Genomic DNA, 70697 nt, shown 5'->3' with positions numbered 1-70697 from the left:
GACTGATTTTCAAGCAAAGGAGAGGTGCTGGGCTGACACAGTTGGAGATGGGTGTATATGAGGGCAGTGGAGATGATGCTCATGGTGTCCCTGGTCCATCAGCACTTCTTCTCAGCTGATTGAAGTTTTGCAGTTTTTGCTCCTTGTCTCCTCTACTGACACTGCCCTTAAGGCTTTCCATTGCAACAAGGTTCTTTGAGCTGTGAATGCTTCTGTATATGCACGTAAGCATCCTTGCTCCTCTGTGACTTACACCATGTATTGGGTGCTGTACTGTTGTGTGCACATGTGCACAGCAAGGAAGGCACATGTCGAGCTTGGAGTGCTGGTCTTCTATAAACAGATGAAAAGCAGAGAAAAAGAGGTAAAGAACAACACAGGTAAAGACAGGAAGGAAGGGCCATCATCTGCTTCTATGTCCTTGGATGTTTCTTTTTCATACCAGCTATTGCAGCTACCTCATGAAGACTTACTGGAGTGGGGCAAGATGGGGACACTGCTCGGCCCCACCATGAGCTCCGGTGCCATGAGCAGTTGAGTTGCCACATGCAACTTTCTACCACCAAATACAGTTCGTGTCTGCCTCTGCAAACCAACCCTCTGCTTGACAGCTATTTACAAGCCTATACTTGTTATCTCTTGTCACAGAAATGTGCCAAAGGGATGTGACCATGGTGGTGGTGGTATGGGAAGGGCATGTCATGTGTCACGTGCAGGATGGGGCTGTGCTGAGGTTGGCTCTATTTCTGGGTTGGGTTCCTCATGATAAGAAGGTTTCATCTCTCATAATCACTTGTTGAAGGCCAAATCATTACATAGATCTCCAGCTTTTATGATGAAAATAGTGACAGGCAAAGTATAAGCAATCCATGTATTTCCTGTTCCTCATGAGACAGACGCTCTTACATTTCTGAGTCACTGTGAAATCTACCTGTCCATCTATATCTGACACTTCCTATGGATATCCAAGTACCAAAGATTGCCACTGGTTACAAAATAAAACTTTCCACTTTCAGGAGAGAAAGAACTCTTGGTAAAGGAATAGTTGTTACCTACCCACATGATTGAAGATGTACCAAAATCTACTTAGGTTGCTCCAAAATCCATCAAAGACAGCATAAAGACTCCAGCTGTGACCACCAGCCCTTGGATTGGGTCCTAAATGAAGCCATGTGAACTATCTGTGGACAGAAGAAACACAGTCCTAAGTGCACAATGTGGCTGAAAGATATGCTTCTCATACAGCAGGCAAACTGATTATATATATATATATATATGTATGTATCTCGGAAAAGCAAAGCAGAGCAGGCTCCCAGTGTGTCTATCTACAGCTTAGAAAGGGTAATACAGTTCCAGAAGCCCTCATTTCTAAACATGACACAGGGAGCTGGAATTGGTGTTTACAGAGTCATTTTAGGGAAGGAAGAGAGTTTAATTTCAACAGCACCCCACCTACATGTGTGCCTGGATATCATTATTGGCAGGTGTATGTAATCACAAAAACACCAATCAAATAATAAAAACATTAAGTTTGAGATCAAGATCAAAAGAATGAACCAAAACCTCTACCCTGGCGCAGCCTGATGTGTCAGCCACATGCCTCCATACCCATGGCTTCAAGATTGTTCATTTTATCAAGGTGCATCTGTTCAGATCTCTGGGAAAGCTGAGGAGCTCCTGATTCTCACCTGTGAGGTCAGTCAGAGGCAGCATTCCTTGGAGTAATGCAATAAAAACACAATAACTGATAGCAGTGAGCTGACATCCAGCCATACCTGCTGAGGGTTTGTATTATCCCATTTGGGGATGGAGGTAGCTGAACAGACTTGTCAGGGCAGACAGCTGACAGTGCAGGGAGACAAGCAAAAGCACGGAGAGAAGACAGCATGGGACCGACCAAAAATAGCAGTCATGGCAAGGTAGAGATTGTGGGGTTAACGGATTGATCATTTAGGTCACTTTAAAACTAGATTTGATAAGGAGCTGAAGACAATTGGGCCTGGATCATGCCTGTGCCACCCTCCCAGGAAAATACTTGAGATGACAGAATTTAATATCTTTTTTTTCACCTCCAATTCTAATTTCCATGAAATGAAAGGTTTTGTGCCTGCCAAAACCAGAACGCAAAGATGCCTTGAAATGCTTGGCTAAATGCTCCTCTCACTTATGCCACAAGAAACATGGGTTTAATTCCATGACTATCCCTGGATTTTACCTAAGATCTTTAGAGTTTGAGGCAGAATTTTGCCTAATACCTTCTCTGTGTTCCCTGATCAGGTTTTCACAAAGATGCTTGTTTGTGTGCTCTTGTTTGTGTGATGCACAAAGCAGCTGCCCTGTCACCCTAGGAAAACTGGTCTCTGCCACCACTGGTCTGTGGGTCAGTGTGGCTTGCCTAGGGTTTTATTCTTTCTAAATTAGCTAGCTGCTGGCCACTGAAACCAGTGCTTCAGAGTCACTAATCTGCAGCTGCTTCGCATGGCATGTCCAGACAAGTGAGGAAAAAAGAAAGAGAGCAAGAGATTTGTGCACACAGAGTCCAGGTCAACAGTGGTTTATTAAGTCCCATTAACCATATGGTCGCGATTATAATAAAAGTCTGAGTTATGGTCAGTGACATGTGTAAACCACCCCCCCCTCCTCACAACCCTGATATATATATGATGGGTATAGATTCAACATGAACACAGACTTATATCACAGAGGTTTTTAACCCTTTCTGATCCCCATGGGAAAGGAAGAAAGAATTGAACACAACTTAACTGTGCAGCTCAGGAAGGCCTCTCAAAACATGTAGCCTCTGCAACCGTTGCATTCCCTACCTTCAAGGGCTTGCTGCTGGCTGCTTAGGTTGAGTGACTGCTGGACCCCAGTAATTAGAATATTTCTCCCATACTAGCAGTGGGCCCAGGTCTTGCTCTCTCTCTGTCCACAATGTGAAGAAACTGTACCACCTCAGCAGATTACACTGGAGTTGTGTTGATATAATTTAGAACAGAATTTGGCCAGGCATATTTCTGAGCTTGTTCTGAACAGAAACACCTGCAGGTTGACCCTTATCACTGAGATAATATTCTTAATTCTGTGAAGACATCGCTTTTCTTAGTGCCAGCCACTGAAAGTGCTCCCAGTACGCCCCTGGCACGTAACAAGCTGACACGTGGGAGGCAAAGGCTCTTCTGCTTCTTCACGGGTCAAAGCGCTGAGGTAAAAGGACGCACTGACCTAACATAATTGATGACACTGATGGCAGAGCTAGCAGGAAAATTCAGGGAACGTGAGCAGGGAGAAACAGCAAAATTTACTGAGGTATTTTGCTGGCCATGTCAGAGAAGGCAACAAATAGTAAAAAGGAATGTGTAATTAAAAGGAAAAAAAAAAACCCTTCCATTTTAATCTTTGCAGGAGGTATTCATCCCTTGGAAGAAAATTTAAATATATGATTTTTTATTTTGGCAAAGTTCCTTTGAAACAGAAAGGCCTAACCGGATATGAAGCACGGCGGTTCCTCCTGGCCGGTTCCTTGGCTGTGTGGTGAATGCTCAGTGGGTCTGCGCTGGCGCAGACATGCAGCGGATCAGCCCTCATGGTGGTGCCGGAGGAAGGACAGCTGGAGCGAGACGGATGGAGGGAGGGAAGCCCTTGCAAGGGCCTAGCTCCCCAGCCCTGCTTTCTGCACACTGTCCTGGTGTCCCTCCTTCCCTGGCCAGCCTTCCCAGAGCTTCCCCCGGGTTTTATCTGAGCAGGCTGGGAAGGCAGCAGTGCAGCACAGAGGGAAGATGGTTTTGCTGTGTTGACTCTGGCTGTTTGCCTTGAGGTCTGTGAATTTGTGAGGCAGTTGCAAGGCAGTTCACACTCTACCATGCCTTTGCGTGTGATTAATTTGCTGGAGAGGTTCTCTTGTCTCAGTGCTGTGTGTAGAGCTTTGTTTCTTATCTTGGATTTTAACATCTACTCCCGTGTGAGCACGTATCTCAGGCAGATCTCCAGATCTTGTAAGTTGGGTATGTCTGGTGACTTCACTGAGTTCATCTTGCACTAGTAGGGGCTCTGGCCCTCTGGCCGTGAGGGATCTCTCTTTCTATCAACCATAACTAATAATTATAAGAAGATATTCCCACTGCCTCGCTCCATGTTGAATCAAAATCTGATTCTTCATTTTTTAAATACATCACCACAAGGATGAGGAAAGACTCTCCCTCCTATGACACTTTCATACAGTTGGTCTGAAATAACAGCAGAATTTGTACCTTCCTTCAATATAGAGATGAGGCTTTCACTGGGGACCTGGCTGGCCCAGCAAAGCATAGGCTGGGATAGCAGGCTGGAAGGAATCCTGGTCTGTGAAATTTGGCAGCATAGCGGCTGTTGAGGAAGACTCGGAATGCAGGAAAGATTATATCTATATGCAAATGTGTCTTGCTGCGTTTGATACACAGACACATCAGGGACAATACCTAGACTTATTCTCTGCTCAGACCTCTCACCAGGCATCCAGGCGGCCTCCAAAGCAAACATCATAGCCAAACAATTCCCAACATATCCTCATCTTGCCTGAAACACGTACTCATCCAATCTCTCTTCTAACATAGCGGCACGTCCAGCCTCAGCTCAAAGTCATTCAAAACTCTGCTAACACTTATTCATGCACTCCCCTCTAATAAACACCCCCACTTATTCCCTCCCTTCAACAGCTTCCTAAATCTCCATCCTGAGGAGTAATTTGCCTTGGAGACTTCAGTTTTACCGGGGAAACAGGGTTTGTCAGGAGCTTGCCTAGGCTTTCCATCACTAAGAATTTGAGAGTTTCAGACAGTAAAGCCTAGGATATAAATAAAAATTTGGTCAAGACAGCACTGAAAAGTGCTGGACGTGCAAAGAAATGACCCAAAAGGTAAAAGTCAAAGATAAATAAGAACAGTCCGTGTAAACTGTGTGCTCATCTTAACAATAAACAGAGCGGCTGCTGCAGGGAAACTTGAAAGGGCTCCACTCTGCAAAGATGAATGGTTTGCTGAGCCTGCTCTGGGCTCCGATCGAGGGGGTTCAGCATGAGTAATTGGGTGTGAGAAGTGCTTGCTCACAAGGGCCGGTGCAGGCTAGCTCCAAGAAGGGGGAATGCATAATGATCGCTCAGGTTATTTATTGTTTCGTTTGCTCATTAGCTTGGCATCACCTTAAGTCTCCAGCCGCAGCACGTGACGGCTTTGAACTGGCGCCCCGGGTGTCGCGGACGCTGTGACACGGAGTTTTGATGTGTGCTCCAAAGCTCCCGTAGGATTTCCGCTCTCCGCTCCACACAGCCAAGCCATCCGGCTGGGGATAAATCACCTTCCCCTTCTCAGAACAGCTCTAGGGTTTATTGGTATTATCTATCATTGTAGAGTCCTCATCTGGACGTGTGCAAGCTTACTGTCTCTCAACAGTAAGGGCAGGATTTCAGTGTGCCGGGAAGGCTAAAACATAGGGAGCTAAAGCCTCGTGGGCTTCCCCAGGCTCGCTATTCATCACAGGCAGTGTGTGAAGCTGGAGACAGGCCGTTGGATATAGCACGGCCTGCTCATGCTGGTGAGGTTTCCCAGGGACTGCTGCGTTCAGAAAGGCAAAGTCTGTAGCTGGCCTATGTGCTGCTCTGCAAGAGAGAGGAGAGAAAAGGGGCCAGCCCTGCCCGCTGTGGGTTTGGCCAGAAGCCAGTTGAACTTGCACTCTTTGCATCTCCTGAGCAAGGGGAAATCTTCCTTGCTGTCTTTCTGTGGCCTTAGTAGCATTGGTGACAATGTGATGTTAAAAGTCAAGTCCAAGCACAAAATGCCAGCCTTGCTTTTGAGCTTGTTTCAGCAAACTTAGGGGGTAAGTGTGTGAACATGGTTTGCTGATGTGTCAAAAGCAGGTATTGCCTATGTACATTAGGCAATAATCTGCTTGATGCTGGATTATGTAAAATATGCAAAAATGTAGCCATTGAGCATCAGGGTAAATGCTGAGCAACAGAGCTGTCTGAGCAGGGAGAAGGGCAGAGGGCAGTGGCCTCGCTTGTTGTAGCTCTTCCTGTTATGCTGCTTACATGGGGGATTGGCTGCCAGGCGTAAGCTATCCTCCAAAGCAGTGCTGTACATCTGGAGAGCAGTGAGCAGAACGCCGTGTGACTGGCAAAAAGCTGCATCAGCCTCCCACCATTTTGTTGTGGAATTCCTTCATGTGATTTTAGTCATTTAATGTGAGCCTTTCCTGCCTAACCAGGAAACAAACAAACAAAAACAAACAAACAAACAAACTTCTATCCATACCCTGCAAGATGATTATGCAATTTTCACTTAACTTTGTGAAGAATGGCGAATACCTCTTAACATAACATGTGTCTTCTCAGCCCGAGTACCATGGCTGTGACACAGGCCTCTGTCCACCTAAGTCTTGTGAAATGAAGGATTTATAGAGAAATTATCAGCTCAGTGACAGCATCATCAGTCCAAAACAGCTACACTAAATCCACTCTACTGCTTTCAAATCTGATCTCTAACAGGGAACTTTGCCCTTCATGGTACAGGCCTCAACAGGCCTTGTCTGCACAAAAAGAGACTGTCTGTGTAAACATCTTGTGCTGTTAGCTAGTTTTATTTCCTTAATCTGACACCAATAGTTTTTTAACCTGAGGAAAGTTTTAGTTACAAGTGACAGAGCCTGGAATCTTCTTCAAGGGTTTGATCTTGTTATAGGTTAATGGTTTGCTAGAGAGTACTGTTTAGGGACAGCACTGGAAAAATACCTACCAGTAGGAAAGGACACATCATTAAACTGGTGTGAGATCTGATGGGTGGAACCTGGAAAGTCGTCTGTTTAGAAATTTCTGTGCTAGGATATAGGAATCGACAGAGCAGATATAAGAATCTTTTAGAAGATCAAAGGTCTTGGCGGAAGCTCATGTCTCCAGCCTGGATTTAACACAAGAGTGAGCTTGAGGGGAAAGCAACAATAAGCACTTGATTTTCCTGTAAGAGCAAACAGGTCGTCAGCGATGCCATCCTGGATGATGGGTGTGAGGGCATTAGGAAGGCAAGAATATACTTTTGAAGCTGCAGATCCAGTGCGCAAATATCAGGTGAACTTTCTGTGAAACCCCATGCAGCAAGCATCGCCCCAGCTTTTCCACGCCAGCAGAATTATCTGGCGAGCACCTCTGTAGCCTCAGTGGTAGATCCGCAAGCTCCAGATTATGCCGAAGCTTTAACGTCCCTGAGTCCTCCTTTCCCATCTTCCTATCCCAGCTCCATGCAACACAGGCTGCAGAACTAACTTGTCAGGACTGTTTTCACATTTTTTTCTGTGATGATATACTCTGTCATATGCCCCACACATGTGCCAGAGTTCAGATCCCTGAGGCTGCAAGGAGGGGGGCAGCTGCATGGCACGGGTACATAATGTGATTAATGTGCTTCCAACCCGGACCCCAGAACTGGATGTTTCTGAAGTGCACCGTTTGGTAGTCATGGTTCTCTGTGGCCTCTCCTGCACTGGAAGACAGGATGCCTGGGCAGGCAAGGGAGAAGCCAGGGTGTGGAAAGTCTGCTCCATTTCCCTTTTCACTAGTGATGAACACAAAGTAGCGTGCTCCAGGCTTCCTCTGCTGCTCCACCTGCAGCCACGCAGGCACAGAGCATCGTGCAATGCCCAGGTAACCTGATCCAGGAGAGGGTGAAGAGGCCTTGGAAGGCCTGCAGGAACCGAGCACTCCAGCTGAAAAACCAAAGTGCACCTCTGTGATGCCGAATGACGGACACATTAAAGGCATCTATTTCAGCTCCTTGGAGCCAGATGCCTCCTCCTTCCTCTGCTGGGCAGAGAGCCGGCTCAGCATGGAGTTTTCTCTCCCATTTCCTAGGAATGTCACTCAAAACGAGGCTCTTGGAAGTTCAAGCGTGGCCAAAAGGAAGCAGATTTCAAAACACACCCCTCCCTCTATTTCCCCCTTCTTAGGCCTTTTGTTTCCAGTTCCCCCTCCTCCCATCAAAGAAAGAAACAAGAAAAGATTCTGGAGTCACCAAGCCATGATCTATCATTCTTTCAGGGGAGTTTCTTCTAATATTAATCAACACAAGCCTCTCTCCCCGCCTCCTCCGCCCCAAGGGAGCAGCGGGCTTGGAAAGCTCTGGCAGTTTTCTGATGGGTCTTGCAGCAAAATTCCTTAGTTCTCAGTTGGAGCAAGATGGTGTTGGGGCAGTTGCCAGGCTTTCTGAGATTCTTGGAAGATAGATGAGATTCACTGCCTATTGCCTAGTGCCATGAATGCACAGGACACCCAGAAACTGTTGTTTTCAGCATAGTGATCGGCTGCTTTGTCCAGTGAAGCTGGAGCTGCTTTGCTGGGACTGTCCCCAGTGAAGAAGGTGAGGCACCAGGCAGGAGATGGTGACACCTTCAGCATTTGTCTTTCTGATCCTTGACCAGATTACGGAAGCGCAAAGATTATCCTAAGTATGTCAGCTGCTGACAGACCTCCAGGGGTGGCGTCCCAGTAACATGCAGTGAGTGCCTAATTTTGCAGGCCGCTTCTTCCCTTTCGGTTGCCTTCCTTCCGTCTCTGAGGGGCTGCCAGCAGCCTGGCACAGGAGGGAGTTGCTGCCTCACTGTGCCTGGTGGTGACAGCTTTGCACTGGGCCGTGAGGCAACTTGGTCTCTTTGGAGGGAACAGAGGAACTGAAGTGAGGTGGAAAAGTTGCCTCAGCCTGCAGCCTATCCCCTCAGTAAAACATTAATGCCTCTGTAGTATTAATCTCTTTTGAGGAGCCAAAGAATGTCCTAAGTGGTTGCCAAGTTGGATACTCCCGTCCATGCAGTTCTTCTGAGACGCTGGCTGGTCTCCACAGCTCTTCTCCCTAGATCGCAAGGGCTCAACAGGCTCTCCCAGCTCCTTCTTACCAGGAGGTAAAGCAGATGTCCACTCAGTGTTTACTCTTTGTGGGTAGGAAAGAAGGTTACTCCCGCGCTTCCAAATAATTTTAGAAGAAGCTCTTTCTTGCCTCCTTTCTGTCTGGCTCCCATGTCACTCTCTTGGCTGGGGACTGATTCATTTTTTGCTGTGCCTAGCATTGCTGATTTGGCTGTTTTGAAGCACTTCATTTGCAAAACCATACACCCATACTGTTGATGTAACTTTGCTACTAGATTTACTGATATTCATTAAAAACAAACAAATAAAACAACAACAACAACAAAAAAGCCCACTGAAGGTGCTCTAATCTCCTGTGAGCCAATGCAGGATATGCTGAATTCACAGACCTGAATGAAGATCTGCTGAATTCATGAGCTCTACTCACAACATCCTTTTGACTTTTCTAGTACACTTCTCTTGGCTATTCTTCACACATCATTTCTTTTGTTATTTAGTTAGTCACACAGAATTAAACATCAGCGGCCATGAAGGCACCTACCCAACTTCTCTTACAAATTCTCCTGGTAGCTCTAAAACACAACAAGGAAGAGGGAGAAGCAAAGGGAACCTTCCAAACCTGGGTGTTGAAACGTACCAATATGTTCCCAGAAAGAGCTCACTGAGAGAGTCAAAACAATCCATGGGTTCACGTCTGAAGAATTTTCTGACAAAATATGACCTCTTGACCAGTTCTGTCAAAGACTGCTTATCAATCTGATGGATAAAGATGGTGACCTGAACCTCTTCTACTATCAAAAGTAGAGACGGCCTCTCAAGCATACCTTTGTTAGCGCTCCAACTGACATGCACAAGGCTCTTTTTGTTGTCAAATGACGACAGAAAAACAGAAAAATAACAACCTTTTCAATGTATGTTACATGCAATAACAGTGTCCTCAGTGGACCACATTCTTCAGGAAAATTTTGCTGTATTTTATTTTTCTTCATTTTAAAGGGGATTTGAAAAATAGATGTTTTCACATTGATTTTTATTTTTCACTCTCATGGTTTTATTAGTTAACTCCACAAACTGTAGAGTTAAATTTGTTGGCACAAATACCGATATGGGTCTTCAGTACCATCTCAGCATTCTTTATAGCCTCTCTTCTTGGACTTTTCCTCCAGATATCCTGACTGCCTAGGAAAAAACGTAATAGTTCATGTGCGTGTTTTTTTTTTTTTTTTTTCCCCAGCTCAGTATCAAAATCTTTTCATACTGCAGTTTTGCTCAAAGATCTTTCTGGAACAGAGTGTGGAAAAAAAAAAGTCCCAAGATTTCCTGCTTCCACTTGAGTGAGGAATGGGAAGAATGTCACTTCTTCTGATGCTGATGCTCCCTGTCTTCTACACTCTGTCATGGATGGAATATAAGACTGCAAAAGGACTATGGGAGGTCATGACATGCAGCTCACTTCAACCTCAGATGGTCATAAAACAGACATTTATTTTAGAAGTGTGACTAGTACATCTTCTCCATAAGCCAACAGGCTAACAGGCCTAATTTCCAATTGTGATTATTAAACTGGGGGCTGCAGCATGGCCTGTTGGGGAGGAGAGGGCTGAACTGCTGTGGAGACTGAAGCGGAGAGGGGAAGTAGCCCAAGAGTAAGGTGTGAGGTTGAGACTGGATTTCCTTCCTAACCCAACCCAAGCAGAGACTCCAGTGCCACCAGTCACCCTACCCTGGTTTGGCCAGTCTACTATAATTCCCAGGAAACCAAAAACACCCTCCACGTAAGACTTCAAAGGGTTAAAAAAAGGCCCTTCCTGGTGTCTACAGACTACCAGAAGATAACCGAAAGCCAAGGATTAATCAAAAAGAATACATGACACAATCCTGCAGTGATCCTGTCTCCTTTCAAACCCCTTTTGGGGGGTGCCAGCATGCTGGATGCCCAAGCTTTCAAATCACAAACCTAATTTTGGTATCCAAGAACATTTTTTTTTTACAGGGAACGAGAAAACTACACATACCTACTAAGATGGGTGGGCCCTCCAAGGAGAGGAGATACAGGCCCAGCAGGAGGCCATGAGGGGAGAAGTCATTTGCAAGGATTACAAAGGGACTTCATCCCTCTGATAGTTGGACGGTTGTGACAGGCTTATATCCGAATTATTGCACCTACCTCAATATGAGAGGATCTCCTTAAGTCCATTTTTGTCAGCTTTTATTAAGACAGAATTTGAGCATGAACATTAAGGCAAACTATGTTCTCTCCTCCTACTCTCCCACCCACTTCGGCAGAATGTCTTTCTCCTCCCACAAACACCCCTGCCTGGGTCCACAGTCACGCTGTTGTTCTTGTCTCACCACATGCCCATATCCCTTGCTGGACAATGTAAGGCTGACTGTCACTGGATTCCTGCTCGTGTTGGGTAGGCTGGCTGCTGCACACTGCCTGAGGAGCCCTGCTGCCTCTGCAAGAGCCGTGCCTCTCACAGTTCATGGTTCAGCTCTGATCCTCTTGTACAGATGAGTTCTCTGTTGAGACTCATCTCAGATTTTTGGTCAGACGTCTGCTAGAAATGTTGCTGAAGTTTCAAATACATCATCTTGTTTTACTTTATTTTTTTCAATTGTATGTTCTTGTTTTCACTGTCCCACTGCATTTCACTGCTAGCATGGTAGGCACGCACAGGAGACACATCTGGGACCAGTGTTGAAATAATAGGAAATATAATGTATGAAGGAAGGAAGTCAAAAGAATATTTTGAAATTCGACACATTTTCAAAACTGGAAACCAAAATGTTTTTAAATATCTGAAGTGATTTTAAAATTCCGCTTCACTGAAAACTAAATGTACTGTTTTTCATTTTCTGTTTAGACAGAAAACAAATTCAGCAATGGCTACATCTCCTGTATATCCGATATTGAGAGGGTGAAAGAGTCCTTATTCTGTGTCTTTAAGAAGGAAGGGTGACAAGAGGCTGGCGTGCAGCAGCTGTTAGCATTTCCAAGATGCTTTGTATTATGGGAGGACAGAAGAGTTGACAGTCTCTTCTCAGTTCTGTGGTTAGCTGGCTACAGGCATGCAGTCATTACTTTATATTAATGTGAGATGTGAACATTGTTTTGCTGGTTATAATTATTCTCCAAGTGGTACAACCTTAAATATTACAGCTTTAGAGAATCTTTTTCTCTGTAGTTCTTCCTGGGAGTCCCTGGCTCGGTTGGTTCCCAATAAAGAGATTTTCTAAGGGGGCTGGGAATATATTGATTGATTTATTTGCTTTTGGATTCTAATTAACTTTGATGTTCCGTAGCCACGCTCCTGGCTGCCATACTGCATGCAGGGGAACAGCAGGGCTGGGACCTGATTCAGGAAAAAGGCCACCGTGGGGGTCAGATGGGAGTGAGTGTCACTAGTTTGGGCTGCATTTTGCTGCAGCTCTTAAGTCAGAAGTAGAAACATTTCTGAAGAGTCCTTTCATGGGAGGTCCTGATGGACAGAAGCTGGGACATCCTCACTCACCAGGAGCTGCTAGTAGGGCCAAGGCAGGCAGATTTGTCCTGGTGTGGGACTGCCCTTGCAGCGAATTGGAAGTAGGAATTGCACATGCCTCCCACAGGGAGCTCTACCTTCAGGCAAAGGTTGTGCTGCAGACCCAGGGCCTTTGGCTTCCCCTCCATCCAGTACAAAAGCAAGGCAAAGACATCTGAAACAATTGCTTAAGCAGTGATGAAAGGGATCAGCTTCCCTTTATCTCCACAAAAGACACTGTGTCATCAGTCTTTGCGCCATATTTCAGCACTATGCTCTCTACTGAGTCTGCCAGCAAGAGACTATGTGGCTCTAAGAACAGATGTGGTGATGGGTTCAGTGCTGTTGAGTCTAAGGTTTGGATAGAAATCAACTCACTTCTTTCATGCAGGCAACAGTCATCAGCAGTGATGACCTCTGGTAACACTCGTTTCTCAACAGGATTTTAACCAGAAGCAAAAAAGTCTTCCCCTCCATTACCAGAGCCCCGTAGAGCACATTTAAACAAGGCGTTAGAAAGCTTAAAAGCCCACCCAGGCCCTCCTACACCTGCTGGTCTTGTACTATAGTATTGGTGTACTATAGCACACCAATTCTGAAGCCAGCAGCATTGAAGGAATTTGGGTGACTAATAGCACACACAGCTTACTTTCTCTTCTCTGTGGAAAAATAGATAGCCATTTGCAAACAGATCAAACACGCGTGGCCTCCAGCTAGAGTTCAGGCTGTAGCTTCACGGAGCAAGTGAGGCTACAGCATGCGAGCTGCTTAGATGTTGGACATGCAAAAACATTATTTTCTTTTTTACTATCTTTCTTCACCCCCGGTTTTGTCTGAGCACACAGCTGAGTGAAGTGAAATATGAATGAAAGGATGTCCCCATTTCTAATGGTAACGAACAAGAGAGATGGTCCTTCTCAGCAGAGGAGGCAACTCTGCTTTCAGGATGACATTTTCAGAGCCCATGTTTACAGGGTGCTGCATCTACTAGACACAACACATGTGATGCACACATTTATGGTAGCAGACTCCTCAGCCATCATTTTGCTGCATACATGAAAAGTCAACAAGACCTCCTGCAGGCTGCTCATGCAGCTCTGGCTCTGTGCCTCACCTCCAACCAATTTGTGCCAGAGTGAGCGTTTAGCAGCTTGCCACAGCACCGAGCCAAACCATAAATCCCTTATGGGAAGCAGCGCTAGGAATGTCCGTTTGGACCTCTGCACTGCCCAGATGAAATGGTCTGCTCCCAGAGGCCACTGGAAAGTGACTCTTTCCCTGTTCCCAGTCACGTAGTCACTTTTGAAGCAGAAAGGGTCAAGCAGTCTTGAGCATGGTGGTGCATGCAAACCCATCAGTACGCTGTCCTTCTTCTCAGTTCTGTAGAAAGTTATATAGTGGCCTCGGTTGCTAGTATGACCTCAATTGCCCATAGACTCATAGGGGTTTGAAGCCTGGACACATTCTGGCATTTGCTTTTTGATATCAAGCCTAAAAAAGAACAAAAACAAAAAAACAACAAACAAAAAAAACCCCGCACAATTTATAAATGATGCTCCTGGAAAGGTGATTGAGGAGATCCCAAAATAACCTTGAAATTCAATTAACAAAATTGACGACTGGGAAAGTTCGCAAATAACCTTGACAATTCATGAAGTGGGTAATCAGTGGAGATATGTGCTATCACATGTGAGAAGAATAGATACTAAGTACTGGGATGAGTAAATTTTATTCTCAGTAGCAGCACTGAAGCCTGCTGTCTGCAAATAGAATTTACAAATATTTATCCATTCTGGGGGATTTATCTATAAATTTCAGACCTTCCTCTTTTCAGGCAGTCAGCTGGCACCTTTCACTGCAGTTCCTTCTCTTTCTTTCCCCTTACAACTTCTGTCTTGAGATTGCAGGTTAGGAAAGTTTAGCTATCAGTATCTGGCAACAACCTGTGGTCCATATTTTTCTCCAGTTTCCCTGGTTAGCTACACATCTTTCTCCATTGCTTTGCATTTCCATCTTTGGCATCTGCCCTTCCCACCTTTGGGATATCCCTGTTCTCTGAAGCATTTTAGCACCTTGAAGGGCTTTCGATATATTCACTTCTCTGATTCTCTCTGAAACCTGGTTGATCTGACACTTGCATTTTCCATTGCTGACTGCTATAAGTCAAACTTGATTTCCCACAGGCCAATACTGTAGTTCAGGTCATAGCAATACAAGACATATCTATATTTTAAGTGGCACCTGAATGGTCGATGCATGACAGAAGGGATTCAGTATGGCTTATGGAAACATGTTAGGGTCCATAGTGTGCCTGAAGCCTAAATTCCAGTGCTTGGGCTGTTGTCCTCAGGGAATACTGGGCCACCACTCAAGACTGTTCTCTTGACACTTCACATTGTACTGGATGTAAAAAAGTAGTTAAGATTTAAGTCCTGAATAAGAACAGCTCTTAATCACTCCATGTGCAAAGGAAAGCAGTTCCTGGAAGCCCAACAGCATCCCTCCATATGTTTCCCTGGAGGAATCTTACAACCAAATACCTCTTTACTTCCAGAGATTTTCCAGATTTCTACTGCCTCTGTGTTTTTTTGTTTGTTTGTTTTGTTTTGTTTTGTTTGTTTGTTTTCTGGTTTGCCTGCCGCTTGCTTTCTGTTGTCTGATAACAAAAACATAAAAGGTCATCAGTTTCCAAGACCGGCTCTACTTGTAAGATCTCTTAAAGAATCAGTAGATCAGCATTCATTTTCATTTTTCTGTGGAACAGCAGGGAAAGCAGCAGCTTTTTGTCATCGTAAACTGCCTGGAACATCCCAGGGAAACGAGGCACATTTATTCACAACGGAGGTATCTCCCCTCTCTCTCTGTAATTGCACCCAGCAGTTTGATGAGGCCTATGGTACAGATATACCTCATGAAATCTGCGCTAGAGTGCAAAGCCACCCTAAAGTCCCTAAACGCCCAAGACCAGCATTCTGACACCAAAGAAATGCAGCAACAGGACAAGAACCTTCAAAATCAGCTGTCAAGCATCATTCATCCAGGCCAGTCCCCAACACAGTCCCATCTATGTGAGAAACTCTGTGGCTAAGCTGGATTAACCAGGGCTTTTTTAGCTGGTGTGGACTGCACAAGAAATCCAGCTACTGGCCAACAGTCTGAGCTGTCTGCAGTAGATGACTGGGTATTATGAGACCTTCCTCTAAGCTCTCAAACAATGAAAGGGCTTGTTTTTTCCAAACAAGTCCTGCTCACTGGCTACCACATTTAATGAAGACACATATTGGGATAGTCAGCACCTTAGGTGGTGAGACCATCAGTTGTCTTCTGCGATGAAAAGGATTCTTTTTTTTACCCTCCTAGTTACTGAAGCTTATTGAGAGAGACTGCAAGAGATGAATTATCCCAGCTGAAAAGTCTGGGCCTGTTAAATCTTGTAGGGTGGCTAGCTGGGCAGCCCTATTGCAACACTAAGATGACTCAGCTGCATAGCATGCTTGTTGGCATCCTATTTGCTGCTGAGGAGACGATCATTTCTTTATTGCTACATAGAGTCCGTCAGTGGCTTGGGGCACTTTTGTGAAAAATGTAACAGAGACAAGAATACTTCAGAATAGGCCAAACTAGAAAGCCATGGCTTGTCGTATCAAACTCCTCCTGCCTGAAATCCAACCAGTTCAGATAGTTCTGGGTGGGTGGACCAATGCCACAGATGCTTGTGACTTCACCAGAAGCAGTGCATCCTTCCAGAAAAGCAGGATCCCCTTCTCAAACAAATGGTCTTACAAACACAAAAGCAGAAGGGAGCAAAGAAGTGCTCCAAGTGGAAGCTGCATCAGCAGAACTGACTCAGAAGAGAAGCTGGCTTTTCCAAGCTTTCCATGAGGCGTCAGCTGCTCTTGGGTGAAGTGATGTTAGCAGGCAGCGTCCCAGTTACTTTCCCACTGTGGGAACCAAGCCCTTTTAAACTGTTTTGACTGTAACCAAGGAATTAGAGAGACGGATGAAGCCAGCTGAAAGTGTGACAATCTCCTAAAGGCGCACAGATGGTGAGCAGACTCTGAAAACTCCTTCACTTTGAGCAATTGCTTTCCTGAAGCACATTTTGGACAGTTTTCAGTCTCTCTGAGGACCTTAGAAAACCCGTAACTTCTCCTAGATAAAATGATGGTTGGGGGGAAATGGAAAAAAAAAAAGTTTTTTTTTTCCCTTGAAATGCACACTCACATACAGTTATTTATTAACTTGCCCTTTGACAGCAAGAGAAGCTCATCTCTCCTAGAACGATCACCAGTTGCTCAGCCCAGATGGAGGTGGGATACAAATCTCGTTGCTGATGCTAACCATGAAAAGATTTTCCCGTTATACCAGAAACCACAATCTCCCATATTTCCCAGACTACTCAAGTGATGTATAGCTTGGTAATTGTCCTGAAAGATAAGGAAAGCCTTCTCTGCGGTTACATTTGGTACTGGCCTGATGTATAGGATCGTTCAGTGCTCTCTTGGTGGAGGGTGTCTAGCGAGCGTGCAGCCCGCCTCTCTGCCTCCTCCTTCTCGCTAGGGAATCTCTGCTGGTGGCAGGCAGGATCCTGAGGGTTGCAAATTGCTTTCCCACATCTAACATCCCTTTCATAGCAGCCTTAGTTGGTTTGGGGCATGAGGAGGAGTGCTAAAGAGCAGTTTATAGCGGCTCTGGAGCCTCCCCTGCAGTGCTGCCATCCTAGAAGGGTGTAAACATCAGGCACAGAAGAGAGCTGCTGAGGGTAGCCCAAAAGGGTGGGAGTGAGATCAGGGATGGGGAGCAGAAAACTGTGCAAGTGGAAGAGGAGAAAATGCTTCTGCAGAGAAAAACATTCACGCACAAGAAGTGGCAAAAATCCCCTTTCTGAGATCCGTTCAAATGACACTGGATGAAACCTAAATCCACTGATTATTAGAAACTTAGGTTGTCACGTGTCCTGCTCACCAGCCAGAGCCTCATACAGACTGTCCTGCTCAGTGCTGAATGGGAGAGAAAGATAACCTGAGAGTTTCACACAAGAATGATCCGTGCTTAACTGCCTGTTTTCCAGAAACAAGCTAAAATGCTGTTCAGAAATGACATGAAGGAGCCCAAGGCTCCCTTCTGTGCTCCAAGCCCTGTGGAGCGAGTGGCCGCTAGATGGCATTTACATCCTCATCGAACTCCTCATCCTCCACCACCAGAGGCCGGGATGTCCCGCTCGCCCCACACAGGCAGCAGAAAAGAATTAAATGTTATCTTCTGCTCTTGGAAAACTCTGGAATGCTCTGCAGTTGTTTTGTGCGGGGGATCAGCAGTGTGATGCACATTCCTCTGTGATTCTGAGCGGATTTTAAAAATCAGCTACGCACAGGCCTTGCAAACTGGTTTCAGTGGAGGTGTACTAGGGTTGCAGAGAGCATTTATGTGCAAAACAGATCGTAAAAGGAAATATACAGCGCTTTGTTCTCTCACAGGAGGGCCAGTGAGTTATTTGGGTAGAACCCACATGAAGTAAGAAGTTATGGGTAGATACTATTTTCCAGATCCTCAGCTGCTGTTATGTGGTATAATTTACTTGTTTATACTAGCTGAGAGTCTAGTCTTTAGGTCTCCTCCAAATAAGAATTAAGCAAGACACCAAGAGGTCTTTGGAGAAAACAGTTTTTATTGGGGGAACTGCTGGAGACATTAGATCGAGACCACTTTCTCTCAGAGATTTAATCTCGGAGGACCTGGCAAAACAGAAAGAGGAGGGAATCAAGCACATTAAGGCATTTGTGCTGTAAGCCACAGACAGTGTTTTCCACGTGTAGCAGGAAACATCTGAATTCTTTCAAAGCAAAGAGTTTCACTGCAACTTCTGTCATTGAAAAACTGGCTTACACTTCATATAAACTGAAAGGAAAGCCAGGCTTGTGGACTTCCCTTTTTGGTCAGTTTTACATAGCAGGAAGATGTTGGGTTCTGGTGCAAAATGACTTAAATCACAACACCTCCCTCCCCAACAAAAATATTTCCTGTACAATGTGAAGAATCAGAATTATACAGAGTTTTTCTTTTTTAAAAAAACCTCTCCTCAATCTTCACAGTTCCTACTAACTGCAGGCTGCATTTTTTTTGATATTGCTTTGAAATCATCCTTTTCAAAAATGCTATTTAGAACAGTCAGCAAAGTAACACTTTCTATTTCCTTTGCATGCTTGTGAACTTGACTAGTGCTTGCTAGAGGGTGAATCAAATCGGCCCCACTCCTCTGTCACACAGATCACAGCAAGCTGGACTGCGAGCATGGTACTTTTGTCAGAAAACAGCACACAATCACAAACACTTGAATTTCCTGAGCACATTTAAACAATGGGGAAAATGCATTAGAAGTACAGAAAACTGGGGGAAAGGAGTGTTTCACACTGTGTTAGTTCTGTACATTGCTAATCGCTGTGGAGTTTCGCTGCCCAGCTGAAATTTCGGGGTACTTCTAAAGTGCAAATAGCAAGAACAGACAACAGTTCCCCAGTGAGAACAGTGCAATAGTGGAGATCCAGTCCCCGATTTGAGACTAAAGAGAGACCCCACGTGTTGGGAAAGGCACACGACCAGCGGCAAGTCCTCGTGGGCCTCGGGGCCGGCACTTCCACAGTTGTCTCCTGTGGGTCACCGCAGTTTTACACGCATGACGCTGTGAACCAGGGAAGTCTCGGGGCACCTTGCTAGCCATGTAGGCATTCAAACAAGGTAATCTGAGTGAAAAAGAGTGAGGGTGGCAAAAGTACCAAATAGGTTATTTTCAAAGCAAGATTTGAAATTGGTTCTGTCTGACTTCGTACTTACATCAAACTATAATCCAAGCTTCCAGTCCAATGGAAACTTTTCTCAGCCTCTGAACAGTCCTGTCTCTAAGCTTCCAAGCAATTATCTTCTCTTCCTGGGTTGCATTTCCAGGTTTCCTATTTTAGGAACAGAAATCATTTCCGGTTCCACTAAATCAGCTCTGGTGCTAGTTGTGTTCTTCCTTCTTGAACAACAGAGACAGATCCATGCAATTTTACATGGATATGGTGTCAGAAGGAAACTGGTCTTATTAGCAGTGATCTGGCACCTTCATCCTACTGTGTAGAAGAATACACATATGCACCAGCCAGCCTAACCTCAAAACACTGCTAGGGAAAGATATTATGCAAAAAAAAAAAAAGCCTTAATCTTGCAGGAGTGGAAGAAACTCGTGGTGCTCTGGAAGTTCATAGCCTTTGAATGCAAAGTTAGGTGTAAAATCCAGAATGTCACTGAAATTTGTAAGTAATAGGTCAAGACAAAGTTGTAAGTGCTACTTAGTTGTAAGTGCTGCTGTGCTCAAGTTGCTTTTAGAAACACAACCTTTCTTGGGTCCTGGGGGATGGCAGATAGTCTTGCTGCCTTCTGAACAGGAGGCTACGATTTAAGGTAAGGTATCTCCTGCAAAAGGCACAAGCCAGATGCCTTGTTTAGCCAAAGGAAGAAAGCACACTGGGACATGCAAGTGTTCCTGCATAAAAGGAGGAAGGAAGGTATTGGTGCCTAGCATGAAAACCTCAGGATTTTGTTGAGGTTCTTCAGATGTTCATTCATGCCTCTACATATGTAAAAGGACTGAGCACTTTGCTACCTCTCCGAAGGGCATCTTTGGTTGCCAAAGATGACTGCCAAGGTTGAAAGATGATTGCAAAATTTGGTTAATTGCTAATCCTTTAGGTTCCACAAAGTCACACTACAGATATCCTTAATCCAGGTATCCCCACATGCTGAAGAGAGCTCAGCAGCACAGGCAGGACTTCCTTAGTGATGTGGATGTTTCCTTGAAACTGGCTTAACTCAAGGTCTCATCTCGATCCAAAGATATCTGTGACCTGCTCACATTCAGTGAAAGACTTTTTGAGATTTTTTTTCTATGGGAATGTAAAAAAATAAAGAAAAAGGGCGGGGGGGGAGAAGACATTTTGGGAAACACAGGCTGGTAAACCTTGATGATACATCTTGTTCCAGCAAGTTTCCTATCCCACAGGTCAGATAAAATACCCACGTCAAGGGCAGACATGCTCTCATGCATCTAATACTCCATGGGTGGCAAAAAATAGAGTTCAGAAGTCCCAAAGTCAGTGTCTGGGAAGATGTATTTGTGGATGACCCATGGAAGGGAAGCAATTTTCTTTTGCAAAACGCTGCCCTTGGGCACGCGGTCACTGCTGTAGGAGGGAGCTCCGAGGGCCTCCCGCAGGGTCCCAACCCAAGGGTGGCTCTAGGGGGACCGGCTCTCTTGGACTTGTGCTGGAAATGTTCCATTCCCTGCATTTCTCCTGGAAACCAGGGGAGGGCAACTGTGCATAAGGAAAAGGACATCAGTTGGCTAAAGGGAACTTGCTCATTTAAAGGTTCTAAAACAGAGTAATAACACAGAAATGTTAAAAATAATTAGTCCTGAAAGAGGGCAGACTATAAACAGACTACTTTAAACTCGTGCCTTTTAATAAACCAATTATTTTACCTAATGAAAATTAAACTAGTTTTGAATTCACTCTTAATTTTCACACTTCAGTTTTAAATCTTTTCTCTCCACTTGCCCCTAGGCCCCAGCAACCACTGCAGTTTTATTCATATTTTACTTTAGCTGCTATTTTTTGTATATGACTAACCCACATCATAGTTCTGCTAGTAAAATTATGGCTTTCAGCAAATACAAGGAGAGTTCCACTTACGATGCTACGAAAGCACTTTTGCCAATATTAGATTTGATAAAATCTGCAATCTTCAATCCTGCTTTTGTATTCTTTTTATTTATGTCATTAAAGAGAAACTAATTGTGGATCATAGGCTGTTTGGTTATGTTTTTTATAGCCTGGAATTTAAACAGAAGAAATATTGCAATTTCTAGCTCTATTTTTAAGTCTTTTCTCCTTATAACAGCAACTTCAAAAGTGCATTTTTTTCAAAGTTAGGTAGTTTGCATTGATAATTACTCAATCTCCACTTTATCACCTGACGCCCTCAATGTACAACCCTGTCAGAATGGAAATCCTTCCCCTTTCAGAGTTGTTGTAATATGTAGCTAATTCAAGGAGTCTTTTCAGGGTATGAAATATGGAGACATAATGAATTCCTATCTATTTCCCTCTTAAATTGTGCTTTTCCTAAAGGCACTCTGAAACTGCTCTACACCAGCCTTAGTGCAGTAACAGCTGGTTCACTAACTGCTCCAACGCTGAAGGCACCAGAGCAGAACCGGTTTCCTGCTCCGATACACATGACATGAGGCAAGCTACCTGCAGCCTCAGCCCCTGGCTTCTCAGAGGAGATCTAAGAACAGAATGAAGCAGTTTGGTCCCTTCTACCCTGCAGCTTGCGATGTAAGAGCTGCATCTCTGCTTCCTGGGGAGCTGTGAAGCACAGCCGGCACATGAACATGCAGGGACTTGCTTGCTTGCATCCCACCAGGCAGGAGGGCTCCCAGGCAAGGTTTTACCAACAGAACGAGAGGACTGTCGCTGCTTCCACCCCTTCAACCTCCTGCAGCCCCTGGGCTTCCCATCGCAAAGCAGAAGGGCTGAGGACAGTGCAGCTTCTCACAACCCCAAGAAAGGCTGCAACTAGTGCTGCAGGCACAGCAAAGCCAGGTGCATGCAAGGCACAAAGCCAGGTGCATGCAAGGCTCTCCTGTTCTGCTGGGCCTGAGGAAATTTGGTGTACAAACTGCTCTGAGCCTCTTGCAGTCCTGCATCCCAGCAACTCGGGCTGGTGTGCAAAGACTCCCTGTGTTTATCCATGGGATAACTGAGTGAGTCAATCACTCAGTTGGCTAAAGAGATTTATTACTTCTACTAAGAAAGAATTCATTTGACAGGGAATGGTTCTGTTGTTTGAGAAGATGGCCCAAGGCAGTAACAGATTGCTTGTCGGAATGACCTACTGGCTGCTATCTGGCTGCCTTTGAAATGGTCTTTGGAATTACATGCTGCATGATGGTGGGTTTCTCCGTTCTGTCTGTTTTCTTACAGACATTTTTGTCTAATCACTAGCTGAGAATCCAGCCCTCTGTGTATGTTGTAAAAGATGATGTTTATACTTGGGCTTTTATTTTACCATCTGTGCATGGTTCAGCTGCAGTATCTCTGTAGATCTGTCTCTTCTCTGCCAATTCCCTGTTGCAAGCCTTCAGAAGACAGCGATTCCCTTCAGACTTTCCAGTAAAATCTTAGCTCTTTGAAAACTCTCTTTTAAACCTCTCCTCTGTTCATAGCAAACTCAGTGATACAGACCTAATGCTTTTCTACAGACCCACTGATTCATATCTGAGTGGCACTGAAGCATAGCTAGTTGTACATGCACTCACTGATGCATATATAGCTCTGCACTGCCCTTGCTAACATATATCCTACCCTGAAAGCCACTGACACAAATTCATTCAGGCACTGGAGCTGCTGGCACATCAACAATCCATTTGCACTGCGACCTGTAATCACTTTACATTTTAAAATCATTTTCTTTAAAAAGCAGCCTTTGCACTAATCCTTAGGGAGAGTATTTTGAGCCTAGACTTCCTTCCTCAAAATAGGACACTTCTAAGCATCGTAAAGAACTTCGTGCTCAGACACCTGTAGGCTCAGACACTTCGGCCATTGCACAGATGAAGAAGACTGAATGTAAGCACAGGCAGACACAACTGTACTTGACTCAGGGATCCTTTTACCTTTATGGTTAAACAGTCAGGGTTACAGAGCTCTGACATAGGCCTGACTGCATTTAACTTATCAAATAGAGTGGGAAAAAGAGAGAAAGAGACAGGAAAGAAAAAGTTTGGTTTTTTTTTTCTTTTTTTAAGAATAGGATTATTTTCCTCAAGGTTAACTCTGATTGAAAAGAGATGCTGGAATGCTACAAATTTCCAGAAAGACAAGTGTAATCCTGGTCCCCAAGACAGGCTTTAATTCTTGTCACATTGCTGGAGGAGGGACACACGAAGGCAGCTATGGCCCCGTTTGCCCAGTGTCCATCCTGCGGGGAATGGAAGGCATCTGCAGGGTGATGCAGAGGCAAGCAGGAAAGCTGCTGAGGACCCCTGCTGCAAAACAGCAGGTTTATGGTTAGTGGTGATATGAAAGAGGAAGGATTGTTTGCCAACCCTGACACCTGCCGTGGAAGGTCTGGACTGGACGGGTTCTGAATATAGGATTTAAAGCCAAGGGCACACAATGAATAAAGCACAGAATAGAACGGCACCTTTTAAAAATCTTGTCTTCAAGGTCTGGTGAAGTAGTGAACAATTACCTTGCAGGCACAGAATGAGGGTGGAGAAGCATCTTGTTTGGCAAAGGATAGAGCAAGATGGCCAACGCAAACACTTCTTCGCAATGAGGCCAAACAGGATTTTGCTACCCCAGAAATGAGGACTGGAGCTTTGAACTGTATGAGCTTGCAGCTCCTCCTTTCGCTACAGCATAGGGAAATACTTAAGGGAGGAGCACTGTTCCTCAGTGAGGTATGAAGGACCTCCCATTTCTCCGTAATAGTTGCTGCTGTCCCATTCACCCCAATTTTCTTCTTTAGTTTGTTTTAAACCTTTCTGTTCATCCTCCTTCCTGAGCAGGACTCAAAAAGAAGGCAAGAAAAGCTGCAGAAAGTGCTTGTTGATGTTATAGCTGTAGCTCCAAAGGAAAAACAAGCAACACTGCTACCTGTGCTGGAACTGCTGGGCAGGCCGGTCAGCCATAACATTATGGGGCTGGGGACAACGAGGTCGTCCTGCTGATGTGCAGAACTGCCTGTCAGAAAGACCGTTGAGGGGGTCGCTGGAGTGGATTGCGCTTGGCAGAGCACCATGGTGTGTGCCTTGCAGCTGTGCACACAGAGCAGCTGTGATGGAGGCACCAAAGTACCCCTGGTTGGCATGGTGGGCCTTGAAGGGAGTCTGAAGGGAGGTGAGAGGTGAGAGCCACGGCAGCTGCAGCAGGTTTGGGTGAATTACAGCTTGCACCTGTGTTTAAGTGGGAGGGAGAGGAGGCTTGAATAAAGCTGAGGAGGAGCTGCGAGGAGGAAGCACTAGAGGAAACTCAGGAGCTGAGCAGGGCCGGCAGGAGCCTCACGTCAGGAGAGCTCAGGTGCGTTATTTCCGTGGAAAGCACCAGGCGCGGGGTGCGATTCCCACCCCTGCGAGGGCAGGGAGGGCCACCCAGGGCCGCTGGGTGTCCCGGCCGCCCCGCGGGCCCGTCCCGCGCGGCGCAGCCCCCGGCCCGGCGCGGGGCGGTCTCAGCGCGGCGCCGGCCCCGCCTCGCTGCGCGGGGCCCGGCCACAGCGGCGGAGCGAGCGAGCGAGGGCGGGAGCGCGCGGCGGGGCCGAGCGGAGCCGGGCGCGGAGCAGGTAGGGGCGGCGGTGGCGGCGGCTCTCGGCGCCCCTCGCTGGCGCGGGGCTGCGCGGGACCCTGTGGCGGGGGCGCCGCGTGGGGCGGCCGGGGGGATCCGCGGGGCGGCCGGGGGTTTCCGCGGGGCTTCCCTCTGCCTCGGGGCGGGCGGGGGGGGAGCCCTTGGCCCCTCTCTGCCTCCCCCTTTTCTTTCTTTTTCTTTCCTTTTTTTATTTTTTTTTCTTTAATTTTTTCCCCCCTTGGTTCTGCTTTCAAGCGCCTCGACCCCCCAACCCTCTGCCGCGAAGGGCCCTGGCTGCCCCCTCACCCTGTGCCGCGGGTTGTGCAGGGGAGGCAGCCCCAGGTGAGGACCCCTTCGGTCTCGGGGTGCTGGAGGTGCCGCTGAGGGCTCCTCCGTGAGCTCCGGTGCTCCCCGGGAGCAGAGGTGCCTCGCGTTGGGGTTTTGGGGCAGCGAAGGGGGTGCCTGCTGCGGGTACCTGCTGCTTGCAGCTCACTGTGTGCTGGTGTGCCAGGGTCAGCGCTTCCGATAGCCAGCGCACAGCCTAAAATCATCGTGTTGTTCACAATGGCCCCGCACTGTGCGGGGATGAGCCCTGCCGAGCAGGCTTCTGGTTGTGTAACAGGGCTGAAAGCAGTTTAGGTGGCATGGATGTGCCTTGGTTGTGCACCAGAGAGCTGGGTGATACCACTGCGTTCAATGGGCTTTTTGTCTTGATTCATTTCTGAAACTTGTTTTAAATGTATCTATGGAGATCTTGATCCTGCTATGACTAGAAAAATCTGGTGATGACAAAAACCTGGTGCTGGTCTGGGCTGCTGAGGAGAATTTGTGCATTTGGCAGTTCGACCTTGTTGGCGAACTGCTGTGTGGCATGCCTGTTAACAACCCTGCTAATAGAGGGATAAGGGTTTGTTACAACCCAGATATGCCACGTCTGTGCTGGAGCCTACAAGTTCTCTGTATGCTTCCAATATAAAGTGGAGCTCTTGGCAAAGGGGGAAGTCCTGGAATATAAACGTTGGCTTCAGTGTGTTTATAAATTGGATATAGCTTTTTCAGAATGACGTGTTCCTCTGTCCTGGACTGGCTCTGACATTTCCATCCTACTCATAAGGGCAGAGCTTGGAATGTTAGTAGTCCACCAGGTGAGGGACTGGGTACCTTGTGAAAGTGCTCTCTTAGAGGCAGTGTTTGAGGCAGAAGAGCAGTTTTGAGCTGTAGGTGCTGCTGGCTGTGGTGGAGATTTTCTGGGGCATAACCCACTACTCAGGTTTTTGTAGCTCCTGAGAAGGCCCATGGGGCTCGGTGTGAGAACATGAGACTGGAGAATACTGCCTTGAAACCTGGGGTTTGTGATACTTCATTTTCTTTTACATCTAGTCTTCATTCTCGGGCACTTGTTGCTTGAAAAGATCTGTCTTGCCAAAGCTTGAGGCTCCAGCCTGATGCTGTGAGGGTGACGCTGCAAGACTTGCTTCCTAGCTGAGAACCTGTCAGCAGAAGTGTGTGCAGGGTCCTGCAGTCTGGCACCTCTTGGTGAATACAGGGCCTGATTGCAGAATCGCTGCTCTGATGGCCTCTCTCACCAGCTGCTTCTCCCCGGCCATCTCAAAAGTATGCTGCCGTATGGTGGTGTGAGGATAAACATATGCTGAGCAAGCTGTAAAAATGATGAGTTACTTGTGTTTACAAAGCATTAAACAAGACCCAAAGTGGGAAGAAATGTTGGTATCTGAATGGGTGTCTGAATGGGTGCAAGGTGTATGCAGTGGCAGTGCTGTGAGGCCTCCATTGGCGGACCTGTTGCTGCAGTGGGGTAGCTTCCATGTCTCTGCATGTTTCTGGCTCTCTGGAGTGAGAATTTCTACACCTTTAGTTTAACTTCTTTAATTGCTCATGTTGGGCTGCCCCACCTGTGAAAAGCACCTTTGCCAATTCCTCTGCCAGCCAAGATATGCAGGTTTGGAGCGGCTCAAAGAAGTAAATAGCTTTTCCTCATTTCTGTTTCTTTAACCTCCTTTTCCTAGCAGGATCTTGCTTCTAAAGTAGTTTTGCTGGGCAGAACCTCCCTGGGCCTGAACCCAGCTCCTCAAGGGGTTCCCCTACTTCTGCAAATGCCCTGTGGATGGATGGGATGTGCTGGCCCTGGGGCAGGGGGGAAAGCTTCTTCTCCACATTGCAGTGCAGAGGCAGCTGGGTCAAGTCCTGCAGCATTCACTCAGCTTGTAACCTGTGTGTGACAGAAATAGAAAAGGCAGGCTCAGTGCTTGGAGAAAGCTTTCCCCTTAGGCAGTCTCTATCCTGCTGCACAGAAGCTCCTCCATTAAGAGGATTTAGTAGCTTTAATGATGCAGCTCATCTGGACTCTCTTCATTCCTGTTGTTGTCTTTATTTTAGTTCCCAGGGGATAGGTAGGTGTAATGTGACCCACAGCCATTAGCACTATCTCCATCTCCTGGAGTCCTCATGTATAAAACAAGAGGAGAAGCAGTGTTGTCCACTGCAGCTCTCTTGCAGCAACATGTCTGTCTGAGGTATGCAGAGCTGGAGCCTTCCATGGGGAAATAATTGGACACATGCACAGAAGGGGCTGTGTGAGCCACCAGCACTGTCCTTGGGAACTGCCTAATGAGCTGCTGCTGTTATCTAACAGCCTCCACCTCTGCCTGGTGCAGGTGTGTTCTGAGAGAATTAAATGAGGCAAAGGCTAAAAATTGCAGCCTGGCTCTCGGCTATGCCTTGTGTATTAATTTCATGCAGTGCCACCGCCGGTGATCCCTTGGTGCCCTGTTGGTTGCAGCGGAGCCTGTTTGCTCAGCTCCGAGCCCTGTTTGAAGCTCTGTGGGCTGCCGGGGCTCGGAGGCACTGCCATAGCTGTAGCTGCCTCTCGCCTCGGCAGGGTGATAAGCAAAGCACCAGGAGCTGTGTACGGGAGTTTGCCTCAGTGGCAAAGCCTGTGTCCTCTTGGGGCATGACTGAGGGAAAGGATGGGGCTGAGGGCTTGGTGGGAGGAGGGAACTGTAAAGAGGCACAAATGTCAGCTGCCTGGTTGACTGTTCCATTTCTTCTACCGTTCTGATGGAGATTTAGAACTGGGACAGCAGCAATTAAAAGCAAGTCAGATGGAAGTGCATTACATGTATTTAATTTGGGATCTGCTGCTAAGTGCTATGAAGGTAAATGGCCTCGCTCTAAGGAGCCTGGCTGCTGGGAAGGGCCTGCTCTCATGTGCTATTGGGCATGCTGTAAATAGCAAATACCACTAGCCCTTTGCCTCGAGGCGCTGCTGTTTTGTTTTGGTTTCTTTGCAGCACAACCTAGTGCAAACAGGTGCACAAGGCTTCTGCAAAACTGTTGTCAGGCTGTGAGCAAATAGCTGAGCTCTTCCAGTATAATGATAATCCCATGTCTATGTGTACTGGAGAAATGCTGATCTAGAAAGAGCTACATATGCCAGGAAATCCAGCAGCCCAGAGATTTGGAGTTATGTAATGCAGAATTCCCCTCACAGGTAAAAATCCCAGTTAAGGTGGAAAAGCATCTTGTACGCAAGCAAAGACAGGCACAAGACTTCAAAGATGTGATTGTGCATGTTGAACTAAGCTGCCCTCACAGCTGGAATTTGCTCTAATCAGTCCCTTCTGCTGCTGCTTCCTCTTAGTTGCCCTGGTGGCAGCTTGGGAAGTGGCGGGGAGAGGAACTAGCCCAGAGATTTGCATACCTGGGCAGTAACTTTCTGTAAAGCGGTTTTACCTGCTGACTGGCAACAAAGGAGGCTGTTTCCCAGGGTTGCCCAAGAGGCTGTGGTTGCTTGAGGCTGTCTCTTCCAACAGCTCTGCTTGGACTGCTGCCTCTGCTCATAGTGAGTTGCTGTCTCCTACCTGGGGTGGGTTTGGGGTCTTCTGAGGAGCTCGATGCCCTATGCTCTCCTCTGTATGGACAGGCTTGGTGGAAAGGAATGTCTTGTCTTAAGATCAACTTATTCCAAGACTCTGATTTGTTTTGGGCTATGTTGCCAGAGCAACACTTGTCTGGGAAAACTTCTAGATTTTTTTTCCTGCTGTGGGGGATTCTGAAGTGTGTGGGTGTTGCAGCCTGTGCTCTGAGTCCAGAAATTGCACAAGGCAGATGTTGAAGTGACAGTTTGGTGCTTTCAAGTACTTCAAGGTCTGCTGCTTTAATATCATAAGAATATACAGATCTTAAGTACCCAGAGCCAGAATATCTCCTGTGATGGATGGTTAGTAATTTGCTCAAGAGTCAGCTGTGAAATCCAAATTCACTAGAGAAACTACTATTGCACAAAATGGCTGCATAGTGATGGAAGCTTGAGCTGGACCTTTCCAGGGAAGATTCTGTACCTTTAATGGCATTTCAGTTTATGGGTTGCTAGGTGCACTGCTCCTAGAGGCAAAAGTATTCCTGCTGGAAAGGTTTTATTCCCTTGACTTTTTTTGATTTCTCCTTTGTCCTGCAGCTGGTCCCATTTCTTGTAATGGAGGGGTGTGCATTATGTGGACAAAAATTAGAGGGGATCTTTATACTCTGGTGTGGTTATCAAACATTTCTCTTGAACTAACATGTCTGGGTTTCTATGGGTATCATGTGAGCTGCTGTGTTTATCCCTTGCAGCTTGTAATCAACTAATCTGTAGACTAATCTTTGTACAAAAGGATGTGATTCTGGCTGGTGTGCTGATAGGACACAATTTCAAATATTGCTATTATAGTTGTGCATTGAATCTGAGGCTTGTTTCCTGCTGGGAGTGTGCTACAACCAAAGCATCCTCTTGACCCCTCTGGAGATGGTGCTGTCTGCAATGTTTATCAGCTTAGATGGAGGTCACTGGGGATGAGTCAGTCCCGAGTGGCTTCACTGGAACACCCTGAACTTCCCAATGAGTTTGGGTTGTGTCACCTTTACCAAGAAAACCATTTTGTCCCCTGGCACCCATTTTTCTGTCTAATTACTGAGTTAGGCTTCTGTTAACAGAGAACCTTAAGTGCAATGCCTCATGCTGGCTGAAAGCTAAGGAGGTTGCTGCCCTGCAGGTCAGCAAGGCTTAATTTTTCCCCTGCTGTTGTCTTGAATTTTGCGCTGATGCAACACAGCAACTCTGTTCACTGTTTCACAGTATCTCTGCTAGGTGTTTGGAGAACCTGGGGCCTTAAATTCTAAGGCAGCAGTTCTAAGTATGCACATCTTCCCTCTGCCCTCAAAATGGCAAGCAAAAAGTCCTCAACTTTGCTGAGGGATGTACCTTTACCAACAGTCCAAAAAGTTGCTGTGCTCTTTGTGTTCAGGTCCCTTCCTAACGCAGGCTTTGCAAAGAAACAGCATGTGGAATAACTGAGGAGCCCCCCAGAGCTGTGCAGTAAAGCTGCGCGTGCCCTAAGGAGGCTCTTGTGGCCAGTGGAGGCTCCTGCTCTTGTGCCAGGCAGCTCTTACCCCCTGGCAGTTGCTGTAGGGCCCTGTCCTGAGGAGCAGCCCTGGTGACCTGTGTGGGAGGCGCTCTGAGAGGCAGTGCGCTGCGTGGCCGCTCTGCCTGGGCCCTGTGCCATGGGGCAGGGTGTGCTGCGTGCCACCCGCTGCCACATGCGCCACAGGAATGCGAGGGAGCCGGTGGGGACACAATGGGTGCCCTGGAGAACAATGGCTGCCCGGGGCCTGCCCTGCGGGAGCCTGGGAACGGGAGGCTGCTGGAGGGGGGCCCTGTGGGGCAGGCTGGGCCCCACAGCCAGCCTGAGCCCCTGCTCTGGTTCCCTAAGCAGCCTCTGCCCCCTTGTCCTCCTGGGGATGGCCACCATGGAATAGCGCAGTGTGGAGCTGCCAGCTCCCGGCAGGCACCCTGTGGGCCCATGTTCCTCCCCGTGTCCCTCTTGCCAGTCACTTCCCGTGAGGAATAACTCCTAATCTGCACGGAGGAGCTCGGTGCCCGGCTGGAGGGGGGGATGTCCATGCTGGCTTCTGAGGGCTGTGCAGGGGGAGAAGTTACCTGTGGCTGCTGTGGGACGTGTGTGGCTCCCTCCCGGACCTGCTCCCTGGGCACAGAGGTGACAGCGCCAGGACTCAACTGAGGTCAGTGAAATACCATTACTGAAGCAGCATGCGAGTTTCTCAGTGTGAAAACAACATCAAATTGACAGATACCTCCTCAGAAGAGGCTATTTCAAGGAATGGCTATTTCAAGGAACAGAAAGCTGCTTTAATATCTGAGTCCCAGGAGCTCAAAGGCTCTTTTGATGCTGCAGTGTTGCCTGTGGTTTTGGAGCCAGCCTGTTTGTGTGCTCATTCCAAATCCAGGGTGTTGCTGCTGCCGAGCCTCCTGGGGAGAGGAGACCAGACTGTTGCTGTCCTGGCAGTGGTTTGGATTTGACCCTGTAGTTTATTTAAAAAAAAAAAAGGGGGGGGGGGGTGTTCCTGCCTTTGTTTGGCCTCAGATAGGTAGGGAGCTTCTTCCTAGTGCATCTGCTGACTAGCCAGTGCCCTGGGTGGGATCTTCCAGAGCATGTGTATCCAGGAGACTGTGCGCCCCATGCTGTTCCGTGGGAACCTAAACAGTTGCTCCCATCCCGCTTTGAAGAGCGGAGGCCTTCATGGTGGGGGGCCTGCTGTCAGGCCTGGCTTGCATAGCGCTGTGCGAGCTGAGCCAGGACAACCTTCGCCACAGAGCAGCACTGCTGGGTGCTTGCTGCTGTGCCCAGGGCCTTGCTGGAGAGCCCCATCTACCAAAGCTGTTGCTCACTCAGCAGCTTCCTGTGGTGGGCAGTGCTGTGCTCCAATGGCTTCTGCAGAAGGAGGAGTTGGCAGGAGGGATTTCCCAGTGTGTTTTACCCACCCCCTCATTGGAACAGGAGTCTACCTCTGTGTGGGCAGAGGGACACTCCCAGCTTGGTCCTTAAAGTCCGGTTTGAAGTTTGATGTGATAAAAATCGTGGAGTCAATGTGAAGTAGGAAGTATCTCCTCCAAGGAAGGGGCTGTGGTGGGGAGGGAAAGAGCAGCATGATGGGAGTCAGGCAACTTCACAGAATCACAGGATGGTTGAGATTGGAAGGGACCTCTAGAGATCATCAAGTCCAACCCCCCTGCTCCAGCAGGGACACCTAGAGCATGTGGCACAGGGTGGCATCCAGGTGGGTTTGGAAGACCTCCAGAGGAGACTCCACAGCCTCTCTGGGTGGCCTGTTCCAGGGCTCTGTGACCCTCACAGGAAAGAAGTTCTTCTTTATATGGGTATAAATTAAAACACAGGAAGTTCCAGCTCCATAACTCCTTGTCCTATCACTGGCCACCAATGAGAAGAGTTTGGCTCCATACTCTCTTTAGATTCTCCCTTCATGTATTTTTAGTTTCCCAAAAATGTGTCTGCATCTGTATTGAAAAGAAATTGCTAGCCTGAATCCTAATTCAGGGATTTTAGCTGAGACAGGATAGTTCTAATATGGGAGCGCTAACCTCTGTGTTGAGGCTTAGCTGATATTTGTGAATTGGTTATTCTTGGTGTCCGTTCTTTCTTTTTTTTAAAGAAAACTTTGAACTCTGCCCTCCTGTTCTTCAAGCTGTGTTCTGCCAAAAAATCTTCTAAAATATTTGTGCTCTAAATTTAGAAAAGGACAAACACATACAAGAAACCTGAAAAGGCCACCCAGCCTCCCTTGGTTTTGGTTCAGCTTAACCCATTTTCCAGACTGTAAGTGGAACACCATGTATAAATCTGGAGACTCCAAGGAGGCCCCTCCTCTTCCCAGAACAGACCCAGATTTCAAAGCCTTGCTGCCAAATTCCTGGGGAACTTAGGCCATATGTCTGTTCCTCTTGGCTTGTGGCAGCCCTGTCCCTAACCTGTGTGTGCAGTGGTTGGAAGAATGTATCAATTTTCTTCAGATGGTGGAGGCTTTAACTGCAGGTGGTAGGTCTGTAACAGAGTAAGGTTCTTGCATTGCTCCAGTTAAGTCTGCTGGGTAACACAGCAGTCAGTGGGCTAGCAAAACACCTGTGTGCACTGCCTTCCTCCTTAGCAACTAGGGTTGTCTTCACTGGAGTGAAACCAAAAGCCTTTGACCCTCTCTTCCAGCTCGCTCTGCTGTCAAGAGGCTGCTTTTGTTTTTCTGTCTGCTGAGTTTCCTTATTGTGGTATTGCACTTCATGAAACACCTAGGCTAGAGATGAAGCAGATTCACTGCAGCTTCTCTAATAACTTGTGCTGTGTTACTCTTGCTACTTACAGTGCTGCTTTTTATTGCTGTACGATTCTTCCTTTTCCTGTTTTTCCTCATGTAGAGCAAGGCCTTGGGGAATGAGGTGATTTGCGTGTGAGGGTGGGAGGAGAAGGTAGTTCTAGACAATATTGCAGTAAGTCTTGGAGACTCTTCAGCAGTCACTGCTGGCACTAACTCTTCCAGAATCAAGCATGGGATTGCTTCAGAGCCATCTCAAAGTACTCAGGTTGGTGTAGTGTTTGGCTGTCGTACTGCTGGTTATAAATACACGAAAGTGTGGTATCACGGGGGGACAGTGTGGTTGCAGGGGAATATTCTTGGACAGGGAGCAGTGACTCAGAACATCTTTGTTCTCAAGAGAACAAAAAGAGGGGCTGCCTGAGACAAACGCCCTTTTATCCTGGATTTCTTGTATTCGTGGAGTTCTCTCTTCATTCATGCCTGCTGGTAGTCTCGAGCAGTATCCTGATCTGAAACTCAGGATATTGTGCAATAGCTGTCCATGCACAGCCTGCGATGACACTCATCTTGCAAACCCCCAACTCTGCTGAAGCGCAGGGTGTCGTGTTGAGTGTGACCTCAGGACACACTGACGGGCAGTGACGCTTCTCCTCGGCAGAAGGCAGCGGGTGCAGAGACTATGTCTGGCCATAACCTTTCACAGCTGTGCTGTTCTCTTGTGAATTGCTCTGGCTTGCTGAGTTTGGAAATCCCTTGCTTAGCTGTACCTATCAGCTTCTAGCAAACTGGTTTTGTTTGACTAGCGGAAGCCCCTGGAATTTCTTTCCTTGCCCATCCTGATATGAGTGTCTGGGAGAGACAGGTTACTTTATGCAAGTAAAGAGACACATAGTTAATATGACACTAGAGGACTTTACCTTATGGGCTTCCTGGGTCAGGAGGTTCAAATTCCTGGTCCAATCCTGGATGGAGCAGGAGTCCTGTACTTTCAACTCTCAGCATTGGCAGCAATGCAAGAGGGTTTTTTTATTCAGGCTTTAGTCAAAGGGCCATGGTTATGGTGGAGATCTTGACTAAGATTATAGCTGCTTATCTGCAGCCTTCTGTAGTCAGGCCTAGCAGTGGTGACATGCTTGCTGGGAAAAGGAGTGACTCAGTGGCATGAGGAGCTGTAGGTGGGCAGCTGGTGAGTGACGAGGGTGCTGCAGGGTGCTTGGTAAGGATGCCTGTGATGGCAAACAGTAAGGAACTTGTTCATGTGAACAAACCAAAGTTGCACCTCTGTGTGGGCTGGGCACTTCCTGTGCTCATGGGACTTAGGTGAATTCCTAGACATGCTGGGTCTGCAGTACATGTCCCTTTCTGCTCGATCTGTGAGGCTGGCATGTTAAAACCTTGGGTTCTTCAGATCAGTGCCTTACTATCAGCAAAGGGTCTGCTACAATGGGTGTGATATGAGTAAAGAAGATGAGCAGCCTGCGTCTTCTGTTGCTCAAGATAGCTGACTTGAATAGTGGTGCCTCTCAGCCATTGAGAACAACATGCCAGAGGTCCCTCTCTGCTTGCTATGTGGTGGTTTTCTTGTTCTTTCCTTCAGCAACCTGAAATACTGTGGATGGACCCTGGGGGAAAAAGCCCTTGGGCAGGGTCCTGGTGCCAGAAGCTGTATCCACCCCTCAGTGAGCTCATGCCTGGCAATGTGGGACCTTAATGCTCTGGTTAATGGACAGCTGGCCCAGTAGAGAGACTCCAGCCCCAGGAGAATGAAGAATTGCTCTTTTCTCCTAGGCATTTCTGGATGGTGAATTACTACTGTTTAGCTTTTAGCAGTCCTTGGCTCCAGTTATCAACTAAATGAGTTACTCAAATGTCTGCTGCAGTTGAGAGCCAAGCTCTATCCACCATCTATATCTGTGGAGAAAAGGGTGCAGCCATAAGGCTTCATAGGGGCTGAGTGGAGGTACAGAAAGAAGTTTAGTTCCTATTCAAGCTGATGAATTAGGGAAAACTTCTCATTTCTACAGTAAAGCTACTCCTTTTGGTCCCTCATTTCACCCTTCTTCATTTCTGGAAAGAAACCAAGGATTTGGGAAGCTTCATTTCCCAGCTGAGGCAAATCCCCATAACTTCTTGGAAACAGGTTTCACGTGGGTGTTAGTTTAAACACCCTCTAGTTATCTGCTCTGGGATCTCAGAAAATGAAAGGAACTGTGAAAAACAGTTTGCTTCAAAAGATAGCTCAACACACAGTTCTCAGCCCCTTGTGCTTTGTGGGAGGAGGAGGCAGAAGATAAAAATACCATGTAGTTCCTGCTGCAGAGCCTGTGAATCTGTAGCTAGAGAAAGGCTTGTTCTGTAGCAGTGGCTGACCTGCACTCGGCTACTTGGGCAGGGCAGAAAGGCTGCTGCCAGCCTCAGGAGGACCCTAAGCAAAGGGGCATTTGGGGAGGTTTTGCACCACTTCTTGGATGGTAACTCAGAGGTCAAGGGCCCTCCCTTTCCTAGGAAGGGAGGCTGGGGATGCTCTCCCTGCGGGGGCTGTGCTGGGGGCTGCTGAACGCTCACACTTGGCAGTGCTGCAGCTGCAGGCCCTGCACAGCAGCCCCATCTCTGTCTCCTTGTCCCCTGCGTGGAGCGAGACAGCGCTGTGGCCAATGCCTTCCACAGGGGCAGCTGGCAGAGGCCTCTCTGCAGAGGTTAAGTTTACAGCGTTACTGCTCCACTGAAAAACAAAGCTGGACTAGTCTCGTTTTGGAAGCTGTTAAAGAGCCAACATAGTCAAGTGACAGAGTTGCCCAACCAGTTTTCTGTAATCGATGCATTTTTACTGCAGCATGTGCTGTTTTTAGGCAGTGTGGAAGTCTCTTTCTGGACTTCACTTGCAGTGTTTGTTTTGAAAATATCTTTCTAATATAAGATAATCAAAAAGAGAAAAATCCACCCAGCTGTATTTCTTGTGTATTTTTTTCTTCTGATACTCCTAGTAAGTGTGTGTTTTTTTTTTTTTTTTTTTGTGGAGGTGGAGGAGGGAGAGATGATGTCTGGGATAGTTATTGCTGTGTGCTTTTTTCTTTTTCTTTCATTTTCCCCTTTCCTCTCTGTGCTAGCAGACACTGGTGTTTTACTGTATGGAAAAAATTGCTTAAGTTGAGGAAATAGTCCTGCAAATAGACTGTCATGCTGTGCAAGCATGAGTGTAAAGACTGAAAATAGCAAAGAACTTTCTCAATTTCCCAGTTGTGGGAACTGACCTGCTTAAATATTGGCTTTAAAATTGAAGTGTTAAATCCAGATGTTTTTAATCTGATTGCATCCTTGTCAAATATAGAGTTACTTCTCTTGGTGCTTCTAAACACATCTCTCTGATGCTCATGTGTAGTCTGGTTTCTATAACACTGGTTTATAAACCTTATCGCTTCCTCTCGAGCATCAGATTGCATCTCTAAAATATCTCCCACCAGCGCCCAAATTCACATCATCTACTTGCTGCTTTGTTGTGAAACGTGCTGGAGAATCTCTGCAATACTAGACAGTTCCGCGGCTGCTTTCTAATTGGTATCTCAACTAGATGACACTGCTACTTGTCAGACTATTAACATAACAGTATCTTAATTACTAGCATCAAACAGAAAAGCTGTATGTCTTATCAGGTGCACTAGGAGCAGATCTGCCTCAGCAGGTTATGTTGATGCTGCTTCTGTGAGTGTTTCCAGCAATGTTCCTGCAGTACTTGCAGCAACTCCTTTTGCTGCGGTTCGTGACGCGCTGCAGGGGTGGCCAGTGCGCAGTCCCTGCGTGCAGCCCTGGCTCTCCAACTTGCAGGTGTTTCACAGCAGGCTGCAGTGCTGTGTCCCGGTGCCTGTTGGGACTCTGCCTGGCGAGATCAAAGTCTGTTGGCAGCTCAGTGTTCACAGGCTGATACAGCTGTCCCTCCTATCTCTTGGCTCTGCCCTTCGTGGTGCACTTAGCCCTCAGCACAATCTCTTCTAGTTAGAAGGCAGAGACTTCTACTTAAGAAGCAATTATCTACTTAATAGATGGAATAAGAGACAAGTGTTGTTCAGCATGAACTTTCTGTCCACATAATATAAGCTGGGAAAGCAAGAGCAAGGAAGAAACAGTGTTTAGCTCATCCTGACACTTTCTTCTAGAAATTTTTGTTAGAAAAGAAACTATAGCTGTCAGTGACAACCATTTATCTGCCTTTATGCCTTTATCTGCCTCCACAGCAGTGGTCTTAGTTGAGAAGATAATTCTAATTAGCAGCCCTAATTTCACCCTCTCCCCTCATCCTCACATCCTGCTGTTGGTGTGGAACTCAAAGGGATGCTGTTGGGAAAATCTCTATTGTGATTCTATTTTCAGGCTTGCTAAACAGCTGGTATTATCTCAGTGGCGTTTAAACAAATTCAGTGAATTTAGACCTAGATTTGTTTTTTCCTGGCTCCACAGTTACTTGTTTGCCAGAGACAAGATGTACTTCCCAGGTGTGTGAAGAGTCCAAGGCCAATGAATGTTCATATGAACAAGATGAGCTCCAACAGATTTTTTGCATGTTAACAGGACAGTGACTTTGGTCTTCCCTGCCCTTAGGGTAATGCCGCACCTTGTAAACAAAAGACTCGGTGATTCTGTGGTTATTCATTAACAGGTACTGTAGAACTGTTGTGTGAAGCTGTTGCTTCCCATCACTGGTGACCAGGAGCCCTTTGCATTGCCAAGTCATAGCTGCTCTTGTGTGTGGGTGGAGAGACACTCCCTGTCTCCCAGGGCTTTGGGAGGTAAAGACTTGAAATCCCATGAAAGTTAGGCTGCATTTAGGCCAAATGCCACTTAAAAGGGGCCTTCTGAGCTGCCTCTTCTCTAGCTCTTCTTGCATGCAGGTGTCAGGCATGGAGCTGAATGTAGGAATGACTATTTAGCAAATGATTTCCAATCCTCAGCTGGCTTCTGTGCATCTCTAGCCTGGAACAGCTGATGGTGGTTCTGATTTCTGTGTTAGAATGAGCTGTGCAGCTGCCTCTTCCAACTCTGCCAGGAAGCAAGTTCCCCTAAAGAGCAACTGCTCTGGCCTTAATATTGCCATTGACTTTAGATAGGCTAACATGCAGGTAAGCAAGTTTATGGAATCAACAGCTTACTGATCTTCTGGTTCACCAAATGGTCAGAGCCAGTTCTGTGGCCAGAATATGACCTGCAGCCACTGTTAGGGCAAAAGGGTCTGGGGGAGAGGGGACAGCTTCTTCCAGGCTACATACATGCACTCAAATGTGTCCCCTCCCCTGCTTGATGCAGAGTGGTTGGAGCTGACCTTCGGAGCTCACTGCTCTTGTGTGTGTTTGCTCTCCGAGTTCAGGGGACCTTTGCACTTGCCTGTAAACCACACTGTGGTGACTACTTCCACAAGCTGATGGCCTCTGGCTTGTGTGAAGGTTGTTGCAGCCGCCTTTGCTGCTGCTCTTGTAACTGAGCCCCTTATTTGTGCAGTACAGTAACCAGGCAGCTTAGGAGCTTCAGCTGTCAGAGCTGAGCAGGAGGAAAGGTGTCTTGCAGGAGCAATAGGATGATGCTGCAAATGAAGACTGAACATCTACCAGGGGAGCTGCAGACCTGTACGGTGCTGGTTGGAGCCAAGTGTCATAAACCTCACTTCAGCGAGCGTAAAACATACAGTGCCTGCTAGGTGGGAGCAGCAGAGCATCCGTTTCAAGAGAGCAGAATTACAATTAAAAATTAACCTTGCCTCCCAGCCCCTCTGATGTGGCTGTGACATCCGTGCACAGGCTCCTCCTCCTGTGCAAGGGGTTGGTCACAGCTTGTGGTGCTGCTTCTCGTGTGTCCTGTGAGGGAGAAGCGTTCAGGTTTCCTGGTCTCGCCATTCTTTGCCATGGTCACCTCTTGCAGGAAGGGTTTTGAAGTATCCACAGACTCCTGTTACAAAAACAAATGAATCCCTGAGCTGTGACAAGGCTCTTCTGCTGTCACTAACAAAGCAGGCCTCTGTTTGCCTCTCCTCAGCTGTGTCCTGGATTTTGTGCTCCACATACTGTTTTTGCTGCTTTCCCTTTCCCTGGGAGAGGGACAAGCCTGGAAGCTGGAGGTGGTGAAGGAGGCAGGGCTCTCGATGCCTGCTTAGCCCGTGCAGACCTGAGTGTTGATCCTCCCCTGTGGGGAACCCCAAGGACCTTGTGCAGTTAATGCCCTCCTGGGATTAGTTCTCACTGCAGGTTTAAGGGCTGAAGCCAGGCTAAGACCTAGGATTAAACTGCACAGAAGCAGACTAGGTTGTTTGACAACCAAGTTTTAACTGCAGCAGTGCCTCCAAAGAGCCAAGAGATGCAGAAATAATCCTTCATACCATGAGGGTATGGGCAGGGAGGGGCTAGGAGAACTGTTACATATGCTGAAGTACAGTTTCTCATGAAATCACCTGGAGAATGGTGTTGAAAACTGGAGGCATGTGGGCAGGACTGTTGAAAAGAAAGGGTGGGTCAGCTTAGTTAAAAACAAAAATTCAAATGGTCAAAGCAGTTGGGGTGGAGAGGAAAGGGAGGAAGCAAAGAGCCCTGGCAGACAACCAGTGAAATGAAAGAGCTGGAGAGTCCCCACGCTGCGTGTTCGCAGGCCCTGCTGCAGGATGTTAGACTCGGAACTTGGCCGGCTTTAAAAGGCGCCTGTTCAGCTCGGACTGCTGCAATATGTGGCCAGCAGTGCCTGATGGGACTCCAGGGTTTAACCAAGTGCTTAACTGCTTAGGGTAAGAGTGAGAGCAGTATGGGCAGAGCATGGGGGTCACTCTGCTCTGGAGTGGCTTGTTGAAGGAACTACTGGAATTATATGGTCCACAGACAGGAGCGGTTGTGGTGACTCCAAACTCCCCTTTCCCAAACCTGACCCTTCCCCGTTTTTGCTCAGCTGCTACTTCTGTTCTGCAGTGTTGCTACTCTGTGAGCAGCTGGGCGCTTTCCAGAAACAGGGCTTTGAGGAGTCCCTCTGTTAATGTACTGAACAGAAGTAATCTTATCCTCCTAGCTGTAATGCAGGAACTCAGGAACATGTAATATTTCAATATATGAAATCCTGAAGTATCCCTTAATAGCTCAAATAAAGCCTCTAAAAACCTTACCTGGGTCTCCCTTGGGCTGCAAACTGTACTTGGAATGGCTTGCTTGTGGCCAGGAGCTTTGTGAGAGGAACATCTCCCCCGTCCATGGTTAGGGGAGGAGAGTGTGTAACACTAGTGCACAGGATGGGGGTTTTTAAACCTCTAAAGATAGCCTGCATTTAAACAAAATGCTGGGAGCAGAAGAGTCTTGAAAGCGATTCTTTTTTCTGTCACTTTGGTACAGAGGGACCTGCCTGCCCCAGTGTTCAGGGAGCCTGCTAGGCTCCAGTCTGATCCTATGGAGAGAGGAGCTGTGTTTGTGGTGAAGCCAGCTGGACCAGGAAACTGGTGTCTTACAACTAGCCCGGAGAGGGTAATTTTGTGCCTGCCAGGGTCAGTGGCCTGGGAGACCATACCCCTCCTGCAGAGGAAAGGAGGGGTGGTCCAAATGAAGCACTGTTCATGCTGCCTGTGCTCCAGCGCTCTCCCCTTTCCCAGGATGCCATCAAGGGAGGTTCAGGTCTGTGGGTTAAGGCTGCTCTCTGACAGGGAGCTGCTCTATGATATGTGATGGGATAACTGCCCCAACAGGAGCAAGGCTTATTTAGTATATTGAGTTAATATTGGGCTTTTGAACTGCAGACTGTGCCACAATGTAATGAGACTGTATTTGGGTGCCTCTTTCTCGGTGCTGTGCAGCTGTGGGCACAGCAGTGCCTTGAGCTGGGCCATCTGTTGAAATGGGAGCAGCAGTGTTGCCTTCAGCCACAGAGTTCAGGCTCAGCCTCTCCTGGTAGCCTGCAAACGTCTGCTGCTTTGCTGGAAGGCTAGTTAGTTATAACGGCTCGTGTACCAGTTCAGCTCCAGAATTAACCTAAATATTTAATAGGATTAAGCAAAAGGCTTTGACTGAAACAAAAGAAGGCGCTGGGCTCCCGTGGCGCTTGGCTGGCAGCAGGAAGCCCTGCTGACCTTGCTGCCCGTCAGGGCTGGTGCTTCGCAGGCTGGACAGGCCCCTCGCGCTCCCCGGGGCTGTCGGGTCTCCAGGCAGCGCGGCTGGCGAAGCAGGCGGCTCCGGAGCAAGCTCTGAGGAACTCGGGCATTCCCAGCCCCTGCGGGAAGCACGGTGGGCACAAGGAGGAAGAAGCAGGAGAGCTGACTGCCTGAACAGACTGCCCCACGCATCCCCATCTGTCACTTGGCTTTGGTGCTTCCCAAGGAGGGGAAAACTCCAGCAGTGAAGTCTGGGGGGTTTTCTATGCCTAACTTCTAAAACACTTTGCTATCAGATAAGGGAGAACTAGGGTAGCTTGTGGTAGTACAGATCTATTTACCATGGAGTCCTGTAGTGCAAAGACCTGATGAGGATCCACTGCTACCTGGCTGTTCAATGTGTGGGAGCCAGAGCCACCTTCCCTTCTTTCTTCCTAGGACCCAAATTTGCCTGAGTTCCAGAAGCTTTAGTTGAACAGAGCTAACTTCAGATACAGTAAAACTGCTTTACCATTGACCTAGCATGCTCTAGTGAGAAGGAATAGGCTGCAGAGACGGCTCTTTGCAGCATGGGTTCTTCCAGGTGCACCTGCCCAATGCCCTCCTGCGCTGGGACTGCATCTGCCTGCTCTGTTTCTTGCTAGCCATCCAGCAAACTGCAACTGCTATCCCATCTCATCAGTGCTCTCCCATTGGCTCGAGCTTGCAAGGGTGGCTTTGGAAATGGACCTGTTGAAAACTTCCCCGCCTTTGTGGCGGATGAATTGGTTGTGTGTGACTGGAGCAGTCTGCTCCAAATTCATGAGTTGCCAAGTCATTCAGTGCTGTTGCGTACAGGAAGCTTGATGTGATGCTGCCTTTTAAATTGACCTCTTGGCCTTGCTCTTCTCCTTTTTGGGGGAGGGAATAGGCCTAGTGGTCTCTTCAGAGAAGTGCTTCACTTCCCTCAGCTGTGACTAGTAGCTACTGTTGACATTTTGGCTGACGCTGTTAATGCAAAGTCCTTGTAAATAGTGATGAAATTAGCAGTGTCTTTGTGATTAAATCCCTTCTGTAACTGCTGCAAATCCTCTGTCACTCTTCAGGAGGTCTTGGTAGCTGTGGCTGCTTGTATTACTAATGACTAGGCTGTCTCTTTTGGCTGCTGTGAGAAGGCAACCCTATGTTGAATATGCTTTCTGTGTGCTTGCTCAGAGACCTAGTAAGGGATCCAGGGGCTTGCACAGGTGTTACTCTGAAGCTGCCTGGGGGACATGATACTAACACATCTGGCTATCTTTCTGCTTTCATTTTAGATCCTGTAAGTGAAAGAAGATGGGGTCTGGCTGCATAAAAGTCACCAAATACTTCCTTTTTCTCTTCAATCTCCTGTTCCTTGTAAGTATCTTGAGTGTCTGCAGAATAGATAGGAAGTCCTGAACTAAAGCTAGTTGGAAAGGCAGTTTCTCTGAATGTTGGCCTACTGTGTTCATTAAACAGAGCAGCCAGAGTTTTGGAAGAGATGGGGAAGGGAGGGAATCCCTGAAGCTAAGGAACATCACAGCTGTTGTGACTCCTATGTAGTCTCTCCCAGTGCCCAGCTGCTGTGTCTAATGCCCACTGATCCCTTTAATAGGGAAGGAAAAGGGAGGCTATGTTTTTTCCTGGAAGAGGAACAGATACTGCCACATCTGGAGTGGCAGCTGAGCTGCCCTGAGCAGCCAAGCTATGAAGCCTGCCAAGTAGCAGAAGTGCTCCCTTAAATAGGCTGGGCAGGCTGCAGAGAACGATTCCTGTCTCATTTCAAGTCCCAATGGCTGGTTTTGATTTTTTGACGAGTTGACTTAGTCCTAAGTCGTCTATTTGAAGTGGAATTTGGAGGGAGGAGGAGCTTGGGGCTGGCTTGTTTGAAGCAATGAGCCAGTCTGCTGGATGGAGTTGCTTGAGCGTGAGCTTTAGCAAAAGATGGAGTCTGAGCTCCTTTTGGATCTGAGCGGGTTGGGAAGGGCCAAAGTTTTGCAGGAGGCGGAGCAGCTTGGCTGTGTGACCCCAACTGGGCTGTTGTCCTTTCTCCCACACGCATTCTCCCGTGCATCCCTCTGTGAAACCTGAATTGTTGTCATCTAAACAGGGAAGCTGGGCTGGGGGCCATACTGCTGGTGCTGCCCTTCTGAAGGGAGATGGCGTAGTAGGGAAGTGTGTGATTGAAGACGTGAGGAAATCTGAAAGAAAATGGCCTGTCCTATCTTATTAATCTCTGTGCAGTATATAAGGGGAAGGAAGGGCCAAGATGGGAAGGAAATCAAGTATGATATGATGCATGCTACTTTGTGACCAAAGCTTTGCTCTTGCTTCCTGCACTGCTTTGCTGTGCTATGGACACTGGAGCACAGGTTTGAGCTTGTAAGCAGCACATCTGGATCTGGTTTCCCTTGGCTTGCTCTGCTGGCTCTTTTCTCTCCATGTGCTGCTTCCATCTTAAGAGAATTTACTTCTGGTCTAGGAGCTGAAGGTCAGAGACACTTAAGGCATTGCTGGTGAAAACCTGGAGGGTGGGGAAGAGAGAGGCTTTCAAAGTACCAGCAGAGCTTTTGGACATCCTTTTGTTCAGCTTTAAGGATAGGAAAAGTCTGGCCAAGGCCTGCATGATTCTTCTTCCTACCAGTGCAGAACTCCTCTGAAGTATTAGTATCCAGGCTACCTCATCTTGTGAAGCAATGATATATATATATTTTTTTAAAGCAGCTTATAACTTAACCCATTTGACCCCAGGAAGCAGGGCTGCCTATATAAGGCTGTTGTCTAGTGACAGTTTTCCTTAAGCTGTCCCCTGGGCACTTCCTAGTCCATCTGCCTGCCTTAACTGTGACTGTAGGTCTAAGTTAGCTTACGGAGTGATGGGCTCGCATGGCCCATAGCATAGCCACAGTCTTTTTTTTTTTTAAAAAAAAAAGGGACATCAATTTTTTTTTCAAAAAAGACAGATGTGACCTTTACTTCATCTGGTCACAGTTTGTGTCAGAGGGGAAGCGGCAGGGAAGAGGGGGTGTTTTTAAGGCAGCACATGCACAGGGACTCTATGCAACTCTAGGGGAGAAGTAGTTCTGTTCAGAAAGCCCAGCTCAGTGCAGGAGGAGAAAGGTGACACTAAATGGCCTGAAGCACCATAGTGTGTTCTGGCATTGATGGCACTGCTGCTTTTGTTGCTGGAGGCCCAAGCAGTAGCTGTGTCAGGTCTGTTCCATGTAGCCCTTCTCCTGCTGCTCAGCAGGGCATGGTCCTGGGCAGCCTCAGGATAGCTGCGGTGTCAGGAGACAGTGCCACTGCTTTGTCAGGCTGATCCAGGGCTGGCATTCCCAGAATATAGCATTTTCTTGTATTCTGTAAGACTTTAGGGGGGATGGTGGGCACCAAATCCCTCCATGGATTCTTGGGAGCTCCAGCCCTCTAGCTGGGTTGCAAGCGATGGGAAAAGGCTATTCTCTGGGATGCTTTCAGCTGTTCTTGTCCTAGGCAAAGCCTGTCTCAAACTAATCCTCTGGTTTAGCAAGCAGCTCTCTCCTTCCCAGTGGAAGGTGGAATTGATGTACTAGGTTAGGTCTGGAGAGTATAAATTGAAAGGAGGCCTCTGACTGAAGGCAGGGGCTGCTTTAACAACTTTTTTAGTAAGGCTGCTTTTCAGTGCAGGCCTTATCTTTGCTTCAGGCCTCACTGTGGAGAGGTGGTCTCTATGGCTGCTGTGGTTTGGTGAGGTACCTGATACTTCAGAGTGAAGATTCAGAGGGCGCTTCTCAATTGGTGGCATGCTTTTTGCGCATCCCTCATGCTGAGAAAGGCAACATTCATTTTTCTCCCACTGGCATAGCATGTAGTTGACAAAGGCTTTTTCTTTTAGTTGTTCAGTTACTCCAGCTCATCTGTTTGCCATGGGCAGCTTAAGGTGGCTATTCTTTTTCTGCACATCTGCATGGATGGCCCCTATCTCCTGTGCTTGCACATATATGAATGCTAATACTGGTGATGGAGCTCTGTGGAGTTTCTGGTTGTATCCTAGGCAAGCCAGCCCTCTCCAGTCTGAAGTATGTTCTCCAGTCTGACTTGGATGTGTCCCTTTGGAGACACCAGAAGCCAACCAGTCATTGGAATAGCACCTCTCCACAGCCAAAGGACTCTGAGAAGGTTCCTTGCTAGCTCAGGTGGTTCAGGGACTTGATGTTTTGTAGCTTCAGAATCTTACTTTAGAGAAAGACTTGACCTGCTTTGATTAAAGGTAAGGAGGTGGTTTGGACTGCTTATCTGCTTGCTTCAAAGGATGCCAGGAATCTAAGCTTAGAGTATAAGCTCAGTTTGTCTAGTCAGTGCTTGATATGTCCCTTCATTGGTAGCAAACATGGGCCATAGTGGATGGGAAAACTAAAGGGAAAACTGTTCCCTCAAATAGGTTCAGCAGCCTCTGGAAACTATTTGTTTAGACTGGCTCCTTGTACTACTTAAAACAGTCCTACAAATGGAGCAGAAAGCTACCTTAAACAAAGGCCAGGGTTTGGGATCCCTTCTGTTGGCCTCTCTGCCAGGCTCAGATCCTGCCTTGTGTAGCCTGAGCCTGAAGGAGGATGATGTTAGCAGAGGGCAGCCAGAGAGGAGCTGCTGCTGTTTCTGGCAAGGCAAGCTGGTGCCTGTGCTGAAGCAGCTCATCTCTGATGTTGGCATTAGAACTTCTCTGGGTCTTGGGCTCTTCTGGGCTTGAAGTTTGGCAACAGCTGAATTCTGCAGAGCTGCTGTTCACCGGGTTGTGCTGTAGGAGACCAGCTGCCTGACTGTCCCTTGCCTGCTGCCTTTGGCCCTGTGGTCGAAGGAGCTGCATTCTGGCTTTGGGAGTGATCCTGCTGACATTTTGCCCTCTGGGGTGATGTGGGGAAGAGACATCCATGTCCAACCTCAGTAATTCAAAGTACTGTAACAGATTAATTCGCTTGTATGGGAAGAAGATGCAGTTTCTTTATGGAGGATCTGAAGCCAAGCTATTGGTAGAAGCAGCCTTGCTATGCTAAGCAAACTCCTCTAGAGGCTAAGAAGAGATACTATAAATGTTATGTCATAGATGTTATGAAATAAGAAAAAATAGCAATAGTGTTAACAGGACTGCTCCTGGCAAATGCATGAGTTGTGGACTGGGGCGAAGATCAGAGTGAAAGAAGGCCTTGGACAGTGCGGGTGCCTCAGAACAAATAACTTCCCAGGAACTCAGCTCAGCAGGAGTTCTGTGTTTTGTCAGCAACAGCAAAAGTTAGCTGATGTTTTGGGGTCAGTGAGCCAAAAGATGTCACATACAGCCTGGTTTGCATCTCTGTTCAAGACAAATATTAAGGCTATGGGTTAAATATGAGACTGTCTCCTAACTGAATTAAGCAATTCCTGGGAATACCAACTGAGAGGAGTTTTAGGAGTTCCCAGCTGTTGCATGTTCCAGGGCTGCTCCAGTGTGACAGTGGTGTCCTGCAGTGCAATTCGTGTTGCTGCTGCCTTGTCCCCTTTCTGGGAGGTGTGTTGTGTGCTTTCAGCTCATCGTCATCCTTTGGCAAGTCCTGGGAAGCTGCCTGCCGAGTGTCTAACGCAGTTCCCAGAGCTAACTATGTGTTATGCCTTATGCCAAGCCAGAAGAGCTTGCAAGCATCTTATTTCAATGTTACTTTATCTTAGCCCTGAAAAGTTTCCTTGTTTGAGGAGCTGAAGCATAGCATAAACTTTGAAAATGCAGGTGATGCTTGTCCCCACAGTCCTGTCTGCCACCTTGCTCCAGATGATAGTTTGGTATTTCCCTTGTTTCCCAAAATACTGGGGCATCATGTAATGAAGTGCAGAACCGCCAACTCTCTTGACCCTTGTTGATTTATTTAGTACTTTACTTCAGCCTGCCCTGAAATCCTCCTCGTGTAAGAAATCACCTGTAAATCCTCCTCTTTGGAACCATCTCATATTTTCCTTGTCCCTGTCCTGTTTCATCAAAGTCTGTTTTGGATATTTGTGCAGTAAGTGGTTTCCAGCCTTTGCCACTGCTAACCGGCTGAGTGGCACAAGTTCCTGCTTCGTATCAGACCTGAAAACTTGCAGGCTTCTCAAGAGAGTGACTTTGCTAAAGCGCTGGAGTGCCCCGATCCTCCTTCGGGGTGGTGATGACCTGTATGCAAGCAACTCGCAGAGCAACAGAGAACACTGTGATTCCCAGGAACTAAAATGAGGATAGTGTGTGTGTGTTTTTTTTTTTTTTTTTTTTTTTTTTCCTCTCTCCCCATGTCAAAACAAGACTGGGGAAAGCTGAATGTATCAATTTCTTGTTTCTGTGTCTGGAATCCTCTGAGTGCTTGTTAAGAATATATTGCTCTGCTAATCCATGCCCCAGATAAACTGTGTGGTGACAGAGATGGGGACCATGGCTGCTGTTTTATAATACTTGATTTTGGTGGGAAGATGAGATGTGCTTGCTGCAGGGCTAGAAGGGCTAGGGTGTTCTGGGGCACAAGGTGAGATGCCTTGGCCTGGCTTGGCCAGGGGCACACTGTGTAAAGCACTTCAAGGAAATCTGCACAAAGTGAATTTTTGCATTTCTTGGTTGGAGCCATAACAATATATCAGTCTGGCAAACCCTAGGTTTCCTTCCTGGGAAAGTTCCAGCTGCCAGATACCAAATCCTCTGGCTACTGGTTCCCAGCCTGGCCTGTATGGCCAAGGCTTTCTCTATTCAAAAGATCTCTTTAATCGTGTACTAGATACTTGTGCTCCTCCAGTACTTCACAGAAGCTGAGTGCTGTTACCTTGTGCTTCTCTAGACAGCAAGGGTCTGGCAGTGGGAGATCCTCTCACCAGGCTGTTTTGAACCATCCTCTGGTACAAAAATAATGTACTAAAATTCTGTGAAGAACTGCCAAGCAGAACCTGGGGCTCCTGTGCAGTTGGCTGAGGCTGTCTTCCTGAAGTGATGCTAATCCTGTTTACTTTGGGAGGAGTACCCTGAGGAGAGAGATGGGTGGGAACAGCAAAAGAATCTTTTGTTTTCTTCCCTGGAAGTATAGAGAATGGCAGTTGCTGCTGCTCTACATGTATAAACTAATAAGCTGGTAATATGTATTAATTTCCTTCTTTTGCAGATCCTGGGTGCTGTAATCCTGGGTTTTGGAATATGGATTGTGGCCGACAAAACCAGTTTCATTGCAGTTCTACGTAAGACCACTTTATGCATCACCTTCTCCCTTCTGAATGGACTGTAGTCTGCGGCTGTGTATGACCATGATGTAGTTTGGGGGTGGTAATGCTGTTGTGTGGATGTGTGGTCTGGAAAGCAACCTGGAGTATAAGCAGAAACTCTAGCAAGGCACCGGGTGAAAGGGAGAAACACCAGAGAAATAAGATTTTTCCCAGTCTCATGCACTGAAACACCAGGATCAGTGAATAATACCATTGCCTCCTGACTCAACAGTACAGAATGCCAGTCTGTTCTTATGTGCAGGATGAAAAGTTTCATCTTTTCACTGCATTGTGTTCTGCAACAGATTTCTCTTTACTGTCCTGTCTTGAGACCCATAATGCTTTAAAGAAATAACTTAGTGAGTACTTAAGGGGCTGTTATAGCAAAATTAAATTTAAATATTTTAAATGCAAAAGGGAGAGCGCACTTGATTTTACTGATGCTTCATGTACCCTGGAAGTATGAAGTACACACTTGTTCCTGAGCAGTAGAGAATGTGAATTTAAAGAGCTGGGGGGAGGGGGTGTGAGGTTGTGAAGTTTCTAACATTCTGACTCCTAAAATGCCCTGGATGGTGTGCGCTTCCCAAGACTCTGCCCTGAACCTCAGAGGTGCCCTATGTCACTGCCCCTACAGCTGGCCAGCTTCCCTCCCCTTTGGGTTGGTCAGGAGAAGCAAGTGGAGTTGTTCTAGAGGACCTGCTTCTTGCACAAATGAGAAAATGAGCTGCCTTTGCTGATCCTAGCTTTTTAGCTCAGCAAATCTGGCTGCTCATTTCCACTGTCTCTATTCACTGTGGTGGCACCCTGTTTTGGGTGCTGCAGGACAGTGGCATACGCACTTGCAGCCCCAACTCCTTTTGCCCAGGGAATGAGTAGTAATGGTGTTCAGAGCTCTGTTCCCAATGGCAGTGGCTCTGCAAGTGCTTTATCTTCCCATCCCTGCTGACCAGCCCGATGTTGGAAGATGCTGGGTGGGGATGGCACCCTGTGAAGGCCAGGACATGCCAGGCACAACTGCTTGCTCCATTTATTGTGCCGGAGCACCTGGTTGCTACTGCGATATTTGAAGGGCAGGAAGCCCAGTAAAGGCTGGTTAACAAAATGTGGACAGGAACAGAAATGTACTTCATACAGCCAGCCAAAAAGGAGCTTACCAGGGCCTGGCTGTGTGCAGCACCACTGGCAGCCTGAGAACCTGTTTGCTACCCCAGCAGCTGTTGGTGCGCCCTTACGGGTGCTGCTGCCACTTGCGGGGGTGCTAAGTCCCTGGTTTTGGCCCTGCTGCTTCCCATTTTACCCAGAATCTCTGCTAACTGAGCACTTGAGGCTTTAGCTTCCTTCCTGGAGATTTCCAGCCTCAGCTGTTTCTCCCTGCCCCCTTGCTTCCTTTCCCATGCCTGCCCTCTTTCCCTCTGCTTTAGTAACCCTGGCAATGTGGGAAGGAGCTCCGCACAGCAGGGCATTCCAAAGGCGCCTCTTGTACTGGTTTGGCTGCTGGCCCAGCACAGGGAAAAACAGGGAGCAACAGTAAACAGAGCAGGAGTTTTCCTGCCAGCAGAGCCTTCTATTGCAAGATGAGATTCACTGCAGATGAGAAGCGCAAATGAGATTTCTGTTCCTAGTGCCACTGATTTCATGTTGGTCTTTGGAACTGGGAATACCTTTTTCTTGCTTCTGCTGAGACACTAAGCAACTGCTTTCTAATGTCACAGGTGCACTCTGCCCAAGCACTTGAAAACTTATGGGTTGAGTCACTTTTAATTGAAGGAATCATAGTCTTGTGAAGGCCACTAAAGTCAGGAGGCTGCTCCCAACTGCCTGCTGCTGCTTTAAATGCTTTGCAACATCAGGGCATCACCTGCACAACAAGAGTCCCAGGACTGGTGGGTAGGGAGGAGCAGGACTGTTCTGGTATCCTGATTTGTGATATAAATCAAGTCAGGGAGACTTGGGCCTGGAAATGAACCAAGGCAAAATGTCTGAGCTGACCAGTGCAGCAAACTGTTCTAGCTCTGAGTCTTTCCTCTGTTCAGTGCATTCTAGCAGAGAAAGTTTTGGAGCTTATCAGACTTCTACCAGGTGTCAGTTATGAGGGAAAATGGAGGGGGGAGAGTACTAGTGTGGGTTCAGCTACTCTTCCCTTTTAACCTATTTCAGGAGGAGCTCAGAGGAAGGTGTCTCCTGGGACTTCTTTTCAGGAAGTGAAAAGCTGAACTCTAGGAACATTATTTTCATTAATCACCGGATGTTCAGTTTTCCCCTATACTCTGCAACATGCAGGTTTAAAAATATCTAGTGGTTAATGAGGTTCCTGATTACTGTTTCTAGACAGGAGTAGGGCTTTAACTTTTATGCCATATTGTTTGTTCATTCCAATCTTCTGCAAGAAATGCTCCTGTGACAAACCTAAATATAAAAGTTTTTTCTTCTGTTATTTGCAATACCAGATGTTGAAGAAGGGCTGAAAGGACTGCCGTACATAACTAATGCCACCTAAATGTGTTTGAAAGATGGGGAGGGCATTGTCATTTCCCAAAGGATAGGGGATAGCCAGGAGTATGTGTAAGGATAGTTAGATTTGGGTATTATCTCTGTTTTTATCCTGAAATGGTTTCTATCTGTAGGGGTCACATGCAGGCAATAGCCTATAATGACTGCCTGGCCACAAGCCATTTAACACTGGCTTGCAAGTAACCTGTTGCATAATCTGCACTTGATACTGGCTGAAGCTGCTGGGTAACACTTCAGTCCACTGCATTTGCATGTCCCACTCTAAAATGAAAAATCAAACTGAGTTTTTAAGATTAGAAAAATAGTTTTACTGAAGGTAGGATAATAAAATAAATGTTGTAGTTATACATATTAGTATGTATTTGTTATTCTCCCTTATACAAATGCATGAGGGGTTTTAAAATCTGCTAAGCACCTAACTTCCTGTTCTGTTTGGAGTGACCTGGAGCCTCTGTGTCTGAGGTGATGTAGCCCTGCAGGTTGCCTTGGAAGCCTTCCCTCCTCAGAAGGCAACCAGAAGCAGCATTCTGTCCCCACAGTTGATGTGCCTCAGTGTAGTCTCTCCATAGCTGACCTGAGAACATTGAGTGGATGAGTAAGCAGTTAACCAAATGGTGATGGCGAGTGTAATTTTAGTTATTGGCTAGTTTTGTCCCCTTCCAGAGACCTCATCTTCCTCCCTGCAAACTGATGCGTACGTCCTCATTGCTGTTGGAGCTGTCACCATGCTGATGGGGTTCCTGGGATGTCTTGGAGCAGTCAATGAAATCCGCTGCCTCTTGGGTCTGGTAAGAGAATTCATGCTTTCCTTAGATCCACTGTCTGACACCTCTCCTGCAGAATGTTTATTGGGTTGGAGATCAGGGCTCCTGGGGAGGCTCTACCTGCCAGGTCAGTCCCAATCCAGTCTGTCATATCCATTTGCATCATTTACTCTCCAACAGGCAACACACTGCATCAGTAGATTCTCAGACATCACTGATGATGAACTAGCACCATGACATGGAAAAATGAGGATCTCACTGACAACACTTAAACTGTAGAGGACTGCTGAACTGGAGAGATGTCCTAAATGGACCTCTGCCCCTTGACCACCTCACCCCTCTTCCCAGTTGGCATTGTGCTCTGTGCAAGGACAAGTATCAAAAACAGCCAGAGAGCGAGAAGAGTGGCCAGCTTCCTGTTGTGCTGCTAAGTTTAGCTTTTGTGAAAAATGCAATAGACAAGAGATTGTTAGGGACATCCTGTATGTCAGGACCTCCCTCCAGTTGGTTCATCTACACCAAATTTTCTGACTGATGGATGCATTAGGAACTTCTCAGTGTCTGCTCAGGATGGACAGAGCCCCACCATTGAGAGCAGAGTGGACTGGGAATGGAACTGGGATGTGAAAGGAGGTCCCAGCTGAAATGACATGTGTAGGTGTTCCTCCTGAAGTCTTCCTTGGGTTGACCTGATGGGAGAGGCACTGAAGTGTATTGGCCAGGGAGTCTGCTTCTAGCTGCTGCTTGTACTTGTGAATGCTCCAGAAGTTCAGCCAGGAGGGAACTGGGGAGGGAACTTTGTTAGCAGAGCTCATAGGTGGGCAAGGTGTTGGCTGGGCCTTGCGAATTTTCCTGCCCGTAAAATCCCACAGACCTTTCTAAGGCTGACTGTGTTCACCTCTTCTGTTTTGCTTCTAGTATTTTGCCTGCCTACTGGTGATCCTCATAGCTCAGGTGTCTGCTGGGCTGATTATCTACTTCCAGAAAGACGCGGTGAGTGTTTCTAACCGTTTTCCTTGCCTGTTTTTTTTTCTCTTGAGGGGCAGAGGGTTGATGAGGGGCGGAGGAGGAAATGCCTGGAAATTCTCTCAATTTCTCAGAATCCAGTCTGGGTTATGCCATTCTCAGGCATAACTGGATTCTTCCTTTTCTCTCCTACTTGCTGTTGTCTGGTTATCATGTATCTGCCAGGCCCAGTAATACTACTTAAAGGATGGGGAGTTCTATCTGCTATGCAGGCTTTACTTTGGGGGACTGGGAACAGTAAAAATAACCTTTGCTAGGACCAAGCTGACTCAGTCTTTCAGAAGTTTATTACCATGGTGCCATTGCTGCTGCCTTGGCAGGCTGTCATTCTCAGGCTATTACTATCTGACTGCCCTCCTTCCTTGTGCCATCTTGCTCCATGCTTTAGGACTGCTTCTCAATTTCCAGCCCTTAAAATGCTCCATGGGAGAGTTATCCTGCTTTCCCCAGACCATAACCTAGTATCTGGTGGGTTCTGTACTAGAGTCTGAGTTGAGAGACAGGAGATTTAACAGCTGATATGAATCGCTTTGCTAGGAGTACAGTTGCACAGTGCAGCTTGAGGAGATGAACTGTGCACTGTAACTCTGCATTGCAACCTCCAGTCCTGGCTGTAGGTGCCCTGGTTGGGGTTGTGTCCTGGGAGGCCTCTAGCTGTGCTGAGGCTGAGCTGGAAGTTGCTTAGACCTGCTGAAGAGCTGCAGCTGGTGTCCTACTTTCCTGTGCCCTGGCACTGGCTGCTGCTCAGCCTGTCTTCTGCCCCTACCTGTCTGTAGGGTGGTTCCGAACGCAGAGGCTGCAAAGCTGCCCACGGCGCCTGGTGCCGGAGCGTGGCGGAGGGGGAGGCGCTGTCCCTGGTGCAGCTCAGGGCTCTGGCGGGGGGCTGTGGTGGCTGCTGGCTCTGTTCCTTGCCATGCATGCTGTGCCTCGCCTGCAGCTCACGTGCTGGCTGGAGCTGCAAGAGAAACTGAAGTGTTGGTTGGCTGCTCTGTAGAGTTACAGCTTCAAACAAGCTGCTGGTTCTCAGAAAACAGATGACTAACACAGAGGAAGAGGTGCGGGGAAGGGTATTTCCCTCCAGTAGAGAAATGCAACCCTTTGGACCATGAAGCTCTGCACCTCCTTCACTATTGCTATTTCTAGCTTTCACTTTACTCCAGAAAGTAGAGCTTTTAGAATAAAGGTGTAGGGTTTCTTTTTTTATTGTTATTTTTTAAAAGTTTCAGGGTGTCAGTCAGTGCAGGGAATGGATGAGATCTGGAGATTATTTTGCACAGCTCTTGGAGCCAGTGGGGCTCTGTCAGGTCAGCACCTCTGTGTAGAGTTCATCATGACTCCCAACCCGGCACCACAAGGGGCAGGGGAGTGCTGGGCCTCCTAACAAACTTCAGATGCTCCCGTTCAGTTCTGAGTGAACAAAATCCATGGAAAAGCCTCTCCAGAGCCCTTCTGCTTCAGGAATCCTGAAGTACCTGCCCAGAAGATTAAGGAATATTGCTTCAAGGTCTCGGCTGCTGAAACCTCCTACATGGTGGTTTGTGGCTGTGCTTCACTGATGCTATGAATGTTGCTCTGCTTCACTTGATGCACATCACCCAGAGAAGTTCAGAGCACAGTGAAGCAGGCTGAAAACTGGAAAACAGTCCCTAGGCGTGCATTGTTCTCTATCATTACTGCTTTTTTCTGTCTTTGGGAACTTTGCTAGCTGTAAAATAAGGAATGATAGGAGTGGATCCTCCTGGATCTAGACTGTAGTGTGGGTGATACTCCTCTACTTGTTGAAATCCTGCTGTACTGCAGGAGGTAGACAGAGTTCATGTGTTCTTCCCCGTCCAGCCTCCTCTTGATGAGTAACTACCGAACAAATTCACTTGTTAGCCAGTGTCTCTGGCCTTTCCAGGACTGAAGCTTTTGTTCAATACCTGTTTACAATCAGTGTCAAAACCTCTTTCTACCCTTGACCCGTGGAAATTTGCTGAAATAGCATAACTGCAAAAGGCTGAGTCTCTGGCAGGAAGGCTGCTGTTCTGCCTTCCTCATGAGCACTGCTAGAGGAATGCCCCATGAGACTGGGATTGCCCAGTACTTGGTGTAAAATCCATTTCATACATCTCTTATCTACTGAAACTTGTGGTGGACTGGGGGGTTTTGTGAGGAAGACAACATAGTATCATCATGAATTTGGCAAATGCCATTCTGCTTTGCAGGCTGAGTGTTACTACTTGACTTCATCTCCCTGCATCACAAGATCCTAAGCATGTGAGAGTTGCAGTAATGTGTTTGTCCTAGTTCAGGCAGTTCTCTGAAGCTGTGGTCTAAAAGCCTTGAGTGAAAGGAGAGCAGTGGTCTCTGGGGAATTGCCCTAGTTGCTGTCTGTGGCTTGTAGCGAACAGGCCTGGGTGACTGTGCAGCCACTTGCTGCGTGGAGTATGCATTGGGAGGGCTATGGAGTATGCATTAGCTGAGGATCTGAAGTGACTGAGGGCTGATTCCCTCCCCTGACTCTGTTTGCATGTGCAGGCTAGATTATTAATAAAGACAAGAGGGACCGATTGAGGGACTGGCTAGATAACTCTGCAGTGTTTGACAGTGGAAGAAGCTGGAATGATTCATTTTGTGACTAAGACTAGAATCGAAGACACTCTGGCCTCTGGTCTTCAGCTTTCCTCTGGCTCCCTTCTTCCAGAAAGCTGCGTGGAAGGGAGCCTGCCAGCCCTGCTGCTCTCTGGCAGTCACCCGATGTTGGTGTCTGGGCTGTGAGTGCCTCTGCTGTGTGTGGGGACGGGGATGGCGCCTCCCCCTAGGCTGCTTCATGCTCTGAAGCAGCAGAGGCCAGAGGATTCTTGGAGCTGCCCTGCTCTGTGCAGCGCTGAGTCCTCCCTGCCTTTAACGGGAGAAGGCAGGAAGGTGCTGACAGCCTGCCTGAGCCTGTCTGGCAGCCCTTCCCGTGGTTGCTTGTTTGAGTAAGCCACGAAGGCAGAAGCTGGCTCTGACTGCAGGGGCCTGTGTTCTCCCCTTGGGTCACTCTGCCACTTCAGCCCATGAACAAGCTGCCTTTGCATTTTTTTCTTCAGACCTGTACACTGTGTATTGAAATCCTTTTCTCCAATTATTTTCTGAAAGCCTAAAAATATCTGACTTTTATTAACATCTCTAGAAGTAGGCCTGTTTGTAAGCCCCCTTGCCTATCCTTGTGTGAGAACAGAGGAAGAGCAGAGCTTTAGCTTCCCCCTGGGAGCTCTGGTTAGGGTGCCTGGTTCGGGCCCTGGCTCTACTTGCAGTCTGTCTCTGAGGAGCATCTCTGCTAGGGACACATGTGGAGCACTGGTGTGCGGGAGGGGTGAGGGTGAGTAACTTATAAGGCTTATGGCAGCAGCCAAGGCCAATCTTATTAGTGAGAACCAGGTCAAGATGCCTTGATTTGAAAGGAAGGAAAAGGGGAAGCTAAGTAATTAAAGGGGGAAGAGCTAGACATCAGAAGAGGAAAGATCATGCAGCTCCCATCTGTCTGCCCTGATCTCGCTGGTTGTAGGGAGCTGAGTGGCAGCTTCCCTAGGAAGAGGAGTTCTTGTAGCCGTAGCACCATTGATGCAAGGGTGGCAAGTAGGGTGAGAGCATCCTGCTGTGCAGGGCTGCTGGGACTCCCTGCTGCCCCTCCAGCAGCCTCATGGCTGTTCTTTGCACTCTGAGGTCTGACTTTCGCAGTGGCAGCTACCCCTGTGCCCAGGATGGCCAAGAGCTTCCTATGGAGGTGGCAGGGAGAAGCCCGCTGGGGTGGCAGCTTGTGCCTCTTCTCAAACTGAGAAATGGAGTGAATTCTCTGCATAAGGAATTGGGCTGAAGGGGTGGGATCTACTGATAAGCCCAAATTTCACAGAAGACTGTTAGTGAGCAGTTGAGACAGATGCAGTGCTTGGTGCCTCATTACAGAAGCAGCAGTTGCAAGAGTTTGGGGAGAGGCAGGTCAATCCCTTATGAAAAAGGGAAGTTTCCAACAGCTGTATATCAGAAAAGCCAGTTGCTTAAAGAGCAGGCAGTGACTCACCATCCTAAAGGGGCAGAGAGGGGCCTCAGCTGTGCTGGGAGATTAACCACAAGGGCTGAGATTTTGGATCCAAATCTTCCCTGCACGGCAAGGTCAGAGATGTGCCACAAGTGAGCTGCTGTTGTCCTTCAGCTGGTGCTGATTCTCCCTCTGTTCTGGGGCAGGCAGCAGTTGTTCACTCCGGGATAAACAAACCTGGGCCCCTGTTTCCACAGGGCTTCCCCTCTGGCTGCCTTCCTGCGTGCCCGGGCGCACGGGTGGCTGCGTCACGCAGCGGGGCAGCGCGCTTCCCTTGGAGATGGGGCTCTGTGCGTGCCCCCGCTGCGCCTGCTCCTTTTCCAAATTTGAGTAGCCAAAGCTGCATATGGTATTTCAGAAGAGGTCTGGTTTGTGCTTTGTACCATTTTCTACTGTTTTTCAATCTCTCCTGCATGGTTAGCCTGTATGGGGTGGGTTGGTTGGTTGGGGGGTGTGTGGGTTTTCTTGTTGTTGTTGGTTGTGGTGGTTTTTTTTCTTTCCTTTCCCCTCTGACTTTGTTTCACTAGAGCCTAATAAGTGATTTTTGGTTTCAGTGCCAGGAACTTGAGTAGCACTTTCCCTTGCACTTAATCTTAAGAAGAAACTAATTGATGGAGGAAATGGGGACTGAGAGTTAACTCTTTCTTTAGAATAACTGCCTTTTCACACAGCAGCAGGCCACATGCATCACTGAGACCTAGGCTGGATTTGTTGGGTTTAGTTCTGCCTAGGAGAAAAAAAAAAAACTCAGCAAATGCCATCTGGTCATGTAGAAGGATTTTACCTTGGTAAATCCATTCTGCATTTCACATGTTGATTATATTTATTGCTTGTTCTTAAAAACATAGACCAGACTGCAGAGCAAGCAGGTCAGTCTGGGGGATTTGTCACTGCCTGTGATGCTTTTAGTATTTATTTTTTTCCTTTAAGTATAGCCTGTGGGCCTCTTAAATATTTATTTTCACATCATTTTAATACTTTTATTTGTTTTTCTGTCGCAGTTTTAAGAGCTGCTAGCATTCTGGGATTATGGTGGTCTGAGCCCTTCTTACTGCCTGCTTCAGGCCCTTTGGAAGAGGACTAGGAGGATATTGTGCACTCGTGTGTGTGTGTGGTTGTTGTTGTTGTTGTTTGCTTCTTGTTGTTGCAGTGCCTGTCTTCTCTATCTGCAGTCTGTCTCTTTTCTCTAGCCTCACTCACCAGAACTGCCATCATGGAGATTATAATTTTAAAGGTATTTGCTTTGCTCTAGCCTTATTCACTGGACTAAAGCAAAGTGTTTCAATACTAAAATCTCCCTGACCATTGTAAGCCTGTGTTTTTCTCCACTATTAGGGAGATGGACCTGCTGCAGTTCTAGCACACCTTGTAAGGGTGTCTTCTGCTCTAGACCCAAAAGAAAAGGCTAGAAGGAAATAACCACCTTTTTTTTTTTTTTTCCAGTTGAAAGAAGAATTGTCCAACATAGTTGAGAAACTGATTCAAAACTACGACCCTTTGAATGAGGAGGAGAAGGACTTGCAAGATGCATGGGACTACGTGCAGAGACAGGTGAGCCACTGGGCAGGGCCAGCAAGAGGCAGATGATGCTGTTTGGCCAGGGCTGCTAGTAGCTGAATAAAACTAGGCTTAGGATAAGGAACAGGTATTGTAAGAAGAGGCCTGGCAACATTTCTCTATCTTCTCCCTTTACTTTCCAGTCCTAAACTGTACTGTTGACCATGTTCTTCACTTCCTGAAGACTCTCTCTTAGACCATATGACACTCAAAACTATCCTTGTGGTTCTCAGTGCATGACCAGAGCCATCTCTTCTGTAGTGTTTGACTGATGTGTGAGAGCCTGGTTGTTGATACAAATCTCTCAGATGTCTTTGACTCATACCTTTAGCATTGGTGATTGCTGGATAATACTATAGCGCATGCGTACACACACACACACAAAACTGTGAGCCATGTAAAATTAACTGGCTATCTATTTAACCAAGTTGAGAGGTTGTAATGACAAAGTTGTAAGTCACAAGTGTCTGTAATGCAACATATTGTACTCTGAAATTTGGCTGATCTAAAGAGCTGTCCATGAGCTTGGTTGCCTGTCCACCAGGAAGCTGTCTTTGCTAGGTAAGGCCTTGAACTATTCCTGTGTGCTGGCTGGTGACTAACTAGTACTGGCTGCCTAGCCAATGTGTGTGGCTTGATACGTGGCACCTCAGTTATTTTGCTTTTTCATTTATCTGCAGGGTCTTCAGAATGACTTGGTTTGCATGAAAGTCACAATGCAGGCTATTTTTGTAGCAGGAAAAGTCCCTAGCTCTTTCCCAGGCAAGCCAGCTGCAGTAGCTGCCTTGTTTCTTGGTGCATGTTGCTGGTTTGCTGTGACAGCTCCTCTGTGAGTGCCAGCGTTCTTGGGAGCTATTCCAACTGCCCATGGGTTCTGCTTTTGCATCAGGGTCAGTGCTTGAGCAACTAGGTCAGTCCTGAGGCATGCTGGAGTCATGATAGCTGCTTACTGCCAAACCTCAAGCATGAGAGCTGGCTGTCTGCTGTGGCTAAATACATGCCCAGCATGAGGTTGACATGGAGTAAGTACAAGGAAAAGAGGTTTCTTTTGTCTGTTCTTGTGACTCTGCAGCACTGACCTGTGGTTTTCCCCTGCTTTGGAGAGGCAATGATTTATTCATGTTCTATCACTGTATTTGCAGCTTCTCACTAAAGGACTTAAGGATGAGTCCACTGTAGAGAGGATTCTGCTTTTGTCCCTCTTTTGTATAAGAGCAGGATGAAGTTTTGCAGAGGTGGAGAAATACAGTGTTAGGAATCAAGTTCATCTCATATACTCAAGTTGGTATTTGTTGGGCAGAAGGAGGGACTTCTTTAGAAGTCATAAAGTGAAAAGTTCTAACTTCCATATGAGATGGAGGTAGTTCCTTCTAGAGGCTCCTAAATGCTGAATTTTTAACACTTCTTCAGAAATCAAATGCTAATCTGAGTGTGGGTGTTCAGCTGTTCATGCCTCCACTCATGCATGTTATCTCAGATGAAAATATTACATTTTCCTTCTGAGAAGACAGGGTTTTCCCTAGACTCTCACCTCATGTCCCACAGCCTCCCTGCTGTGTGCCGCTGTGAGAGTGCTGCCATCTGTGCTTGCAGCTAACTTCCCACATTGTAGTCCTTGCTAGACCTCACGGCGTGTTTTCCCCTCCAGTGTCCGCAGTTCTTGCGTGGGGGTGTAGGAATGTTAACGTCCCTCTGAAGGGGAACCTTTCCTCATGTTGTGGAGCTGTGTGGCGGGCGCGGCCTGCTCTGGCTCCGCGGCCTGTTGCCGCCACCGTGCGGCGCCGGCTGCTCTTGGGCACCTGCCCTCGGCACACAGGGCCGCGGCTCCTGGCGCTCTGCGGCTTCCAGCTGTGCGCCTGGTGTCCGCTCTGCGCATCCTGCTCGAAGCAAAACAAACCTCACTGTTTAAACCCATGGAAATGGCATTTCTAGTGGAAGACACTGGCATTCGGAATCCTTTGGTGGCGTCTTTGAAATGTTAGTGTGTTATCTCTTGCCTGCATTGCTTCTCCTTGGCCAAATCAGTCTGTTGACAATGAACCAGTGGGGACTGTAAAGTCTCAGATGTATCTCACAAGATGCTGCCCTCCTCCAGCTGACTCACCAGCTACATCTATTTTGAAGTGTGTATATTCAGCATTGTCACCTTGAAGTTAGATGAGATTTTCTAGTGTTTAGTCTACAAAAACTATAGTGAAAAATCACATTTTGTTGAACTGAGGCTGGTCTCTCTGGCTTTACTGAAGTGTGAATGCCTAGGCTTTCTCCAATAGTTTCTGTATCTTGCATATCATGATATCTTATGTTCAAAGTCTATTAAAAATGGCCCTCTGACTCTTGTCTTGCTAGCAGAGTGATCCTTGGGTAGGAAATAACATCCTCTTTGGGAATGCTCTGTGCATAGGTTATTGGCTGGTGACTAGGATTATGATTTAATGTAACTTTTTCACACAAATTGTATGGTTCAACTATTGTTGCTGCCTGGAGAAGTGCTCTCTGCCTCTGCTCTGCTCATTTGTTTTTACCTGCAGTGTGTCACCAGTGCAAAATCTAAGATAATAATGCTCTATTTCTGTTCATTAGATTGCCTGCTGTGGCTTGGAGGGAGCAGAGGACTGGAAAAACAATGCAATTCTCATTAACAAAAGCTTGGCTGAATATCCCTGCTCCTGCTACAATAGTTCAGAGGACAATGTGGCGTATAGTGGCTTCTGTACTGAAGGTCTCCCTTCAAACACCACTGTGACGTTTGCTGACTGGCCTGTTCATCAGCAGGTGAGTGAAGCTCAGGCTTGTAAAGCTTTTCTCTAAAATCATGTTGTCCTTGCTTCTCTGGGAATTATTTTAGAGCACTTTTTCACTTCAATTTTGCTTGAAGTGCCCATGGAAGTGCCCATGAAGTGCCATGGAAGTGCCAATGGACAGCAGTTAAGGAATCCTTCCTGCCTTTCTCTGGTGTTTCTGTGAAACTTAGTGTAGCGTGCAGCTGGAATAATCTGTACATGCCAAAGAACTACACTGTTTTTATAGTCTTACAGTGCTTAGATTTCTGCTTCTTTCTTTGTGACCATGTTTTCTTCCTAGGGATGCATAAATGGTATCCAGATGTGGTTGAAGGACAACCTTGGTATCATTCTTGGTGTCTGCACAGGTGTTGCTGTTGTAGAGGTAAGTTACTCTGCTATGTAAACCCATCTTTCCATGCAGACTCTTTAAAATGTAAAGCTCTATCTTTCAAAGCAGTAAGACATCTGGTTTAAGGCAGTGAAGCTATAGTTCTTTGGTGTGTCTACCTGGAGCTTTGAATTCCTCCTTTTATGGGCTGGATTAAAGTTGGACAGAGCCCTGTCTACTTGTGTCTCCTGCTAGTGTCTAGTACTTCTGTATAACCAGGAAGGAGACAAGCTACATCCCACTAGTGGGATCCCACTTGTTGCCTTGAAAATCTCATGACATAACACATCTTCCTGCTGCAAAATATTTTTGGCAACCTGTTTTTGACTTCCCTTGCATTGTTGTCCAATTCTGTCCACTTGCATGGTGTCATTAAAAGATGACCACTCTGCATTCTGCATCCCTGTACTCACCTCCTTATTTTTTGGTTTACTGACTTCCCATTCTTCATTACTTGCAGCTGCTGGGGATGATACTGTCCATTGCACTCTGCAAGAACATACACAGTGAAGACTACACCAAAGTGCCCAAGTCTTGAACCTGCTGACCCTAGAGCTACGGCACCACAGAGAAAGGAGCAAACAGAACATTCCTGCCTCGTATCCAGACTGTCCAATCGTTGACCATTATTCCTGTGACATCCCATTTCTGATACCACTCTGCTAAGAACAGTTAGAGCTGCAATATGGCCTGATATTCTGGCAGTAGGGCCCTTGGGCCACTTGCATCCTACCCTGGGTTTATTTCTACTTCAAGAAGCGGAACTTAACTCTCCTGTATCACATGAGACTGATTAATCTGAGGGGACAATGCTTTTGCTGCCTGCTCCATGTTATACAATCCTATTCATATCTCGATTCTTCTACAATTCACAAGGCCTAATTCTCTTCCTTGCTCCCATTTCCTCTCCCTGCCATCTCCCTATCCTGCCAGAAAGAAAAATTATCTTTTTGTCCCATGGGCGAGCTAGGAGTCCTGTTGAGATTCCAGTGCTTCAGCCACTTCACTGAATTGGGGTGATAACTAGTCATGCTTTATAGGCATTCTCTTCCCTTGCAGTTACCCATATGGTGCCTCTTTTAGTCTAAACTCTCATCTGAAACACTGAGCACTACCCTCGTACTTCCTTCTCCTGCTTCTGAAGTCAGCCTTCAGCAGAGCTCTTCCTGTGTCATGTGATGGGAAGGTGCCAGAAAGCAGTCAGGCCTACCCATTCCAGGGCTGGCCTGGCAGGTTGTGGTAGTGCTCAGGAGCTCTTGGCATGGGCCACATGAGTTCTGGAGTTGACATGTTTCTCCTATTTGCCTTTCTTCCCTGACCTCTCACCCTAGCACTGCTTTGCTGGCTCCTGTCAGCTTGGAGGCACTTTGACTGCTGCATAGTGTGGGCTAAGCCTCAGGCTGCCTCTGCTGGTTGCATTCTTGGGTTGCCAATTTTTATAGAGGTTATGGTTAATTTGATTGCCCCTCTGCTCCCATTACAAACATAAGATTTGCTAGTTTTGGCTTTTAATTATGAATATGGAAGGATATCTGACTGGATTGCAGACTCTGTATCTTAGTTACCTCTGCTACCAGTGCCTGGGTTTGGGCTGTGCAGTCTGGATGTAAGGATGAGTTGCTTCTAGTTGTCTAGTCTGCTGACTCCACTGTGGTCTGGAGCTGTGGCTGTTGGCTGTCCTGAAGTCTGTCTGGAGGGAAAGTGCTACAGCAGATAAATAGCTCATTCCCACATGGGTGCAGGCAGGGTAGTTTTTAATGGCTGGGCTGTTGGCTGCATTCAACCAATGGCCAGAAGCAAGGACTGATTTAGAGCATAAAAAGAAATGCAAGTGAAGAACTTCCCCAGTGTCTTTGATAACAAAGCTGGGTACAAATCCTCAGTCATAGAGGTGGCTTGGGCGGAATAGATTTGCTGCAATTGTGTATGCATGTCTGTACCCTGACAGCGGGAAGTGATGTGGGAGAGAAGTGGATGGTTCTCGTCTGAGACCTGAACTTAAATACAAGGCAATTGCTGAGACAGCCTTTGTCTTTTCCTTGCAAGTGTGGTCCAGAAACTGAGTCCTGTTTCTTGTCAAGGCTGGGGTTGAGATGAGCAGCTCTAGGAGCAATTTAAAGGGATGGCCTCACTACCTACTTTGTTTTTCTTCTGACAAGAAATGGTGAAGGCCTGTTTTTAGGCAGTTGGAGTCTTAGGAGTGAGGCCATGCTCTGTCCTCATGTCTGGATGAAGTGATGACTAGGGAGAGTGGATGTAACTAGGCAGCTGACTTCACGGAGGTCTGATAAGGCTTTGCTATTCTGAGACACCCCTGTTCCCTCCCACACAGATCCTCCAAGCTGACCTTTGCTATAGCAGAAGGCACCCTTAGCAGTAAAGCTTGCTAGCTTTTGTAGTACGAAGTCTATTCCGTAACATGTTCTTATTTGTAAGGTTCATGTTCAGTTACAGATGCCAGTGCTGAGCAGCAAGTAAAAAGGAACCTATGCAGGGTTTTCTTTTTTTTCTGTTTTTAGCAACATCTTCCCACTGGAAGAAATGCATGTACAGATCTAAAAGCCTAGAGGGTGAATATTTCTGTAATAAAGACTTTGCTTAAAAAAAATCACACTCTAATGAAGACTTGTGCATTGCATTGGTTTTCCCTTGCCTTCTCTTTACATGCCTTTCTGCATTACATGCAATCACTGATACCTTGTTTATTCAAGGTCGCAAATGATCTGTCAGTGGGAAATATACCAGTATGTTTAGAACTCTATACACATTTTGAGGCTTGCTTTTGAGGTTAACTTCATATTTCACATTATCACCCATCAAAGGCAGGTGACAATTTTACTAGGCTATATTCTAGTATAAAATATGCTTTGTTTTATGAAGGTGAGCTTTCAGTGAGCTAAGTGATGGTTCGTTTTGAAGTACCTGCTATCTTCCAAGCTGAACAAGTTCTGTGTTTGAAGGTGTCACTTCAAATTATGTACAGACTGTGCTCTATGAAGCAATAACCCTTTGGGACTAACTCTGTGCCCCCTTCCCTTCTGCCAAAAAAAAAAAAAAGCTTGCCACTGCCTACAGTGCATGCAGCACATGATCTCTCCCTTCTTGTTCCAGCTAGCTGTATTTCTTGCCCTTCCCATCTTCTGCAGTGTTCTTCAGTGTTCTCTGTTAAAGATTTCTTTCTTCCTGTTGTGCTGCTGTGAGGAGAAAGAAATTTGAAGTAGCTATTTTGTAGGTGATTCCATGATACCCTGGGCTTGAGAGTTTGGAAAGCTTGTGAGAAATAGATAAGAGTGCAGGTCCTTTCTCCCTTAGCTAAGCAGCGTTGTGAGATCTCTCAGAACTCCTTCAGATGCTGCTGCACTGCAGTGAGGTGCTGGCTACATGCACACATTCACAATGGCTGTTTTTAGACCTGCATTTCTCCCCAAGCAGTGGTCAAGTGTGGAGTCATTGGTTTGGTAGGGAATCGTAAACATGGCATTAAGTCCTCATATGCGGTCAAAGAAGCAGCATGAACTTTACAGCTACCAACAAACACTCTTCAAAACTGCCATAAAGCCAAGACTTCAGTTACCTTGTCTTAGGGAGCAGAGATCAAGAAGTGCAAGGGATCACAAGGGGAGCAATGAACTGCAAGTAAAACTTGTTTCTTTAGGCCATGATGAACTGTGGTTGAGGAAAGCTTGATTCAAAGTTGTATGGTACCTTTCCTTTTTTTTGGTTGATTTGCTAGAGCCCTGCCATAGGCAGGTGGCAATACTGTCCCAGGGATTCATAAGTTATGATTCTTCCTGCCTGGGGCAAAACACTGGATCTGACAGCTTCTGGTTGGGGAGTATGTTGCTGTTTCTCACCTGGAATGAGGAAGTGCTGAAGAAGATACTGCTTGTCCCCAGTTTAGCCCCAATAACCAGAGCTCTGTGGAAACAACTTCTGTTTTGCCACTGGAGGGAGATGTTCCACAAGGAAACTTCAGACCAGTTGCTGCAATATCATCAGCTTTGACTGATCCTGGGGGAAGAGATGATGACACTGATGGCTTCCTTCTGCTAGTAGTTACTCCTGGCAGCAGGGTAGCTAAAATAACTTGTAATTACAAATGTATTCTCCTTGTAAACAATTTGTGCTGCCTGCTTGGTATTTTAGGAACAGATTTTCCCAGCCTGACATCCCTTGGAGCAGCATGCATTTAGATATTTTGTTGCCTGTTCTACTACTACTGTATATGGATTGTGCTTCCTTCTTGGGTTACTGCCCTAAGTATCTCTGGAACTTGAAGACAGGGTGAGGAGCTACTCCTCCTTCTCCTTTACTTATCCCTATCCCTTTCCCTCTATCCCTAATCCCTTTGGGTAGTAGGTTGGAAGAAAGTGGGTGGGAAATACTTTCCAAAAACTTCGCTGCTTACAAGCCTGCTCTGAAAACTGACTCCTAGAGTTTGGAACTCTAGAGAGCAAGAAGCTCACTGCTGCTCCTGGGGTATGTATGTAGCTTGGACCAGACTTGCAGCTCATCTCCTGAAGTGAACTTTTGCTGCTGGAACTAGAAAGTGGAGTAACGCATGGACTTTATTTCTTGGGAGCTGCAGTGCTTGCCCAGCACAACCTGTAATGCAGGTGTCTGTAGTAGCTTAGCATATGGGATCAGATTGTACACTACCTGTAAACTGCTATCTCAGTCCACTAACAACAGCATAGTTGTAATCCCCCTGTGGCCTCAAATGAATCCTTTAAATTGAAATAGTGACATCCTTCCTTCTGCATGATCACAAGGGACTCAAAGCTGCTATAATTCTCCCCATGAGATCTTTTCCTGTCTGGAACAGGAAGAGGATTTTCATTGCTTAGAGTTGATATGAGTAAGGCTGTAAGTCATGAGGCATGTTATCTATGATGGCTTTTGCACGGCACATACCCAAATGTAATGTGGCTGCTGCTCTTTTCAACTCTCCCACATGGGGTGCTGTGGCAAATCCCCATAGGGTTGGCTCAGAAATTGAGGATGAGTTTGATAGGCTTCAAAAGAGCTATGTGTTCTAGCTGCTGAAGGACAGACTGCAAGCAGTGCTGTCAGATTCTGTGCCTTAGTTAGGGAAGGTAACAACAGTCCTGGGGCTCTTTCATAACTTTAAGGAGTATGGGATTTCTACAAATGCATTTTTGCAGTCAGCTTCTGCCACTCGATGCCATCAGTGGGGAACACCCTCAATTATTCATGGGCTGGCTTTAGCCCACTAGCCTCCGAGCCTCTTGGCTCTAGCCCTGACCCTTATTACATGGAACAAATACCAGTTAGCAGCCAGGGTTTCTGAATGAGATTTTAAGACAGGTTGACACTAGAAATTTGTTGGAATAATATCTGCTATGGAAGTCTTCAAATAATTTTAAGCTGTTAAAAGATTCCTAGCTAAGGGAAGACTGAGACAAAGCTATGTTATTAGTAAACTGTTGCAAGCTAAGCTAGCTGTTTTAGCTCTTAGACACCATCTCTAGCAGATGTGTGCAGACACAACACATGCACATTCTTGCCTTAGGGTAAGAATATCTTCTGCCAAGCAGGGAAAGGTACCTTCTCTTTAAGGGTTATAATGCTAGCCCTCGATTACTGCTTTCCACATGTATGAGTTCTCTGATTTCTCCCTTCTAAGCTTCCAGTAATATAACTGTCTGGGATGTGTGTGTGTTGTTGTTGTTTGTTTGTTTAGGGTGTGGTTTTTTTTTTTTTTTTTTGAAGGGGGGGTGGTGGCAGTAGGATAATACTGGATACTCTGTATCTGGCAAAAAAGAGTAGTCTCAGCTCTCTGGGAAAACAGTATTACCCCTCTGTAAAACATGGATTTTGCAGAAGGGTAATGCTCCAAGTAGTGTGTGAGTGCCCTAAGAGGCAGCTGGTGGGGAGGGAAGGGATTTTGCTAATCTCCTTAAGATTTGTTTGTACACACTTCAATGAAATTTATGACTTGGTGTCCTCCTTTGTTTGCCTCTCACTGCCCAGCAGCATCCTGGGGTGGTTTACTTGCCCCTGACAAGCTACAGCTAAGAAGAAAACTCAAAGAACTTACTTATGGAAGTACAACAGGTTCTACCTTTCTGGGAAACTACTTCCTTTCCCTCATGTGGGTTCCAGCTGACAGTGACTTCTATTCCTTCACAGTGTTGCTTTCAGCAATAGCAGCTGGGTTAGGGTCTACTTTCTTACGTCTATACAAGGCTGTTGTACTGTTCTTCTAGATGTGGGCCAGATCTAGAACTGCAGACCCCAAACCCTCACTATGTAACTGTAGTTACAGTTACATAGTGTAGAGCTGTCTGTCTGACAGCTTGCACTGATTCCTGCTAGCGCTGCCTGCTACATGTAGCCCTAAGCCTTCTCCATGGTCTCTTCTTGTCCAAGCAATTCCACAGGACATTCTTGGTCTCCATTTCTTTTTGGATGTGGCTGCCCTGGCAGCATGTAACTAACCTTGAAGGTTGTGATGGCCCAATGCTCATTCTTTGAGTCTCTTCCAGCACTAAGCACTAGCTTTCTTGCTTTTGTCCTGTCTAGAGTTACACACTGGACATATGGAAGCTCTCTGGAGACAACAAGAATCCCAGAGCATATGATCATCTGAATTGCTTGCCCAGCATGTTTCCTAGGTATCTTCTACATAGCGCTTCTGGAAACTATTTAGGATTTACTAGAGTAGAAACGTGAGGTTCTGTCAAAAACATATTATAGTACGGGCTAATGCTTTAGGCACTGAACTTCCAAAATGATGTCAGAACAGTGTAATTCATGCAGTGATGTCTGCAGACAGCTTAGAACAGCCCAGCAGAGACAAGACCTTTACTTTTGGCAGAAGTTGTTCCATGATGATCTTAAGTGTTTGAAGAGGAGAAGCTGAGGGAGCTGGGCCTGTTCAGCCTGGAGAAGAGAAGGCTGAGAGGAGACCTGATCAGTGTCTATAAGTACCTCAAGGGAGGCAGTGAGGAGGATGGTGCTGGCCTCTCTTCAGTGGTGGCCACTGACAGAACTAGAGGTAATGGCCACAAACTGAAGCACCAAAACTTCCCCATGAACTTAAGGAAAAATTTCTTAACAGTGAGGGTGACAGAGCACTGGAACAGGCTGCCCAGAGAGGTTGTGGAGTCTCCTTCTCTGGAGATCTTCCAAACCTGCCTGGATGCCCCCCTGTGCCACGTGCTCTAGGTGTCCCTGCGTGTGCAGGGGGGTTGGACTAGATGACCCCTAGAGGTCCCTTCGAACCTTAAGCATTCTATGATTCTATGAGGAGAAGCTGTCTTATTAACACTGTGTTGTAAATGAACGGTTAGCACTGGGAATTATTTTGGCAAAACATTTTTTTTTCCTTCCCCTATAAGGGGAAAACTTCTGATAACTTCTGATGGAAGGATTTCTCCTGTGGTCTTAGTGGGCACCTCATAGCAAACATATGTAAAAGACCTGAAAAATATTGCATATCCTAAATGTGTAACCTAACAATAGAACATAGGGGTGTTCTCAGTAAACTCTTTTCCACGGGAAGAGATGAGGGTGTTAGCTGCTCTGGAACAGGAGAGGCATTTCTTATCTTTAAAACTGCATTTCTTAAGAGCTGGAGGGTGAAATAAAAGGATGAGAAACCATACAAGGCATTACGACTGCCATTCGTCTGGGTAGAATTAAAGATTGGGAGCACTTGCAAACTTCCCTTTCAAGCAAAGATGTCTCTAACAAATGTCATGCAAACCAGGCCCACTTTGACATGCCATTTCCCTGGAAGAAGCAATTTGAGGGATGGGATTTTTTTATTCTGGAATGACTCATCTAGACCCTAAAAACAATTCACAGAATTTAAGTCTTAAAAGTGAGTCTAAAGACTCTTTAAAAGACTAAATCCTTTAATTTGAAGCAGTGCAAAACAGCAGTAAGTCAAGGGCTTTGTGGTATATTAGAGAGGCTGGCTGGAGAAGTTGGTCCCCTTTTGTCAAAACTAGTACACTCTACCTGATCATCCTGGAAACAGAATGAAGTATTGGCAGGACATACAGGATGCATGTGGCTACCTCTTGCCTTTCCTCTCTTCATCTCTTCTAGTGTAGCAGCTTTATCAGCAGATCTGAAGAAAGGGGAAAGTAGATAATGTCACCTCCCAGGGCAGCAAGGAATCTTATCCATCCGTAACTCAGAAACATCATGGAAGTATCTCTTGCTCCTCTACTGTCTTCTCTGTGCTGAAGTTATTTAAATGTTGGTGTTTCAGATTTCCCAGAGTAAATGGGATAGTGACTTGAAATCTGTCCCTTCAAGTGACCTGAGCTCAGGGAGCCAGAGTGGAGGTGCCATAAAATGCTGCCAATGCTAAAAGTATATGTGTTCAAAAAGGGATTAGGTAAGATTTTGAGAGAAAAATCTATCAAAAGTTATTATATACACAGAGGCAGATGCAACTCTGCTTGAGGAAATCCTTTAGCCATGGTTTGCAGGAAGCTGGGAAGGTCTGTCAGGGGAAGCATCAGTCTGTGCACACCCTGTTTTTATGTTGTCATTATTCCTTCCCTTGGCATCTACTATTAAGGGTTGTCCTTGTTCTTCCCTACTGCATCCGAGGCTGCAGACCAGCTGAGGCCAGACTGTGTGTTTCACAGGATACTGCCCACTCAGCATCCTGTGAAAATCTTCAGCCCCAGAAGTCTTGTCTAGTAATTCACTTCTGGGAAAGGAATAATGCATGAAATTCTGGAAAGTGAGCGTGGAGGGGCCATGGGGCACTGCTCAGGTCTGTATTAAGAATTTATCAATAGCATTTCTTCTTAAATTTAAATTGAAGAGATTTATTGTAGAGTGATTTTCAGGAGTGCTTTGAACATATTCTGCCTAAAAATAAAGCATCTAATTATTTTTAAAAAGGCATACTGTATATCTGATGCATGAAGTTTCCAAAGAAGCTGTGTTCAAATTTAAAAACACGGAAATAGCTGAGAAATCCTCACCTGAAATGAATTCCCATGTGAGGCAAACCCAGCTGTGTGTGTTGAACTGTGACACTGTTTATCTGAATGTCGCATGTTATTCCTAGTGAAAATGTTTAATTAGATGTTTGCTCAACTGGAGAAGGGAAGAGGATAGGGAATTCCATTTCCAAATCTAAAATAGGTGGTAGGTCAGTATTACACCAGAAATTTAAATGCAAACAAAGCTGATTCCTGATTTCATTGTTTTCTCAACCCACTTAGAAGTAAATTCTCCAAGCAGCATGTAAAATTAGGAGATGGCACAAAGCTATTATAGAAGGAAAAATAATTTTAATACAGTGATTCTGA

At 46.8% G+C, this 70697-nt stretch overlaps 1 protein-coding gene across 1 annotated transcript; it reads left to right on the top strand.

The window, feature by feature from the left end:
* The first annotated feature begins 42366 nt into the window (after positions 1–42366).
* CD82 (CD82 molecule) lies at positions 42367–62171 on the top strand. The gene is made up of 8 exons (XM_010214302.2): positions 42367–42450; positions 48198–48270; positions 51472–51596; positions 52491–52565; positions 58105–58212; positions 60802–60993; positions 61303–61386; positions 61853–62171. Exons 1-8 carry the CDS (start codon positions 42388–42390, stop codon positions 61928–61930), a joined length of 798 nt encoding a protein of 265 aa, XP_010212604.1. The 5' UTR covers positions 42367–42387; the 3' UTR covers positions 61931–62171.
* The last annotated feature ends 8526 nt before the right edge of the window (positions 62172–70697 follow it).

The sequence above is a fragment of the Tinamus guttatus genome, unplaced genomic scaffold (genome assembly GCF_059628265.1).
Source record: "Tinamus guttatus ecotype Peru unplaced genomic scaffold, ASM5962826v1 Tinamus_guttatus_pri_ptg000240l, whole genome shotgun sequence".
Taxonomy (NCBI): domain Eukaryota; kingdom Metazoa; phylum Chordata; class Aves; order Tinamiformes; family Tinamidae; genus Tinamus; species Tinamus guttatus.
This window is presented reverse-complemented; position numbering and strand designations above follow the sequence as displayed.

Bases quoted from the DNA above. Each gene is read 5' to 3' on its own strand.
- CD82 (XM_010214302.2), top strand. From the start codon at position 42,388: ATGGGGTCTGGCTGCATAAAAGTCACCAAATACTTCCTTTTTCTCTTC. The intron at 42,451-48,197 runs GTAAGTATCTTG...CTTCTTTTGCAG, and splicing joins TCTTCAATCTCCTGTTCCTT to ATCCTGGGTGCTGTAATCCT. The intron at 52,566-58,104 runs GTGAGTGTTTCT...TTTTTTTTCCAG, and splicing joins TCTACTTCCAGAAAGACGCG to TTGAAAGAAGAATTGTCCAA.